The sequence below is a fragment of the Thamnophis sirtalis genome, unplaced genomic scaffold (genome assembly GCF_051295495.1).
Source record: "Thamnophis sirtalis isolate CommonGarterSnake01/CBP01778 unplaced genomic scaffold, rThaSir2_p1.2 scaffold_10, whole genome shotgun sequence".
Lineage (NCBI taxonomy): Eukaryota > Metazoa > Chordata > Lepidosauria > Squamata > Natricidae > Thamnophis > Thamnophis sirtalis.
The window spans coordinates 36,653,250-36,725,338 of NW_028261390.1; positions in this window are offsets into that span (position 1 = coordinate 36,653,250).

Below are 72,089 nucleotides of genomic sequence, written 5' to 3' on the forward strand. Positions count from 1 at the left end.
ATTGAGATTTTCTGCAAATTCTAAGATATACTTGGGTGTAACTCCCCAGGGAAACATCAGATCACAAAATGGGTTGGTTTTTTAGCATTCCTGACTCAGGACACTACTATTATATGTTTGTTTTTCGGATCTGAGCTTTGGTTCAAAACTAACACGTTCTGGTTCAATTGAGATTTTCTGCAAATTCTAAGATATACTTGGGTGTAACTCCCCAGGGAAACATCAGATCACAAAATGGAGGGTTTTTTTTAGCATTCCTGACTCAGGACACTACTAATATACATTTGTTTTTCGGATCTGAGCTTTGGTTCAAAACAAGATATACTTTGGTGTAACTCCCCAGGGAAACATCAGATCACAAAATGGGTTGGTTTTTTAGCATTCCCGACTCAGGACACTACTAATATACGTTTGTTTTTCGGATCTGAGCTTTGGTTCAAAACTAACACGTTCTGGTTCAATTGAGATTTTCTGCAAATTCTAAGATATACTTGGGTGTAACTCCCCAGGGAAACATCAGATCACAAAATGGAGTGGTTTTTTAGCATTCCCGACTCAGGACACTACTAATGTACGTTTGTTTTTCGAATCTGAGCTTTGGTTCAAAAGTTACACGTTCTGGTTCAATTGAGTTTTTCTGCAAATTCTAAGATGTACTTGGGTGAAATTCCCCAGGGAAAGATCAGATCACAAAATGGGTTGGTTTTTTAGCATTCCCGACTCAGGACACTACTAATATACGTTTGTTTTTCGAATCTGAGCTTTGGTTCAAAAGTTACACCTATGGTTCAATTGAGTTTTTCTGCAAATTCTAAGATATACTTCGGTGTAACTCCCCAGGGAAACATCAGATCACAAAATGGGTGGATTTTTTAGCATTCCCGAATCAGGACACTACTAATATACGTTTGTTTTTCGAATCTGAGCTTTGGTTCAAAAGTTACACGTTCTGGTTCAATTGAGTTTTTCTGCAAATTCTAAGATATACTTCGGTGTAACTCCCCAGGGAAACATCAGATCACAAAATGGGTGGATTTTTTAGCATTCCCGAATCAGGACACTACTAATATACGTTTGTTTTTCGAATCTGAGCTTTGGTTCAAAAGTTACACGTTCTGGTTCAATTGAGTTTTTCTGCAAATTCTAAGATATACTTGGGTGTAACTCCCCAGGGAAACATCGGATCACAAAATGGAGTGGTTTTTTAGCATTCCCGACTCAGGACACTACTAATATACGTTTGTTTTTCGAATCTGAGCTTTGGTTCAAAACTAACACGTTCTGGTTCAATTGAGTTTTTCTGCAAATTCTAAGATATACTTGGGTGTAACTCCCCAGGGAAACATCAGATCACAAAATGGGTTGGTTTTTTAGCATTCCCGACGCAGGACACTACTAATATACGTTTGTTTTTCGGATCTGAGCTATGGTTCAAAACTAACACGTACTGGTTCAATTGAGATTTTCTGCAAATTCTAAGATATACTTGGGTGTAACTCCCCAGGGAAACATCAGATCACAAAATGGGTTGGTTTTTTAGCATTCCTGACTCAGGACACTACTAATATATGTTTGTTTTTCGGATCTGAGCTTTGGTTCAAAACTAACACGTTCTGGTTCAATTGAGATTTTCTGCAAATTCTAAGATATACTTGGGTGTAACTCCCCAGGGAAACATCAGATCACAAAATGGAGGGTTTTTTTAGCATTCCTGACTCAGGACACTACTAATATACATTTGTTTTTCGGATCTGAGCTTTGGTTCAAAACAAGATATACTTTGGTGTAACTCCCCAGGGAAACATCAGATCACAAAATGGGTTGGTTTTTTAGCATTCCCGACTCAGGACACTACTAATATACGTTTGTTTTTCGGATCTGAGCTTTGGTTCAAAACTAACACGTTCTGGTTCAATTGAGATTTTCTGCAAATTCTAAGATATACTTGGGTGTAACTCCCCAGGGAAACATCAGATCACAAAATGGAGTGGTTTTTTAGCATTCCCGACTCAGGACACTACTAATATACGTTTGTTTTTCGAATCTGAGCTTTGGTTCAAAAGTAACACGTTCTGGTTGAATTGAGTTTTTCTGCAAATTCTAAAATATACTTTGGTGTAACTCCCCAGGGAAACATCGGATCACAAAATGGAGTGGTTTTTTAGCATTCCTGACTCAGGACACTACTAATATACGTTTGTTTTTCGAATCTGAGCTTTGGTTCAAAAGTTACATGTTCTGGTTCAATTGAGTTTTACTGCAAATTCTAAGATATACTTGGGTGTAACTCCCCAGGGAAACATCAGATCACAAAATGGGTTGGTTTTTTAGCATTCCCAACTCAGGACACTACTAATATACGTTTGTTTTTCGGATCTGAGCTTTGGTTCAAAAGTAACACGTTCTGGTTCAATTGAGATTTTCTGCAAATTCTAAGATATACTTGGGTGTAACTCCCCAGGGAAACATCAGATCACAAAATGGGTTGGTTTTTTAGCATTCCCAACTCAGGACACTACTAATATACGTTTGTTTTTCGGATCTGAGCTTTGGTTCAAAAGTAACACGTTCTGGTTCAATTGAGATTTTCTGCAAATTCTAAGATATACTTGGGTGTAACTCCCCAGGGAAACATCAGATCACAAAATGGGTTGGTTTTTTAGCATTCCCGACTCAGGACACTACTAATATACGTTTGTTTTTCGAATCTGAGCTTTGGTTCAAAAGTTACACGTTCTGGTTCAATTGAGATTTTCTGCAGATATACTTGGGTGTAACTCCCCAGGGAAACATCAGATCACAAAATGGGTTGGTATTTTAGCATTCCCGACTCAGGACACTACTAATATACGTTTGTTTTTCGAATCTGAGCTTTGGTTCAAAAGTTACACGTTCTGGTTCAATTGAGTTTTTCTGCAAATTCTAAGATATACTTCGGTGTAACTCCCCAGGGAAACATCAGATCACAAAATGGGTGGATTTTTTAGCATTCCCAAATCAGGACACTACTAATATACGTTTGTTTTTCGAATCTGAGCTTTGGTTCAAAAGTTACACGTTCTGGTTCAATTGAGTTTTTCTGCAAATTCTAAGATATACTTGGGTGTAACTCCCCAGGGAAACATCGGATCACAAAATGGAGTGGTTTTTTAGCATTCCCGACTCAGGACACTACTAATATACGTTTGTTTTTCGAATCTGAGCTTTGGTTCAAAACTAACACGTTCTGGTTCAATTGAGTTTTTCTGCAAATTCTAAGATATACTTGGGTGTAACTCCCCAGGGAAACATCAGATCACAAAATGGGTTGGTTTTTTAGCATTCCCGACGCAGGACACTACTAATATACGTTTGTTTTTCGGATCTGAGCTATGGTTCAAAACTAACACGTACTGGTTCAATTGAGATTTTCTGCAAATTCTAAGATATACTTGGGTGTAACTCCCCAGGGAAACATCAGATCACAAAATGGGTTGGTTTTTTAGCATTCCTGACTCAGGACACTACTAATATATGTTTGTTTTTCGGATCTGAGCTTTGGTTCAAAACTAACACGTTCTGGTTCAATTGAGATTTTCTGCAAATTCTAAGATATACTTGGGTGTAACTCCCCAGGGAAACATCAGATCACAAAATGGAGGGTTTTTTTAGCATTCCTGACTCAGGACACTACTAATATACATTTGTTTTTCGGATCTGAGCTTTGGTTCAAAACAAGATATACTTTGGTGTAACTCCCCAGGGAAACATCAGATCACAAAATGGGTTGGTTTTTTAGCATTCCCGACTCAGGACACTACTAATATACGTTTGTTTTTCGGATCTGAGCTTTGGTTCAAAACTAACACGTTCTGGTTCAATTGAGATTTTCTGCAAATTCTAAGATATACTTGGGTGTAACTCCCCAGGGAAACATCAGATCACAAAATGGAGTGGTTTTTTAGCATTCCCGACTCAGGACACTACTAATATACGTTTGTTTTTCGAATCTGAGCTTTGGTTCAAAAGTAACACGTTCTGGTTGAATTGAGTTTTTCTGCAAATTCTAAAATATACTTTGGTGTAACTCCCCAGGGAAACATCGGATCACAAAATGGAGTGGTTTTTTAGCATTCCTGACTCAGGACACTACTAATATACGTTTGTTTTTCGAATCTGAGCTTTGGTTCAAAAGTTACATGTTCTGGTTCAATTGAGTTTTACTGCAAATTCTAAGATATACTTGGGTGTAACTCCCCAGGGAAACATCAGATCACAAAATGGGTTGGTTTTTTAGCATTCCCAACTCAGGACACTACTAATATACGTTTGTTTTTCGGATCTGAGCTTTGGTTCAAAAGTAACACGTTCTGGTTCAATTGAGATTTTCTGCAAATTCTAAGATATACTTGGGTGTAACTCCCCAGGGAAACATCAGATCACAAAATGGGTTGGTTTTTTAGCATTCCCAACTCAGGACACTACTAATATACGTTTGTTTTTCGGATCTGAGCTTTGGTTCAAAAGTAACACGTTCTGGTTCAATTGAGATTTTCTGCAAATTCTAAGATATACTTGGGTGTAACTCCCCAGGGAAACATCAGATCACAAAATGGGTTGGTTTTTTAGCATTCCCGACTCAGGACACTACTAATATACGTTTGTTTTTCGAATCTGAGCTTTGGTTCAAAAGTTACACGTTCTGGTTCAATTGAGATTTTCTGCAGATATACTTGGGTGTAACTCCCCAGGGAAACATCAGATCACAAAATGGGTTGGTATTTTAGCATTCCCGACTCAGGACACTACTAATATACGTTTGTTTTTCGAATCTGAGCTTTGGTTCAAAAGTTACACGTTCTGGTTCAATTGAGTTTTTCAATTGAAAATTGAAAATTCTAAGATATACTTCGGTGTAACTCCCCAGGGAAACATCAGATCACAAAATGGGTGGATTTTTTAGCATTCCCGAATCAGGACACTACTAATATATGTTTGTTTTTCGAATCTGAGCTTTGGTTCAAAAGTTACACGTTCTGGTTCAATTGAGTTTTTCTGCAAATTCTAAGATATACTTGGGTGTAACTCCCCAGGGAAACATCGGATCACAAAATGGAGTGGTTTTTTAGCATTCCCGACTCAGGACACTACTAATATACGTTTGTTTTTCGAATCTGAGCTTTGGTTCAAAACTAACACGTTCTGGTTCAATTGAGTTTTTCTGCAAATTCTAAGATATACTTGGGTGTAACTCCCCAGGGAAACATCAGATCACAAAATGGGTTGGTTTTTTAGCATTCCCGACGCAGGACACTACTAATATACGTTTGTTTTTCGGATCTGAGCTATGGTTCAAAACTAACACGTACTGGTTCAATTGAGATTTTCTGCAAATTCTAAGATATACTTGGGTGTAACTCCCCAGGGAAACATCAGATCACAAAATGGGTTGGTTTTTTAGCATTCCTGACTCAGGACACTACTAATATATGTTTGTTTTTCGGATCTGAGCTTTGGTTCAAAACTAACACGTTCTGGTTCAATTGAGATTTTCTGCAAATTCTAAGATATACTTGGGTGTAACTCCCCAGGGAAACATCAGATCACAAAATGGAGGGTTTTTTTAGCATTCCTGACTCAGGACACTACTAATATACATTTGTTTTTCGGATCTGAGCTTTGGTTCAAAACAAGATATACTTTGGTGTAACTCCCCAGGGAAACATCAGATCACAAAATGGGTTGGTTTTTTAGCATTCCCGACTCAGGACACTACTAATATACGTTTGTTTTTCGGATCTGAGCTTTGGTTCAAAACTAACACGTTCTGGTTCAATTGAGATTTTCTGCAAATTCTAAGATATACTTGGGTGTAACTCCCCAGGGAAACATCAGATCACAAAATGGAGTGGTTTTTTAGCATTCCCGACTCAGGACACTACTAATATACGTTTGTTTTTCGGATCTGAGCTTTGGTTCAAAAGTAACACGTTCTGGTTGAATTGAGTTTTTCTGCAAATTCTAAAATATACTTGGGTGTAACTCCCCAGGGAAACATCAGATCACAAAATGGGTTGGTTTTTTAGCATTCCCAACTCAGGACACTACTAATATATGTTTGTTTTTCGGATCTGAGCTTTGGTTCAAAAGTAACACGTTCTGGTTCAATTGAGATTTTCTGCAAATTCTAAGATATACTTGGGTGTAACTCCCCAGGGAAACATCAGATCACAAAATGGGTTGGTTTTTTAGCATTCCCGACTCAGGACACTACTAATATACGTTTGTTTTTCGAATCTGAGCTTTGGTTCAAAAGTTACACGTTCTGGTTCAATTGAGATTTTCTGCAGATATACTTGGGTGTAACTCCCCAGGGAAACATCAGATCACAAAATGGGTTGGTATTTTAGCATTCCCGACTCAGGACACTACTAATATACGTTTGTTTTTCGAATCTGAGCTTTGGTTCAAAAGTTACACCTATGGTTCAATTGAGTTTTTCTGCAAATTCTAAGATATACTTCGGTGTAACTCCCCAGGGAAACATCAGATCACAAAATGGGTGGATTTTTTAGCATTCCCGAATCAGGACACTACTAATATACGTTTGTTTTTCGAATCTGAGCTTTGGTTCAAAAGTTACACGTTCTGGTTCAATTGAGTTTTTCTGCAAATTCTAAGATATACTTGGGTGTAACTCCCCAGGGAAACATCAGATCACAAAATGGGTTGGTTTTTTAGCATTCCCCGACTCAGGACACTACTAATGTACGTTTGTTTTTCGAATCTGAGCTTTGGTTCAAAAGTTACACGTTCTGGTTCAATTGAGTTTTTCTGCAAATTCTAAGATGTACTTGGGTGAAATTCCCCAGGGAAAGATCAGATCACAAAATGGGTTGGTTTTTTAGCATTCCCGACTCAGGACACTACTAATATACGTTTGGTTTTTCGAATCTGAGCTTTGGTTCAAAAGTTACACGTTCTGGTTCAATTGAGATTTTCTGCAGATATACTTGGGTGTAACTCCCCAGGGAAACATCAGATCACAAAATGGGTTGGTTTTTCAGCATTCCCGACTCAGGACACTACTAATGTACGTTTGTTTTTCGAATCTGAGGTTTGGTTCAAAAGTTACACGTTCTGGTTCAATTGAGTTTTTCTGCAAATTCTAAGATGTACTTGGGTGAAATTCCCCAGGGAAACATCAGATCACAAAATGGGTTGGTTTTTTAGCATTCCCGACTCAGGACACTACTAATATACTTTTGTTTTTCGGATCTGAGCTTTGGTTCAAAACTAACACGTTCTGGTTCAATTGAGATTTTCTGCAAATTCTAAGATATACTTGGGTGTAACTCCCCAGGGAAACATCAGATCACAAAATGGGTTGGTTTTTTAGCATTCCCGACTCAGGACACTACTAATATACGTTTGTTTTTCGTATCTGAGCTTTGGTTCAAAAGTAACACATTCTGGTTCAATTGAGTTTTTCTGCAAATTCTAAGATATACTTGGGTGTAACTCCCCAGGGAAACATCAGATCACAAAATGGGTTGGTTTTTTAGCATTCCCGACTCAGGACACTACTAATATACGTTTGTTTTTCGGATCTGAGCTTTGGTTCAAAACAAGATATACTTGGGTGTAACTCCCCAGGGAAACATCAGATCACAAAATGGGTTGGTTTTTTAGCATTACCGACTCAGGACACTACTAATATACGTTTGTTTTTCGAATCTGAGCTTTGGTTCAAAAGTAACACGTTCTGGTTCAATTGAGTTTTTCTGCAAATTCTAAGATATACTTGGGTGTAACTCCCCAGGGAAACATCAGATCACAAAATGGGTTGGTTTTTTAGCATTCCCGACTCAGGACACTACTAATATACGTTTGTTTTTCGGATCTGAGCTTTGGTTCAAAACAAGATATACTTGGGTGTAACTCCCCGGGGAAACATCAGATCACAAAATGGGTTGGTTTTTTAGCATTCCCGACTCAGGACACTACTAATATACGTTTGTTTTTCGAATCTGAGCTTTGGTTCAAAAGTAACACGTTCTGGTTCAATTGAGTTTTTCTGCAAATTCTAAGATATACTTGGGTGTAACTCCCCAGGGAAACATCAGATCACAAAATGGGTTGGTTTTTTAGCATTCCCGACTCAGGACACTACTAATATACGTTTGTTTTTCGGATCTGAGCTTTGGTTCAAAACTAACACGTTCTGGTTCAATTGAGATTTTCTGCAAATTCTAAGATATACTTGGGTGTAACTCCCCAGGGAAACATCAGATCACAAAATGGGTTGGTTTTTTAGCATTCCCGACTCAGGACACTACTAATATACGTTTGTTTTTCGGATCTGAGCTTTGGTTCAAAACCAGATATACTTTGGTGTAACTCCCCAGGGAAACATCAGATCACAAAATGGGTTGGTTTTTTAGCATTCCAGACTCAGGACACTACTAATATACGTTTGTTTTTCGGATCTGAGCTTTGGTTCAAAACAAGATATACTTGGGTGTAACTCCCCAGGGAAACATCAGATCACAAAATGGGTTGGTTTTTTAGCATTACCGACTCAGGACACTACTAATATACGTTTGTTTTTCGTATCTGAGCTTTGGTTCAAAAGTAACACGTTCTGGTTCAATTGAGTTTTTCTGCAAATTCTAAAATATACTTTGGTGTAACTTCCCAGGGAAACATCAGATCACAAAATGGGTTGGTTTTTTTGCATTCCCGACTCAGAACACTACTAATATACGTTTGTTTTTCGGATCTGAGCTTTGGTTCAAAAGTAACATGTTGTGGTTCAATTGAGTTTTTCTGCAAATTCTAAGATATACTTGGGTGTAACTCCCCAGGGAAACATCAGATCACAAAATGGGTTGGTTTTTTAGCATTCCCGACTCAGGACACTACTAATATACGTTTGTTTTTCGAATCTGAGCTTTGGTTCAAAAGTAACACATTCTGGTTCAATTGAGTTTTTCTGCAAATTCTAAGATATTCTTGGGTGTAACTCCCCAGGGAAACATCAGATCACAAAATGGGTTGGTTTTTTAGCATTCCCGACTCAGGACACTACTAATATACGTTTGTTTTTCGGATCTGAGCTTTGGTTCAAAACAAGATATACTTGGGTGTAACTCCCCAGGGAAACATCAGATCACAAAATGGGTTGGTTTTTTAGCATTACCGACTCAGGACACTACTAATATACGTTTGTTTTTCGAATCTGAGCTTTGGTTCAAAAGTAACACGTTCTGGTTCAATTGAGTTTTTCTGCAAATTCTAAGATATACTTGGGTGTAACTCCCCAGGGAAACATCAGATCACAAAATGGGTTGGTTTTTTAGCATTCCCGACTCAGGACACTACTAATATACGTTTGTTTTTCGGATCTGAGCTTTGGTTCAAAACAAGATATACTTTGGTGAAACTCCCCAGGGAAACATCAGATCACAAAATGGGTTGGTTTTTTAGCATTCCAGACTCAGGACACTACTAATATACGTTTGTTTTTTGGATCTGAGCTTTGGTTCAAAACAAGATATACTTGGGTGTAACTCCCTAGGGAAACATCAGATCACAAAATGGGTTGGTTTTTTAGCATTCCCGACTCAGGACACTACTAATATACGTTTGTTTTTCGAATCTGAGCTTTGGTTCAAAAGTAACACGTTCTGGTTCAATTGAGTTTTTCTGTAAATTCTAAAATATACTTTGGTGTAACTCCCCAGGGAAACTTCAGATCACAAAATGGGTTGGTTTTTTAGCATTCCAGACTCAGGACACTACTAATATACGTTTGTTTTTCGGATCTGAGCTTTGGTTCAAAACAAGATATACTTGGGTGTAACTCCCCAGGGAAACATCAGATCACAAAATGGGTTGGTTTTTTAGCATTCCCGACTCAGGACACTACTAATATACGTTTGTTTTTCGGATCTGAGCTTTGGTTCAAAACTAACACGTTCTGGTTCAATTGAGATTTTCTGCAAATTCTAAGATATACTTGGGTGTAACTCCCCAGGGAAACATCAGATCACAAAATGGGTTGGTTTTTTAGCATTCTCGACTCAGGACACTACTAATATACGTTTGTTTTTCGGATCTGAGCTTTGGTTCAAAACAAGATATACTTTGGTGTAACTCCCCAGGGAAACATCAGATCACAAAATGGGTTGGTTTTTTAGCATTCCAGACTCAGGACACTACTAATATACGTTTGTTTTTCGGATATGAGCTTTGGTTCAAAACAAGATATACTTGGGTGTAACTCCCCAGGGAAACATCAGATCACAAAATGGGTTGGTTTTTTAGCATTACCGACTCAGGACACTACTAATATACGTTTGTTTTTCGTATCTGAGCTTTGGTTCAAAAGTAACACATTCTGGTTCAATTGAGTTTTTCTGCAAATTCTAAGATATTCTTGGGTGTAACTCCCCAGGGAAACATCAGATCACAAAATGGGTTGGTTTTTTAGCATTCCCGACTCAGGACACTACTAATATACGTTTGTTTTTCGGATCTGAGCTTTGGTTCAAAACAAGATATACTTGGGTGTAACTCCCCAGGGAAACATCAGATCACAAAATGGGTTGGTTTTTTAGCATTACCGACTCAGGACACTACTAATATACGTTTGTTTTTCGAATCTGAGCTTTGGTTCAAAAGTAACACGTTCTGGTTCAATTGAGTTTTTCTGCAAATTCTAAGATATACTTGGGTGTAACTCCCCAGGGAAACATCAGATGACAAAATGGGTTGGTTTTTTAGCATTCCCGACTCAGGACACTACTAATATACGTTTGTTTTTCGGATCTGAGCTTTGGTTCAAAACAAGATATACTTTGGTGAAACTCCCCAGGGAAACATCAGATCACAAAATGGGTTGGTTTTTTAGCATTCCAGACTCAGGACACTACTAATATACGTTTGTTTTTTGGATCTGAGCTTTGGTTCAAAACAAGATATACTTGGGTGTAACTCCCTAGGGAAACATCAGATCACAAAATGGGTTGGTTTTTTAGCATTACCGACTCAGGACACTACTAATATACGTTTGTTTTTCGAATCTGAGCTTTGGTTCAAAAGTAACACGTTCTGGTTCAATTGAGTTTTTCTGCAAATTCTAAGATATACTTGGGTGTAACTCCCCAGGGAAACATCAGATCACAAAATGGGTTGGTTTTTTAGCATTCCCGACTCAGGACACTACTAATATACGTTTGTTTTTCGGATCTGAGCTTTGGTTCAAAACAAGATATACTTTGGTGAAACTCCCCAGGGAAACATCAGATCACAAAATGGGTTGGTTTTTTAGCATTCCAGACTCAGGACACTACTAATATACGTTTGTTTTTCGGATCTGAGCTTTGGTTCAAAACAAGATATACTTGGGTGTAACTCCCCAGGGAAACATCAGATCACAAAATGGGTTGGTTTTTTAGCATTACCGACTCAGGACACTACTAATATACGTTTGTTTTTCGTATCTGAGCTTTGGTTCAAAAGTAACACGTTCTGGTTCAATTGAGTTTTTCTGCAAATTCTAAAATATACTTTGGTGTAACTCCCCAGGGAAACTTCAGATCACAAAATGGGTTGGTTTTTTAGCATTCCAGACTCAGGACACTACTAATATACGTTTGTTTTTCGGATCTGAGCTTTGGTTCAAAACAAGATATACTTGGGTGTAACTCCCCAGGGAAACATCAGATCACAAAATGGGTTGGTTTTTTAGCATTCCCGACTCAGGACACTACTAATATACGTTTGTTTTTCGGATCTGAGCTTTGGTTCAAAACTAACACGTTCTGGTTCAATTGAGATTTTCTGCAAATTCTAAGATATACTTGGGTGTAACTCCCCAGGGAAACATCAGATCACAAAATGGGTTGGTTTTTTAGCATTCCCGACTCAGGACACTACTAATATACGTTTGTTTTTCGGATCTGAGCTTTGGTTCAAAACAAGATATACTTTGGTGTAACTCCCCAGGGAAACATCAGATCACAAAATGGGTTGGTTTTTTAGCATTCCAGACTCAGGACACTACTAATATACGTTTGTTTTTCGGATCTGAGCTTTGGTTCAAAACAAGATATACTTGGGTGTAACTCCCCAGGGAAACATCAGATCACAAAATGGGTTGGTTTTTTAGCATTACCGACTCAGGACACTACTAATATACGTTTGTTTTTCGTATCTGAGCTTTGGTTCAAAAGTAACACGTTCTGGTTCAATTGAGTTTTTCTGCAAATTCTAAAATATACTTTGGTGTAACTCCCCAGGGAAACTTCAGATCACAAAATGGGTTGGTTTTTTAGCATTCCAGACTCAGGACACTACTAATATACGTTTGTTTTTCGGATCTGAGCTTTGGTTCAAAACAAGATATACTTGGGTGTAACTCCCCAGGGAAACATCAGATCACAAAATGGGTTGGTTTTTTAGCATTCCCGCCTCAGGACACTACTAATATATGTTTGTTTTTCGGATCTGAGCTTTGGTTCAAAACTAACACGTTCTGGTTCAATTGAGATTTTCTGCAAATTCTAAGATATACTTGGGTGTAACAACCCAGGGAAACATCAGATCACAAAATGGGTTGGTTTTTTAGCATTACCGACTCAGGACACTACTAATATACGTTTGTTTTTCGTATCTGAGCTTTGGTTCAAAAGTAACACGTTCTGGTTCAATTGAGTTTTTCTGCAAATTCTAAAATATACTTTGGTGTAACTCCCCAGGGAAACTTCAGATCACAAAACGGATTGGTTTTTTAGCATTCCCGACTCAGGACACTACTAATATACGTTTGTTTTTCGAATCTGAGCTTTGGTTCAAAAGTAACACGTTCTGGTTCAATTGAGTTTTTCTGCAAATTCTAAGATATACTTGGGTGTAACTCCCCAGGGAAACATCAGATCACAAAATGGGTTGGTTTTTTTGCATTCCCGACTCAGAACACTACTAATATACGTTTGTTTTTCGGATCTGAGCTTTGGTTCAAAAGTAACATGTTCTGGTTCAATTGAGTTTTTCTGCAAATTCTAAGATATACTTGTGTGTAACTCCCCAGGGAAACATCAGATCACAAAATGGGTTGGTTTTTTAGCATTCCCGACTCAGGACACTACTAATATACGTTTGTTTTTCGAATCTGAGCCTTGGTTCAAAAGTAACACATTCTGGTTCAATTGAGTTTTTCTGCAAATTCTAAGATATTCTTGGGTGTAACTCCCCAGGGAAACATCAGATCACAAAATGGGTTGGTTTTTTAGCATTCCCGACTCAGGACACTACTAATATACGTTTGTTTTTCGGATCTGAGCTTTGGTTCAAAAGTAACACATTCTGGTTCAATTGAGTTTTTCTGCAAATTCTAAGATATACTTGGGTGTAACTCCCCAGGGAAACATCAGATCACAAAATGGGTTGGTTTTTTAGCATTCCCGACTCAGGACACTACTAATATACGTTTGTTTTTCGGATATGAGCTTTGGTTCAAAACAAGATATACTTGGGTGTAACTCCCCAGGGAAACATCAGATCACAAAATGGGTTGGTTTTTTAGCATTCCCGACTCAGGACACTACTAATATACGTTTGTTTTTCGAATCTGAGCTTTGGTTCAAAAGTTACACGTTCTGGTTCAATTGAGTTTTACTGCAAATTCTAAGATATACTTGGGTGTAACTCCCCAGGGAAACATCAGATCACAAAATGGAGTGGTTTTTTAGCATTCCCGACTCAGGACACTACTAATATACGTTTGTTTTTCGGATCTGAGCTTTGGTTCAAAACTAACACGTTCTGGTTCAATTGAGATTTTCTGCAAATTCTAAGATATACTTGGGTGTAACTCCCCAGGGAAACATCAGATCACAAAATGGGTTGGTTTTTTTAGCATTCCCGACTCAGGACACTACTAATATACGTTTGTTTTTCGGATCTGAGCTTTGGTTCAAAACTAACACGTTCTGGTTCAATTGAGATTTTCTGCAAATTCTAAGATATACTTGGGTGTAACTCCCCAGGGAAACATCAGATCACAAAATGGGTTGGTTTTTTAGCATTCCCGACTCAGGACACTACTAATATACGTTTTTTTTTCGGATCTGAGCTTTGGTTCAAAACAAGATATACTTTGGTGTAACTCCCCAGGGAAACATCAGATCACAAAATGGGTTGGTTTTTTAGCATTCCAGACTCAGGACACTACTAATATACGTTTGTTTTTCGGATCTGAGCTTTGGTTCAAAACAAGATATACTTGGGTGTAACTCCCCAGGGAAACATCAGATCACAAAATGGGTTGGTTTTTTAGCATTCCCCACTCAGGACACTACTAATATACGTTTGTTTTTCGTATCTGAGCTTTGGTTCAAAAGTAACACGTTCTGGTTCAATTGAGTTTTTCTGCAAATTCTAAAATATACTTTGGTGTAACTCCCCAGGGAAACTTCAGATCACAAAACGGATTGGTTTTTTAGCATTCCCGACTCAGGACACTACTAATATACGTTTGTTTTTCGAATCTGAGCTTTGGTTCAAAAGTAACACGTTCTGGTTCAATTGAGTTTTTCTGCAAATTCTAAGATATACTTGGGTGTAACTCCCCAGGGAAACATCAGATCACAAAATGGGTTGGTTTTTTTGCATTCCCGACTCAGAACACTACTAATATACGTTTGTTTTTCGGATCTGAGCTTTGGTTCAAAAGTAACATGTTCTGGTTCAATTGAGTTTTTCTGCAAATTCTAAGATATACTTGTGTGTAACTCCCCAGGGAAACATCAGATCACAAAATGGGTTGGTTTTTTAGCATTCCCGACTCAGGACACTACTAATATACGTTTGTTTTTCGAATCTGAGCTTTGGTTCAAAAGTAACACATTCTGGTTCAATTGAGTTTTTCTGCAAATTCTAAGATATTCTTGGGTGTAACTCCCCAGGGAAACATCAGATCACAAAATGGGTTGGTTTTTTAGCATTCCCGACTCAGGACACTACTAATATACGTTTGTTTTTCGGATCTGAGCTTTGGTTCAAAAGTAACACATTCTGGTTCAATTGAGTTTTTCTGCAAATTCTAAGATATACTTGGGTGTAACTCCCCAGGGAAACATCAGATCACAAAATGGGTTGGTTTTTTAGCATTCCCGACTCAGGACACTACTAATATACGTTTGTTTTTCGGATCTGAGCTTTGGTTCAAAACAAGATATACTTGGGTGTAACTCCCCAGGGAAACATCAGATCACAAAATGGGTTGGTTTTTTAGCATTCCCGACTCAGGACACTACTAATATACATTTGTTTTTCGAATCTGAGCTTTGGTTCAAAAGTAACACGTTCTGGTTCAATTGAGTTTTTCTGCAAATTCTAAAATATACTTGGGTGTAACTCCCCAGAGAAACATCAGATCACAAAATGGGTTGGTTTTTTTGCATTCCCGACTCAGGACACTACTAATATACGTTTGTTTTTCGGATCTGAGCTTTGGTTCAAAAGTAACACGTTCTGGTTCAATTGAGTTTTTCTGCAAATTCTAAGATATACTTGGGTATACTACTATATACGTACTTGGGACACTACTAATATACGTTTGTTTTTCGGATATGAGCTTTGGTTCAAAACAAGATATACTTGGGTGTAACTCCCCAGGGAAACATCAGATCACAAAATGGGTTGGTTTTTTAGCATTCCCGACTCAGGACACTACTAATATACGTTTGTTTTTCGAATCTGAGCTTTGGTTCAAAAGTTACACGTTCTGGTTCAATTGAGTTTTACTGCAAATTCTAAGATATACTTGGGTTTAACTCCCCAGGGAAACATCAGATCACAAAATGGAGTGGTTTTTTAGCATTCCCGACTCAGGACACTACTAATATACGTTTGTTTTTCGGATCTGAGCTTTGGTTCAAAACTAACACGTTCTGGTTCAATTGAGATTTTCTGCAAATTCTAAGATATACTTGGGTGTAACTCCCCAGGGAAACATCAGATCACAAAATGGGTTGGTTTTTTTAGCATTCCCGACTCAGGACACTACTAATATACGTTTGTTTTTCGGATCTGAGCTTTGGTTCAAAACTAACACGTTCTGGTTCAATTGAGATTTTCTGCAAATTCTAAGATATACTTGGGTGTAACTCCCCAGGGAAACATCAGATCACAAAATGGGTTGGTTTTTTAGCATTCCCGACTCAGGACACTACTAATATACGTTTTTTTTTCGGATCTGAGCTTTGGTTCAAAACAAGATATACTTTGGTGTAACTCCCCAGGGAAACATCAGATCACAAAATGGGTTGGTTTTTTAGCATTCCAGACTCAGGACACTACTAATATACGTTTGTTTTTCGGATCTGAGCTTTGGTTCAAAACAAGATATACTTGGGTGTAACTCCCCAGGGAAACATCAGATCACAAAATGGGTTGGTTTTTTAGCATTACCGACTCAGGACACTACTAATATACGTTTGTTTTTCGTATCTGAGCTTTGGTTCAAAAGTAACACGTTCTGGTTCAATTGAGTTTTTCTGCAAATTCTAAAATATACTTTGGTGTAACTCCCCAGGGAAACTTCAGATCACAAAATGGGTTGGTTTTTTAGCATTCCAGACTCAGGACACTACTAATATACGTTTGTTTTTCGGATCTGAGCTTTGGTTCAAAACAAGATATACTTGGGTGTAACTCCCCAGGGAAACATCAGATCACAAAATGGGTTGGTTTTTTAGCATTCCCGCCTCAGGACACTACTAATATACGTTTGTTTTTCGGATCTGAGCTTTGGTTCAAAACTAACACGTTCTGGTTCAATTGAGTTTTTCTGCAAATTCTAAGATATACTTGGGTGTAACTCCCCAGGGAAACATCAGATCACAAAATGGGTTGGTTTTTTTAGCATTCCGGACTCAGGACACTACTAATATACGTTTGTTTTTCGGATCTGAGCTTTGGTTCAAAACAAGATATACTTGGGTGTAACTCCCCAGGGAAACATCAGATCACAAAATGGGTTGGTTTTTTAGCATTACCGACTCAGGACACTACTAATATACGTTTGTTTTTCGTATCTGAGCTTTGGTTCAAAAGTAACACGTTCTGGTTCAATTGAGTTTTTCTGCAAATTCTAAAATATACTTTGGTGTAACTCCCCAGGGAAACTTCAGATCACAAAATGGGTTGGTTTTTTAGCATTCCAGACTCAGGACACTACTAATATACGTTTGTTTTTCGGATCTGAGCTTTGGTTCAAAACAAGATATACTTGGGTGTAACTCCCCAGGGAAACATCAGATCACAAAATGGGTTGGTTTTTTAGCATTCCCGACTCAGGACACTACTAATATACGTTTGTTTTTCGGATCTGAGCTTTGGTTCAAAACTAACACGTTCTGGTTCAATTGAGATTTTCTGCAAATTCTAAGATATACTTGGGTATACTACTATATACGTACTTGGGACACTACTAATATACGTTTGTTTTTCGGATCTGAGCTTTGGTTCAAAAGTAACACGTTTTGGTTGAATTGAGTTTTTCTGCAAATTCTAAAATATACTTTGGTGTAACTCCCCAGGGAAACTTCAGATCACAAAATGGATTGGTTTTTTAGCATTCCCGACTCAGGACACTACTAATATACGTTTGTTTTTCGGATCTGAGCTTTGGTTCAAAAGTAACATTTTCTGGTTCAATTGAGTTTTTCTGCAAATTCTAAGATATACTTGGGTATACTACTATATACGTACTTGGGACACTACTAATATACGTTTGTTTTTCGGATCTGAGCTTTGGTTCAAAAGTTACACGTTCTGGTTCAATTGAGTTTTACTGGAAATTCTAAGATATACTTGGGTGTAACTCCCCAGGGAAACATCAGATCACAAAATGGGTTGGTTTTTTAGCATTCCCGACTCAGGACACTACTAATATACGTTTGTTTTTCGAATCTGAGCTTTGGTTCAAAAGTAACACGTTTTGGTTGAATTGAGTTTTTCTGCAAATTCTAAAATATACTTTGGTGTAACTCTCCAGGGAAACTTCAGATCACAAAATGGATTGGTTTTTTAGCATTCCCGACTCAGGACACTACTAATATACGTTTGTTTTTCGAATCTGAGCTTTGGTTCAAAAGTAACACGTTCTGGTTCAATTGAGTTTTTCTGCAAATTCTAAGATATTCTTGGGTGTAACTCCCCAGGGAAACATCAGATCACAAAATGGGTTGGTTTTTTAGCATTCCCGACTCAGGACACTACTAATATACGTTTGTTTTTCGGATCTGAGCTTTGGTTCAAAAGTAACACATTCTGGTTCAATTGAGTTTTTCTGCAAATTCTAAGATATACTTGGGTGTAACTCCCCAGGGAAACATCAGATCACAAAATGGGTTGGTTTTTTAGCATTCCCGACTCAGGACACTACTAATATACGTTTGTTTTTCGGATCTGAGCTTTGGTTCAAAACAAGATATACTTGGGTGTAACTCCCCAGGGAAACATCAGATCACAAAATGGGTTGGTTTTTTAGCATTCCCGACTCAGGACACTACTAATATACATTTGTTTTTCGAATCTGAGCTTTGGTTCAAAAGTAACACGTTCTGGTTCAATTGAGTTTTTCTGCAAATTCTAAGATATACTTGGGTGTAACTCCCCAGGGAAACATCAGATCACAAAATGGGTTGGTTTTTTTGCATTCCCGACTCAGGACACTACTAATATACGTTTGTTTTTCGGATCTGAGCTTTGGTTCAAAAGTAACACGTTCTGGTTCAATTGAGTTTTTCTGCAAATTCTAAGATATACTTGGGTATACTACTATATACGTACTTGGGACACTACTAATATACGTTTGTTTTTCGGATATGAGCTTTGGTTCAAAACAAGATATACTTGGGTGTAACTCCCCAGGGAAACATCAGATCACAAAATGGGTTGGTTTTTTAGCATTCCCGACTCAGGACACTACTAATATACGTTTGTTTTTCGAATCTGAGCTTTGGTTCAAAAGTTACACGTTCTGGTTCAATTGAGTTTTACTGCAAATTCTAAGATATACTTGGGTGTAACTCCCCAGGGAAACATCAGATCACAAAATGGAGTGGTTTTTTAGCATTCCCGACTCAGGACACTACTAATATACGTTTGTTTTTCGGATCTGAGCTTTGGTTCAAAACTAACACGTTCTGGTTCAATTGAGATTTTCTGCAAATTCTAAGATATACTTGGGTGTAACTCCCCAGGGAAACATCAGATCACAAAATGGGTTGGTTTTTTAGCATTCCCGACTCAGGACACTACTAATATACGTTTTTTTTTCGGATCTGAGCTTTGGTTCAAAACAAGATATACTTTGGTGTAACTCCCCAGGGAAACATCAGATCACAAAATGGGTTGGTTTTTTAGCATTCCAGACTCAGGACACTACTAATATACGTTTGTTTTTCGGATCTGAGCTTTGGTTCAAAACAAGATATACTTGGGTGTAACTCCCCAGGGAAACATCAGATCACAAAATGGGTTGGTTTTTTAGCATTCCCCACTCAGGACACTACTAATATACGTTTGTTTTTCGTATCTGAGCTTTGGTTCAAAAGTAACACGTTCTGGTTCAATTGAGTTTTTCTGCAAATTCTAAAATATACTTTGGTGTAACTCCCCAGGGAAACTTCAGATCACAAAACGGATTGGTTTTTTAGCATTCCCGACTCAGGACACTACTAATATACGTTTGTTTTTCGAATCTGAGCTTTGGTTCAAAAGTAACACGTTCTGGTTCAATTGAGTTTTTCTGCAAATTCTAAGATATACTTGGGTGTAACTCCCCAGGGAAACATCAGATCACAAAATGGGTTGGTTTTTTTGCATTCCCGACTCAGAACACTACTAATATACGTTTGTTTTTCGGATCTGAGCTTTGGTTCAAAAGTAACATGTTCTGGTTCAATTGAGTTTTTCTGCAAATTCTAAGATATACTTGGGTGTAACTCCCCAGGGAAACATCAGATCACAAAATGGGTTGGTTTTTTAGCATTCCCGACTCAGGACACTACTAATATACGTTTGTTTTTCGAATCTGAGCTTTGGTTCAAAAGTAACACATTCTGGTTCAATTGAGTTTTTCTGCAAATTCTAAGATATTCTTGGGTGTAACTCCCCAGGGAAACATCAGATCACAAAATGGGTTGGTTTTTTAGCATTCCCGACTCAGGACACTACTAATATACGTTTGTTTTTCGGATCTGAGCTTTGGTTCAAAAGTAACACATTCTGGTTCAATTGAGTTTTTCTGCAAATTCTAAGATATACTTGGGTGTAACTCCCCAGGGAAACATCAGATCACAAAATGGGTTGGTTTTTTAGCATTCCCGACTCAGGACACTACTAATATACGTTTGTTTTTCGGATCTGAGCTTTGGTTCAAAACAAGATATACTTGGGTGTAACTCCCCAGGGAAACATCAGATCACAAAATGGGTTGGTTTTTTAGCATTCCCGACTCAGGACACTACTAATATACATTTGTTTTTCGAATCTGAGCTTTGGTTCAAAAGTAACACGTTCTGGTTCAATTGAGTTTTTCTGCAAATTCTAAGATATACTTGGGTGTAACTCCCCAGGGAAACATCAGATCACAAAATGGGTTGGTTTTTTTGCATTCCCGACTCAGGACACTACTAATATACGTTTGTTTTTCGGATCTGAGCTTTGGTTCAAAAGTAACACGTTCTGGTTCAATTGAGTTTTTCTGCAAATTCTAAGATATACTTGGGTATACTACTATATACGTACTTGGGACACTACTAATATACGTTTGTTTTTCGGATATGAGCTTTGGTTCAAAACAAGATATACTTGGGTGTAACTCCCCAGGGAAACATCAGATCACAAAATGGGTTGGTTTTTTAGCATTCCCGACTCAGGACACTACTAATATACGTTTGTTTTTCGAATCTGAGCTTTGGTTCAAAAGTTACACGTTCTGGTTCAATTGAGTTTTACTGCAAATTCTAAGATATACTTGGGTGTAACTCCCCAGGGAAACATCAGATCACAAAATGGAGTGGTTTTTTAGCATTCCCGACTCAGGACACTACTAATATACGTTTGTTTTTCGGATCTGAGCTTTGGTTCAAAACTAACACGTTCTGGTTCAATTGAGATTTTCTGCAAATTCTAAGATATACTTGGGTGTAACTCCCCAGGGAAACATCAGATCACAAAATGGGTTGGTTTTTTAGCATTCCCGACTCAGGACACTACTAATATACGTTTTTTTTCCGGATCTGAGCTTTGGTTCAAAACAAGATATACTTTGGTGTAACTCCCCAGGGAAACATCAGATCACAAAATGGGTTGGTTTTTTAGCATTCCAGACTCAGGACACTACTAATATACGTTTGTTTTTCGGATCTGAGCTTTGGTTCAAAACAAGATATACTTGGGTGTAACTCCCCAGGGAAACATCAGATCACAAAATGGGTTGGTTTTTTAGCATTACCGACTCAGGACACTACTAATATACGTTTGTTTTTCGTATCTGAGCTTTGGTTCAAAAGTAACACGTTCTGGTTCAATTGAGTTTTTCTGCAAATTCTAAAATATACTTTGGTGTAACTCCCCAGGGAAACTTCAGATCACAAAATGGGTTGGTTTTTTAGCATTCCAGACTCAGGACACTACTAATATACGTTTGTTTTTCGGATCTGAGCTTTGGATCAAAACAAGATATACTTGGGTGTAACTCCCCAGGGAAACATCAGATCACAAAATGGGTTGGTTTTTTAGCATTCCCGCCTCAGGACACTACTAATATACGTTTGTTTTTCGGATCTGAGCTTTGGTTCAAAACTAACACGTTCTGGTTCAATTGAGTTTTTCTGCAAATTCTAAGATATACTTGGGTGTAACTCCCCAGGGAAACATCAGATCACAAAATGGGTTGGTTTTTTTAGCATTCCCGACTCAGGACACTACTAATATACGTTTGTTTTTCGGATCTGAGCTTTGGTTCAAAACAAGATATACTTGGGTGTAACTCCCCAGGGAAACATCAGATCACAAAATGGGTTGGTTTTTTAGCATTACCGACTCAGGACACTACTAATATACGTTTGTTTTTCGTATCTGAGCTTTGGTTCAAAAGTAACACGTTCTGGTTCAATTGAGTTTTTCTGCAAATTCTAAAATATACTTTGGTGTAACTCCCCAGGGAAACTTCAGATCACAAAATGGGTTGGTTTTTTAGCATTCCAGACTCAGGACACTACTAATATACGTTTGTTTTTCGGATCTGAGCTTTGGTTCAAAACAAGATATACTTGGGTGTAACTCCCCAGGGAAACATCAGATCACAAAATGGGTTGGTTTTTTAGCATTCCCGACTCAGGACACTACTAATATACGTTTGTTTTTCGGATCTGAGCTTTGGTTCAAAACTAACACGTTCTGGTTCAATTGAGATTTTCTGCAAATTCTAAGATATACTTGGGTGTAACTCCCCAGGGAAACATCAGATCACAAAATGGGTTGGTTTTTTAGCATTCCCGACTCAGGACACTACTAATATACGTTTGTTTTTCGGATCTGAGCTTTGGTTCAAAACAAGATATACTTTGGTGTAACTCCCCAGGGAAACATCAGATCACAAAATGGGTTGGTTTTTTAGCATTCCAGACTCAGGACACTACTAATATACGTTTGTTTTTCGGATCTGAGCTTTGGTTCAAAAGTAACACGTTTTGGTTGAATTGAGTTTTTCTGCAAATTCTAAAATATACTTTGGTGTAACTCCCCAGGGAAACTTCAGATCACAAAATGGATTGGTTTTTTAGCATTCCCGACTCAGGACACTACTAATATACGTTTGTTTTTCGGATCTGAGCTTTGGTTCAAAAGTAACATTTTCTGGTTCAATTGAGTTTTTCTGCAAATTCTAAGATATACTTGGGTATACTACTATATACGTACTTGGGACACTACTAATATACGTTTGTTTTTCGGATCTGAGCTTTGGTTCAAAAGTTACACGTTCTGGTTCAATTGAGTTTTACTGCAAATTCTAAGATATACTTGGGTGTAACTCCCCAGGGAAACATCAGATCACAAAATGGGTTGGTTTTTTAGCATTCCCGACTCAGGACACTACTAATATACGTTTGTTTTTCGAATCTGAGCTTTGGTTCAAAAGTAACACGTTTTGGTTGAATTGAGTTTTTCTGCAAATTCTAAAATATACTTTGGTGTAACTCTCCAGGGAAACTTCAGATCACAAAATGGATTGGTTTTTTAGCATTCCCGACTCAGGACACTACTAATATACGTTTGTTTTTCGAATCTGAGCTTTGGTTCAAAAGTTACACGTTCTGGTTCAATTGATTTTTACTGCAAATTCTAAGATATACTTGGGTGTAACTCCCCAGGGAAACATCAGATCACAAAATCGGTTGGTTTTTTAGCATTCCCGACTCAGGACACTACTAATATACATTTGTTTTTCGGATCTGAGCTTTGGTTCAAAACTAACACGTTCTGGTTCAATTGAGATTTTCTGCAAATTCTAAGATATACTTGGGTGTAACTCCCCAGGGAAACATCAGATCACAAAATGGGTTGGTTTTTTTAGCATTCCCGACTCAGGACACTACTAATATACGTTTGTTTTTCGGATCTGAGCTTTGGTTCAAAACAAGATATACTTGGGTGTAACTCCCCGGGGAAACATCAGATCACAAAATGGGTTGGTTTTTTAGCATTCCCGACTCAGGACACTACTAATATACGTTTGTTTTTCGAATCTGAGCTTTGGTTCAAAAGTAACACGTTCTGGTTCAATTGAGTTTTTCTGCAAATTCTAAGATATACTTGGGTGTAACTCCCCAGGGAAACATCAGATCACAAAATGGGTTGGTTTTTTAGCATTCCCGACTCAGGACACTACTAATATACGTTTGTTTTTCTTATCTGAGCTTTGGTTCAAAACTAACACGTTCTGGTTCAATTGAGATTTTCTGCAAATTCTAAGATATACTTGGGTGTAACTCCCCAGGGAAACATCAGATCACAAAATGGGTTGGTTTTTTAGCATACTCGACTCAGGACACTACTAATATACGTTTGTTTTTCGGATCTGAGCTTTGGTTCAAAACAAGATATACTTTGGTGTAACTCCCCAGGGAAACATCAGATCACAAAATGGGTTGGTTTTTTAGCATTCCAGACTCAGGACACTACTAATATACGTTTGTTTTTCGGATCTGAGCTTTGGTTCAAAACAAGATATACTTGGGTGTAACTCCCCAGGGAAACATCAGATCACAAAATGGGTTGGTTTTTTAGCATTACCGACTCAGGACACTACTAATATACGTTTGTTTTTCGTATCTGAGCTTTGGTTCAAAAGTAACACGTTCTGGTTCAATTGAGTTTTTCTGCAAATTCTAAAATATACTTTGGTGTAACTTCCCAGGGAAACATCAGATCACAAAATGGGTTGGTTTTTTTGCATTCCCGACTCAGGACACTACTAAGATACGTTTGTTTTTCGGATCTGAGCTTTGGTTCAAAAGTAACATGTTCTGGTTCAATTGAGTTTTTCTGCAAATTCTAAGATATACTTGGGTGTAACTCCCCAGGGAAACATCAGATCACAAAATGGGTTGGTTTTTTAGCATTCCCGACTCAGGACACTACTAATATACGTTTGTTTTTCGAATCTGAGCTTTGGTTCAAAAGTAACACATTCTGGTTCAATTGAGTTTTTCTGCAAATTCTAAGATATTCTTGGGTGTAACTCCCCAGGGAAACATCAGATCACAAAATGGGTTGGTTTTTTAGCATTCCCGACTCAGGACACTACTAATATACGTTTGTTTTTCGGATCTGAGCTTTGGTTCAAAACAAGATATACTTGGGTGTAACTCCCCAGGGAAACATCAGATCACAAAATGGGTTGGTTTTTTAGCATTACCGACTCAGGACACTACTAATATACGTTTGTTTTTCGAATCTGAGCTTTGGTTCAAAAGTAACACGTTCTGGTTCAATTGAGTTTTTCTGCAAATTCTAAGATATACTTGGGTGTAACTCCCCAGGGAAACATCAGATCACAAAATGGGTTGGTTTTTTAGCATTCCCGACTAAGGACACTACTAATATACGTTTGTTTTTCGGATCTGAGCTTTGGTTCAAAACAAGATATACTTTGGTGAAACTCCCCAGGGAAACATCAGATCACAAAATGGGTTGGTTTTTTAGCATTCCAGACTCAGGACACTACTAATATACGTTTGTTTTTTGGATCTGAGCTTTGGTTCAAAACAAGATATACTTGGGTGTAACTCCCTAGGGAAACATCAGATCACAAAATGGGTTGGTTTTTTAGCATTCCCGACTCAGGACACTACTAATATACGTTTGTTTTTCGAATCTGAGCTTTGGTTCAAAAGTAACACGTTCTGGTTCAATTGAGTTTTTCTGTAAATTCTAAAATATACTTTGGTGTAACTCCCCAGGGAAACTTCAGATCACAAAATGGGTTGGTTTTTTAGCATTCCAGACTCAGGACACTACTAATATACGTTTGTTTTTCGGATCTGAGCTTTGGTTCAAAACAAGATATACTTGGGTGTAACTCCCCAGGGAAACATCAGATCACAAAATGGGTTGGTTTTTTAGCATTCCCGACTCAGGACACTACTAATATACGTTTGTTTTTCGGATCTGAGCTTTGGTTCAAAACTAACACGTTCTGGTTCAATTGAGATTTTCTGCAAATTCTAAGATATACTTGGGTGTAACTCCCCAGGGAAACATCAGATCACAAAATGGGTTGGTTTTTTAGCATTCTCGACTCAGGACACTACTAATATACGTTTGTTTTTCGGATCTGAGCTTTGGTTCAAAACAAGATATACTTTGGTGTAACTCCCCAGGGAAACATCAGATCACAAAATGGGTTGGTTTTTTAGCATTCCAGACTCAGGACACTACTAATATACGTTTGTTTTTCGGATCTGAGCTTTGGTTCAAAACAAGATATACTTGGGTGTAACTCCCCAGGGAAACATCAGATCACAAAATGGGTTGGTTTTTTAGCATTACCGACTCAGGACACTACTAATATACGTTTGTTTTTCGTATCTGAGCTTTGGTTCAAAAGTAACACATTCTGGTTCAATTGAGTTTTTCTGCAAATTCTAAGATATTCTTGGGTGTAACTCCCCAGGGAAACATCAGATCACAAAATGGGTTGGTTTTTTAGCATTCCCGACTCAGGACACTACTAATATACGTTTGTTTTTCGGATCTGAGCTTTGGTTCAAAACAAGATATACTTGGGTGTAACTCCCCAGGGAAACATCAGATCACAAAATGGGTTGGTTTTTTAGCATTACCGACTCAGGACACTACTAATATACGTTTGTTTTTCGAATCTGAGCTTTGGTTCAAAAGTAACACGTTCTGGTTCAATTGAGTTTTTCTGCAAATTCTAAGATATACTTGGGTGTAACTCCCCAGGGAAACATCAGATCACAAAATGGGTTGGTTTTTTAGCATTCCCGACTCAGGACACTACTAATATACGTTTGTTTTTCGGATCTGAGCTTTGGTTCAAAACAATATATACTTTGGTGAAACTCCCCAGGGAAACATCAGATCACAAAATGGGTTGGTTTTTTAGCATTCCAGACTCAGGACACTACTAATATACGTTTGTTTTTTGGATCTGAGCTTTGGTTCAAAACAAGATATACTTGGGTGTAACTCCCTAGGGAAACATCAGATCACAAAATGGGTTGGTTTTTTAGCATTACCGACTCAGGACACTACTAATATACGTTTGTTTTTCGAATCTGAGCTTTGGTTCAAAAGTAACACGTTCTGGTTCAATTGAGTTTTTCTGCAAATTCTAAGATATACTTGGGTGTAACTCCCCAGGGAAACATCAGATCACAAAATGGGTTGGTTTTTTAGCATTCCCTACTCAGGACACTACTAATATACGTTTGTTTTTCGGATCTGAGCTTTGGTTCAAAACAAGATATACTTTGGTGAAACTCCCCAGGGAAACATCAGATCACAAAATGGGTTGGTTTTTTAGCATTCCAGACTCAGGACACTACTAATATACGTTTGTTTTTCGGATCTGAGCTTTGGTTCAAAACAAGATATACTTGGGTGTAACTCCCCAGGGAAACATCAGATCACAAAATGGGTTGGTTTTTTAGCATTACCGACTCAGGACACTACTAATATACGTTTGTTTTTCGTATCTGAGCTTTGGTTCAAAAGTAACACGTTCTGGTTCAATTGAGTTTTTCTGCAAATTCTAAAATATACTTTGGTGTAACTCCCCAGGGAAACTTCAGATCACAAAATGGGTTGGTTTTTTAGCATTCCAGACTCAGGACACTACTAATATACGTTTGTTTTTCGGATCTGAGCTTTGGTTCAAAACAAGATATACTTGGGTGTAACTCTCCAGGGAAACATCAGATCACAAAATGGGTTGGTTTTTTAGCATTCCCGACTCAGGACACTACTAATATACGTTTGTTTTTCGGATCTGAGCTTTGGTTCAAAACTAACACGTTCTGGTTCAATTGAGATTTTCTGCAAATTCTAAGATATACTTGGGTGTAACTCCCCAGGGAAACATCAGATCACAAAATGGGTTGGTTTTTTAGCATTCCCGACTCAGGACACTACTAATATACGTTTGTTTTTCGGATCTGAGCTTTGGTTCAAAACAAGATATACTTTGGTGTAACTCCCCAGGGAAACATCAGATCACAAAATGGGTTGGTTTTTTAGCATTCCAGACTCAGGACACTACTAATATACGTTTGTTTTTCGGATCTGAGCTTTGGTTCAAAACAAGATATACTTGGGTGTAACTCCCCAGGGAAACATCAGATCACAAAATGGGTTGGTTTTTTAGCATTACCGACTCAGGACACTACTAATATACGTTTGTTTTTCGTATCTGAGCTTTGGTTCAAAAGTAACACGTTCTGGTTCAATTGAGTTTTTCTGCAAATTCTAAAATATACTTTGGTGTAACTCCCCAGGGAAACTTCAGATCACAAAATGGGTTGGTTTTTTAGCATTCCAGACTCAGGACACTACTAATATACGTTTGTTTTTCGGATCTGAGCTTTGGTTCAAAACAAGATATACTTGGGTGTAACTCCCCAGGGAAACATCAGATCACAAAATGGGTTGGTTTTTTAGCATTCCCGCCTCAGGACACTACTAATATACGTTTGTTTTTCGGATCTGAGCTTTGGTTCAAAACTAACACGTTCTGGTTCAATTGAGATTTTCTGCAAATTCTAAGATATACTTGGGTGTAACTCCCCAGGGAAACATCAGATCACAAAATGGGTTGGTTTTTTAGCATTACCGACTCAGGACACTACTAATATACGTTTGTTTTTCGTATCTGAGCTTTGGTTCAAAAGTAACACGTTCTGGTTCAATTGAGTTTTTCTGCAAATTCTAAAATATACTTTGGTGTAACTCCCCAGGGAAACTTCAGATCACAAAATGGGTTGGTTTTTTAGCATTACCGACTCAGGACACTACTAATATACGTTTGTTTTTCGTATCTGAGCTTTGGTTCAAAACTAACACGTTCTGGTTCAATTGAGATTTTCTGCAAATTCTAAGATATACTTGGGTGTAACTCCCCAGGGAAACATCAGATCACAAAATGGGTTGGTTTTTTAGCATTACCGACTCAGGACACTACTAATATACGTTTGTTTTTCGTATCTGAGCTTTGGTTCAAAAGTAACACGTTCTGGTTCAATTGAGTTTTTCTGCAAATTCTAAAATATACTTTGGTGTAACTCCCCAGGGAAACTTCAGATCACAAAACGGATTGGTTTTTTAGCATTCCCGACTCAGGACACTACTAATATACGTTTGTTTTTCGAATCTGAGCTTTGGTTCAAAAGTAACACGTTCTGGTTCAATTGAGTTTTTCTGCAAATTCTAAGATATACTTGGGTGTAACTCCCCAGGGAAACATCAGATCACAAAATGGGTTGGTTTTTTAGCATTCCCGACTCAGGACACTACTAATATACGTTTGTTTTTCGGATCTGAGCTTTGGTTCAAAACAAGATATACTTTGGTGAAACTCCCCAGGGAAACATCAGATCACAAAATGGGTTGGTTTTTTAGCATTCCAGACTCAGGACACTACTAATATACGTTTGTTTTTCGGATCTGAGCTTTGGTTCAAAACAAGATATACTTGGGTGTAACTCCCCAGGGAAACATCAGATCACAAAATGGGTTGGTTTTTTAGCATTACCGACTCAGGACACTACTAATATACGTTTGTTTTTCGTATCTGAGCTTTGGTTCAAAAGTAACACGTTCTGGTTCAATTGAGTTTTTCTGCAAATTCTAAAATATACTTTGGTGTAACTCCCCAGGGAAACTTCAGATCACAAAATGGGTTGGTTTTTTAGCATTCCAGACTCAGGACACTACTAATATACGTTTGTTTTTCGGATCTGAGCTTTGGTTCAAAACAAGATATACTTGGGTGTAACTCTCCAGGGAAACATCAGATCACAAAATGGGTTGGTTTTTTAGCATTCCCGACTCAGGACACTACTAATATACGTTTGTTTTTCGGATCTGAGCTTTGGTTCAAAACTAACACGTTCTGGTTCAATTGAGATTTTCTGCAAATTCTAAGATATACTTGGGTGTAACTCCCCAGGGAAACATCAGATCACAAAATGGGTTGGTTTTTTAGCATTCCCGACTCAGGACACTACTAATATACGTTTGTTTTTCGGATCTGAGCTTTGGTTCAAAACAAGATATACTTTGGTGTAACTCCCCAGGGAAACATCAGATCACAAAATGGGTTGGTTTTTTAGCATTCCAGACTCAGGACACTACTAATATACGTTTGTTTTTCGGATCTGAGCTTTGGTTCAAAACAAGATATACTTGGGTGTAACTCCCCAGGGAAACATCAGATCACAAAATGGGTTGGTTTTTTAGCATTACCGACTCAGGACACTACTAATATACGTTTGTTTTTCGTATCTGAGCTTTGGTTCAAAAGTAACACGTTCTGGTTCAATTGAGTTTTTCTGCAAATTCTAAAATATACTTTGGTGTAACTCCCCAGGGAAACTTCAGATCACAAAATGGGTTGGTTTTTTAGCATTCCAGACTCAGGACACTACTAATATACGTTTGTTTTTCGGATCTGAGCTTTGGTTCAAAACAAGATATACTTGGGTGTAACTCCCCAGGGAAACATCAGATCACAAAATGGGTTGGTTTTTTAGCATTCCCGCCTCAGGACACTACTAATATACGTTTGTTTTTCGGATCTGAGCTTTGGTTCAAAACTAACACGTTCTGGTTCAATTGAGATTTTCTGCAAATTCTAAGATATACTTGGGTGTAACTCCCCAGGGAAACATCAGATCACAAAATGGGTTGGTTTTTTAGCATTACCGACTCAGGACACTACTAATATACGTTTGTTTTTCGTATCTGAGCTTTGGTTCAAAAGTAACACGTTCTGGTTCAATTGAGTTTTTCTGCAAATTCTAAAATATACTTTGGTGTAACTCCCCAGGGAAACTTCAGATCACAAAATGGGTTGGTTTTTTAGCATTACCGACTCAGGACACTACTAATATACGTTTGTTTTTCGTATCTGAGCTTTGGTTCAAAACTAACACGTTCTGGTTCAATTGAGATTTTCTGCAAATTCTAAGATATACTTGGGTGTAACTCCCCAGGGAAACATCAGATCACAAAATGGGTTGGTTTTTTAGCATTACCGACTCAGGACACTACTAATATACGTTTGTTTTTCGTATCTGAGCTTTGGTTCAAAAGTAACACGTTCTGGTTCAATTGAGTTTTTCTGCAAATTCTAAAATATACTTTGGTGTAACTCCCCAGGGAAACTTCAGATCACAAAACGGATTGGTTTTTTAGCATTCCCGACTCAGGACACTACTAATATACGTTTGTTTTTCGAATCTGAGCTTTGGTTCAAAAGTAACACGTTCTGGTTCAATTGAGTTTTTCTGCAAATTCTAAGATATACTTGGGTGTAACTCCCCAGGGAAACATCAGATCACAAAATGGGTTGGTTTTTTTGCATTCCCGACTCAGAACACTACTAATATACGTTTGTTTTTCGGATCTGAGCTTTGGTTCAAAAGTAACATGTTCTGGTTCAATTGAGTTTTTCTGCAAATTCTAAGATATACTTGTGTGTAACTCCCCAGGGAAACATCAGATCACAAAATGGGTTGGTTTTTTAGCATTCCCGACTCAGGACACTACTAATATACGTTTGTTTTTCGAATCTGAGCTTTGGTTCAAAAGTAACACATTCTGGTTCAATTGAGTTTTTCTGCAAATTCTAAGATATTCTTGGGTGTAACTCCCCAGGGAAACATCAGATCACAAAATGGGTTGGTTTTTTAGCATTCCCGACTCAGGACACTACTAATATACGTTTGTTTTTCGGATCTGAGCTTTGGTTCAAAAGTAACACATTCTGGTTCAATTGAGTTTTTCTGCAAATTCTAAGATATACTTGGGTGTAACTCCCCAGGGAAACATCAGATCACAAAATGGGTTGGTTTTTTAGCATTCCCGACTCAGGACACTACTAATATACGTTTGTTTTTCGGATCTGAGCTTTGGTTCAAAACAAGATATACTTGGGTGTAACTCCCCAGGGAAACATCAGATCACAAAATGGGTTGGTTTTTTAGCATTCCCGACTCAGGACACTACTAATATACATTTGTTTTTCGAATCTGAGCTTTGGTTCAAAAGTAACACGTTCTGGTTCAATTGAGTTTTTCTGCAAATTCTAAGATATACTTGGGTGTAACTCCCCAGGGAAACATCAGATCACAAAATGGGTTGGTTTTTTTGCATTCCCGACTCAGGACACTACTAATATACGTTTGTTTTTCGGATCTGAGCTTTGGTTCAAAAGTAACACGTTCTGGTTCAATTGAGTTTTTCTGCAAATTCTAAGATATACTTGGGTATACTACTATATACGTACTTGGGACACTACTAATATACGTTTGTTTTTCGGATATGAGCTTTGGTTCAAAACAAGATATACTTGGGTGTAACTCCCCAGGGAAACATCAGATCACAAAATGGGTTGGTTTTTTAGCATTCCCGACTCAGGACACTACTAATATACGTTTGTTTTTCGAATCTGAGCTTTGGTTCAAAAGTTACACGTTCTGGTTCAATTGAGTTTTACTGCAAATTCTAAGATATACTTGGGTGTAACTCCCCAGGGAAACATCAGATCACAAAATGGAGTGGTTTTTTAGCATTCCCGACTCAGGACACTACTAATATACGTTTGTTTTTCGGATCTGAGCTTTGGTTCAAAACTAACACGTTCTGGTTCAATTGAGATTTTCTGCAAATTCTAAGATATACTTGGGTGTAACTCCCCAGGGAAACATCAGATCACAAAATGGGTTGGTTTTTTTAGCATTCCCGACTCAGGACACTACTAATATACGTTTGTTTTTCGTATCTGAGCTTTGGTTCAAAAGTAACACGTTCTGGTTCAATTGAGTTTTTCTGCAAATTCTAAAATATACTTTGGTGTAACTCCCCAGGGAAACTTCAGATCACAAAATGGGTTGGTTTTTTAGCATTCCAGACTCAGGACACTACTAATATACGTTTGTTTTTCGGATCTGAGCTTTGGTTCAAAACAAGATATACTTGGGTGTAACTCTCCAGGGAAACATCAGATCACAAAATGGGTTGGTTTTTTAGCATTCCCGACTCAGGACACTACTAATATACGTTTGTTTTTCGGATCTGAGCTTTGGTTCAAAACTAACACGTTCTGGTTCAATTGAGATTTTCTGCAAATTCTAAGATATACTTGGGTGTAACTCCCCAGGGAAACATCAGATCACAAAATGGGTTGGTTTTTTAGCATTCCCGACTCAGGACACTACTAATATACGTTTGTTTTTCGGATCTGAGCTTTGGTTCAAAACAAGATATACTTTGGTGTAACTCCCCAGGGAAACATCAGATCACAAAATGGGTTGGTTTTTTAGCATTCCAGACTCAGGACACTACTAATATACGTTTGTTTTTCGGATCTGAGCTTTGGTTCAAAACAAGATATACTTGGGTGTAACTCCCCAGGGAAACATCAGATCACAAAATGGGTTGGTTTTTTAGCATTACCGACTCAGGACACTACTAATATACGTTTGTTTTTCGTATCTGAGCTTTGGTTCAAAAGTAACACGTTCTGGTTCAATTGAGTTTTTCTGCAAATTCTAAAATATACTTTGGTGTAACTCCCCAGGGAAACTTCAGATCACAAAATGGGATGGTTTTTTAGCATTCCAGACTCAGGACACTACTAATATACGTTTGTTTTTCGGATCTGAGCTTTGGTTCAAAACAAGATATACTTGGGTATAACTCCCCAGGGAAACATCAGATCACAAAATGGGTTGGTTTTTTAGCATTCCCGCCTCAGGACACTACTAATATACGTTTGTTTTTCGGATCTGAGCTTTGGTTCAAAACTAACACGTTCTGGTTCAATTGAGATTTTCTGCAAATTCTAAGATATACTTGGGTGTAACTCCCCAGGGAAACATCAGATCACAAAATGGGTTGGTTTTTTAGCATTACCGACTCAGGACACTACTAATATACGTTTGTTTTTCGTATCTGAGCTTTGGTTCAAAAGTAACACGTTCTGGTTCAATTGAGTTTTTCTGCAAATTCTAAAATATACTTTGGTGTAACTCCCCAGGGAAACTTCAGATCACAAAACGGATTGGTTTTTTAGCATTCCCGACTCAGGACACTACTAATATACGTTTGTTTTTCGAATCTGAGCTTTGGTTCAAAAGTAACACGTTCTGGTTCAATTGAGTTTTTCTGCAAATTCTAAGATATACTTGGGTGTAACTCCCCAGGGAAACATCAGATCTCAAAATGGGTTGGTTTTTTTGCATTCCCGACTCAGAACACTACTAATATACGTTTGTTTTTCGGATCTGAGCTTTGGTTCAAAAGTAACATGTTCTGGTTCAATTGAGTTTTTCTGCAAATTCTAAGATATACTTGTGTGTAACTCCCCAGGGAAACATCAGATCACAAAATGGGTTGGTTTTTTAGCATTCCCGACTCAGGACACTACTAATATACGTTTGTTTTTCGAATCTGAGCTTTGGTTCAAAAGTAACACATTCTGGTTCAATTGAGTTTTTCTGCAAATTCTAAGATATTCTTGGGTGTAACTCCCCAGGGAAACATCAGATCACAAAATGGGTTGGTTTTTTAGCATTACCGACTCAGGACACTACTAATATACGTTTGTTTTTCGTATCTGAGCTTTGGTTCAAAAGTAACACGTTCTGGTTCAATTGAGTTTTTCTGCAAATTCTAAAATATACTTTGGTGTAACTCCCCAGGGAAACTTCAGATCACAAAACGGATTGGTTTTTTAGCATTCCCGACTCAGGACACTACTAATATACGTTTGTTTTTCGAATCTGAGCTTTGGTTCAAAAGTAACACGTTCTGGTTCAATTGAGTTTTTCTGCAAATTCTAAGATATACTTGGGTGTAACTCCCCAGGGAAACATCAGATCACAAAATGGGTTGGTTTTTTTGCATTCCCGACTCAGAACACTACTAATATACGTTTGTTTTTCGGATCTGAGCTTTGGTTCAAAAGTAACATGTTCTGGTTCAATTGAGTTTTTCTGCAAATTCTAAGATATACTTGTGTGTAACTCCCCAGGGAAACATCAGATCACAAAATGGGTTGGTTTTTTAGCATTCCCGACTCAGGACACTACTAATATACGTTTGTTTTTCGAATCTGAGCTTTGGTTCAAAAGTAACACATTCTGGTTCAATTGAGTTTTTCTGCAAATTCTAAGATATTCTTGGGTGTAACTCCCCAGGGAAACATCAGATCACAAAATGGGTTGGTTTTTTAGCATTCCCGACTCAGGACACTACTAATATACGTTTGTTTTTCGGATCTGAGCTTTGGTTCAAAAGTAACACATTCTGGTTCAATTGAGTTTTTCTGCAAATTCTAAGATATACTTGGGTGTAACTCCCCAGGGAAACATCAGATCACAAAATGGGTTGGTTTTTTTGCATTCCCGACTCAGAACACTACTAATATACGTTTGTTTTTCGGATCTGAGCTTTGGTTCAAAAGTAACATGTTCTGGTTCAATTGAGTTTTTCTGCAAATTCTAAGATATACTTGTGTGTAACTCCCCAGGGAAACATCAGATCACAAAATGGGTTGGTTTTTTAGCATTCCCGACTCAGGACACTACTAATATACGTTTGTTTTTCGAATCTGAGCTTTGGTTCAAAAGTAACACATTCTGGTTCAATTGAGTTTTTCTGCAAATTCTAAGATATTCTTGGGTGTAACTCCCCAGGGAAACATCAGATCACAAAATGGGTTGGTTTTTTAGCATTCCCGCCTCAGGACACTACTAATATACGTTTGTTTTTCGGATCTGAGCTTTGGTTCAAAACTAACACGTTCTGGTTCAATTGAGATTTTCTGCAAATTCTAAGATATACTTGGGTGTAACTCCCCAGGGAAACATCAGATCACAAAATGGGTTGGTTTTTTAGCATTACCGACTCAGGACACTACTAATATACGTTTGTTTTTCGAATCTGAGCTTTGGTTCAAAAGTAACACGTTCTGGTTCAATTGAGTTTTTCTGCAAATTCTAAGATATACTTGGGTGTAACTCCCCAGGGAAACATCAGATCACAAAATGGGTTGGTTTTTTTGCATTCCCGACTCAGAACACTACTAATATACGTTTGTTTTTCGGATCTGAGCTTTGGTTCAAAAGTAACATGTTCTGGTTCAATTGAGTTTTTCTGCAAATTCTAAGATATACTTGTGTGTAACTCCCCAGGGAAACATCAGATCACAAAATGGGTTGGTTTTTTAGCATTCCCGACTCAGGACACTACTAATATACGTTTGTTTTTCGAATCTGAGCTTTGGTTCAAAAGTAACACATTCTGGTTCAATTGAGTTTTTCTGCAAATTCTAAGATATTCTTGGGTGTAACTCCCCAGGGAAACATCAGATCACAAAATGGGTTGGTTTTTTAGCATTCCCGACTCAGGACACTACTAATATACGTTTGTTTTTCGGATCTGAGCTTTGGTTCAAAAGTAACACATTCTGGTTCAATTGAGTTTTTCTGCAAATTCTAAGATATACTTGGGTGTAACTCCCCAGGGAAACATCAGATCACAAAATGGGTTGGTTTTTTAGCATTCCCGACTCAGGACACTACTAATATACGTTTGTTTTTCGGATCTGAGCTTTGGTTCAAAACAAGATATACTTGGGTGTAACTCCCCAGGGAAACATCAGATCACAAAATGGGTTGGTTTTTTAGCATTCCCGACTCAGGACACTACTAATATACATTTGTTTTTCGAATCTGAGCTTTGGTTCAAAAGTAACACGTTCTGGTTCAATTGAGTTTTTCTGCAAATTCTAAGATATACTTGGGTGTAACTCCCCAGGGAAACATCAGATCACAAAATGGGTTGGTTTTTTTGCATTCCCGACTCAGGACACTACTAATATACGTTTGTTTTTCGGATCTGAGCTTTGGTTCAAAAGTAACACGTTCTGGTTCAATTGAGTTTTTCTGCAAATTCTAAGATATACTTGGGTATACTACTATATACGTACTTGGGACACTACTAATATACGTTTGTTTTTCGGATATGAGCTTTGGTTCAAAACAAGATATACTTGGGTGTAACTCCCCAGGGAAACATCAGATCACAAAATGGGTTGGTTTTTTAGCATTCCCGACTCAGGACACTACTAATATACGTTTGTTTTTCAAATCTGAGCTTTGGTTCAAAAGTTACACGTTCTGGTTCAATTGAGTTTTACTGCAAATTCTAAGATATACTTGGGTGTAACTCCCCAGGGAAACATCAGATCACAAAATGGAGTGGTTTTTTAGCATTCCCGACTCAGGACACTACTAATATACGTTTGTTTTTCGGATCTGAGCTTTGGTTCAAAACTAACACGTTCTGGTTCAATTGAGATTTTCTGCAAATTCTAAGATATACTTGGGTGTAACTCCCCAGGGAAACATCAGATCACAAAATGGGTTGGTTTTTTTAGCATTCCCGACTCAGGACACTACTAATATACGTTTGTTTTCGTATCTGAGCTTTGGTTCAAAAGTAAACACGTTCTGGTTCAATTGAGTTTTTCTGCAAATTCTAAAATATACTTTGGTGTAACTCCCAGGGAAACTTCAGATCACAAAATGGGTTGGTTTTTTAGCATTCCAGACTCAGGACACTACTAATATACGTTTGTTTTTCGGATCTGAGCTTTGGTTCAAAACAAGATATACTTGGGTGTAACTCTCCAGGGAAACATCAGATCACAAAATGGGTTGGTTTTTTAGCATTCCCGACTCAGGACACTACTAATATACGTTTGTTTTTCGGATCTGAGCTTTGGTTCAAAACTAACACGTTCTGGTTCAATTGAGATTTTCTGCAAATTCTAAGATATACTTGGGTGTAACTCCCCAGGGAAACATCAGATCACAAAATGGGTTGGTTTTTTAGCATTCCCGACTCAGGACACTACTAATATACGTTTGTTTTTCGGATCTGAGCTTTGGTTCAAAACAAGATATACTTTGGTGTAACTCCCCAGGGAAACATCAGATCACAAAATGGGTTGGTTTTTTAGCATTCCAGACTCAGGACACTACTAATATACGTTTGTTTTTCGGATCTGAGCTTTGGTTCAAAACAAGATATACTTGGGTGTAACTCCCCAGGGAAACATCAGATCACAAAATGGGTTGGTTTTTTAGCATTACCGACTCAGGACACTACTAATATACGTTTGTTTTTCGTATCTGAGCTTTGGTTCAAAAGTAACACGTTCTGGTTCAATTGAGTTTTTCTGCAAATTCTAAAATATACTTTGGTGTAACTCCCCAGGGAAACTTCAGATCACAAAATGGGATGGTTTTTTAGCATTCCAGACTCAGGACACTACTAATATACGTTTGTTTTTCGGATCTGAGCTTTGGTTCAAAACAAGATATACTTGGGTATAACTCCCCAGGGAAACATCAGATCACAAAATGGGTTGGTTTTTTAGCATTCCCGCCTCAGGACACTACTAATATACGTTTGTTTTTCGGATCTGAGCTTTGGTTCAAAACTAACACGTTCTGGTTCAATTGAGATTTTCTGCAAATTCTAAGATATACTTGGGTGTAACTCCCCAGGGAAACATCAGATCACAAAATGGGTTGGTTTTTTAGCATTACCGACTCAGGACACTACTAATATACGTTTGTTTTTCGTATCTGAGCTTTGGTTCAAAAGTAACACGTTCTGGTTCAATTGAGTTTTTCTGCAAATTCTAAAATATACTTTGGTGTAACTCCCCAGGAAACTTCAGATCACAAAACGGATTGGTTTTTTAGCATTCCCGACTCAGGACACTACTAATATACGTTTGTTTTTCGAATCTGAGCTTTGGTTCAAAAGTAACACGTTCTGGTTCAATTGAGTTTTTCTGCAAATTCTAAGATATACTTGGGTGTAACTCCCAGGGAAACATCAGATCTCAAAATGGGTTGGTTTTTTTGCATTCCCGACTCAGAACACTACTAATATACGTTTGTTTTTCGGATCTGAGCTTTGGTTCAAAAGTAACATGTTCTGTTCAATTGAGTTTTTCTGCAAATTCTAAGATATACTTGTGTGTAACTCCCCAGGGAAACATCAGATCACAAAATGGGTTGGTTTTTTAGCATTCCCGACTCAGGACACTACTAATATACGTTTGTTTTTCGAATCTGAGCTTTGGTTCAAAAGTAACACATTCTGGTTCAATTGAGTTTTTCTGCAAATTCTAAGATATTCTTGGGTGTAACTCCCCAGGGAAACATCAGATCACAAAATGGGTTGGTTTTTTAGCATTACCGACTCAGACACTACTAATATACGTTTGTTTTTCGTATCTGAGCTTTGGTTCAAAAGTAACACGTTCTGGTTCAATTGAGTTTTTCTGCAAATTCTAAATATACTTTGGTGTAACTCCCCAGGGAAACTTCAGATCACAAAACGGATTGGTTTTTTAGCATTCCCGACTCAGGACACTACTAATATACGTTTGTTTTTCGAATCTGAGCTTTGGTTCAAAAGTAACACGTTCTGGTTCAATTGAGTTTTTCTGCAAATTCTAAGATATACTTGGGTGTAACTCCCCAGGGAAACATCAGATCACAAAATGGGTTGGTTTTTTTGCATTCCCGACTCAGAACACTACTAATATACGTTTGTTTTTCGGATCTGAGCTTTGGTTCAAAAGTAACATGTTCTGGTTCAATTGAGTTTTTCTGCAAATTCTAAGATATACTTGTGTGTAACTCCCCAGGGAAACATAAGATCACAAAATGGGTTGGTTTTTAGCATTCCCGACTCAGGACACTACTAATATACGTTTGTTTTTCGAATCTGAGCTTTGGTTCAAAAGTAACACATTCTGGTTCAATTGAGTTTTTCTGCAAATTCTAAGATATTCTTGGGTGTAACTCCCCAGGGAAACATCAGATCACAAAATGGGTTGGTTTTTTAGCATTCCCGACTCAGGACACTACTAATATACGTTTGTTTTTCGGATCTGAGCTTTGGTTCAAAAGTAACACATTCTGGTTCAATTGAGTTTTTCTGCAAATTCTAAGATATACTTGGGTGTAACTCCCCAGGGAAACATCAGATCACAAAATGGGTTGGTTTTTTTGCATTCCCGACTCAGAACACTACTAATATACGTTTGTTTTTCGGATCTGAGCTTTGGTTCAAAAGTAACATGTTCTGGTTCAATTGAGTTTTTCTGCAAATTCTAAGATATACTTGTGTGTAACTCCCCAGGGAAACATCAGATCACAAAATGGGTTGGTTTTTTAGCATTCCCGACTCAGGACACTACTAATATACGTTTGTTTTTCGAATCTGAGCTTTGGTTCAAAAGTAACACATTCTGGTTCAATTGAGTTTTTCTGCAAATTCTAAGATATTCTTGGGTGTAACTCCCCAGGGAAACATCAGATCACAAAATGGGTTGGTTTTTTAGCATTCCCGCCTCAGGACACTACTAATATACGTTTGTTTTTCGGATCTGAGCTTTGGTTCAAAACTAACACGTTCTGGTTCAATTGAGATTTTCTGCAAATTCTAAGATATACTTGGGTGTAACTCCCCAGGGAAACATCAGATCACAAAATGGGTTGGTTTTTTAGCATTACCGACTCAGGACACTACTAATATACGTTTGTTTTTCGTATCTGAGCTTTGGTTCAAAACTAACACGTTCTGGTTCAATTGAGATTTTCTGCAAATTCTAAGATATACTTGGGTGTAACTCCCCAGGGAAACATCAGATCACAAAATGGGTTGGTTTTTTAGCATTACCGACTCAGGACACTACTAATATACGTTTGTTTTTCGTATCTGAGCTTTGGTTCAAAAGTAACACGTTCTGGTTCAATTGAGTTTTTCTGCAAATTCTAAAATATACTTTGGTGTAACTCCCCAGGGAAACTTCAGATCACAAAACGGATTGGTTTTTTAGCATTCCCGACTCAGGACACTACTAATATACGTTTGTTTTTCGAATCTGAGCTTTGGTTCAAAAGTAACACGTTCTGGTTCAATTGAGTTTTTCTGCAAATTCTAAGATATACTTGGGTGTAACTCCCCAGGGAAACATCAGATCACAAAATGGGTTGGTTTTTTTGCATTCCCGACTCAGAACACTACTAATATACGTTTGTTTTTCGGATCTGAGCTTTGGTTCAAAAGTAACATGTTCTGGTTCAATTGAGTTTTTCTGCAAATTCTAAGATATACTTGTGTGTAACTCCCCAGGGAAACATCAGATCACAAAATGGGTTGGTTTTTTAGCATTCCCGACTCAGGACACTACTAATATACGTTTGTTTTTCGAATCTGAGCTTTGGTTCAAAAGTAACACATTCTGGTTCAATTGAGTTTTTCTGCAAATTCTAAGATATTCTTGGGTGTAACTCCCCAGGGAAACATCAGATCACAAAATGGGTTGGTTTTTTAGCATTCCCGACTCAGGACACTACTAATATACGTTTGTTTTTCGGATCTGAGCTTTGGTTCAAAAGTAACACATTCTGGTTCAATTGAGTTTTTCTGCAAATTCTAAGATATACTTGGGTGTAACTCCCCAGGGAAACATCAGATCACAAAATGGGTTGGTTTTTTTGCATTCCCGACTCAGAACACTACTAATATACGTTTGTTTTTCGGATCTGAGCTTTGGTTCAAAAGTAACATGTTCTGGTTCAATTGAGTTTTTCTGCAAATTCTAAGATATACTTGTGTGTAACTCCCCAGGGAAACATCAGATCACAAAATGGGTTGGTTTTTTAGCATTCCCGACTCAGGACACTACTAATATACGTTTGTTTTTCGAATCTGAGCTTTGGTTCAAAAGTAACACATTCTGGTTCAATTGAGTTTTTCTGCAAATTCTAAGATATTCTTGGGTGTAACTCCCCAGGGAAACATCAGATCACAAAATGGGTTGGTTTTTTAGCATTCCCGCCTCAGGACACTACTAATATACGTTTGTTTTTCGGATCTGAGCTTTGGTTCAAAACTAACACGTTCTGGTTCAATTGAGATTTTCTGCAAATTCTAAGATATACTTGGGTGTAACTCCCCAGGGAAACATCAGATCACAAAATGGGTTGGTTTTTTAGCATTACCGACTCAGGACACTACTAATATACGTTTGTTTTTCGTATCTGAGCTTTGGTTCAAAACTAACACGTTCTGGTTCAATTGAGATTTTCTGCAAATTCTAAGATATACTTGGGTGTAACTCCCCAGGGAAACATCAGATCACAAAATGGGTTGGTTTTTTAGCATTACCGACTCAGGACACTACTAATATACGTTTGTTTTTCGTATCTGAGCTTTGGTTCAAAAGTAACACGTTCTGGTTCAATTGAGTTTTTCTGCAAATTCTAAAATATACTTTGGTGTAACTCCCCAGGGAAACTTCAGATCACAAAACGGATTGGTTTTTTAGCATTCCCGACTCAGGACACTACTAATATACGTTTGTTTTTCGAATCTGAGCTTTGGTTCAAAAGTAACACGTTCTGGTTCAATTGAGTTTTTCTGCAAATTCTAAGATATACTTGGGTGTAACTCCCCAGGGAAACATCAGATCACAAAATGGGTTGGTTTTTTTGCATTCCCGACTCAGAACACTACTAATATACGTTTGTTTTTCGGATCTGAGCTTTGGTTCAAAAGTAACATGTTCTGGTTCAATTGAGTTTTTCTGCAAATTCTAAGATATACTTGTGTGTAACTCCCCAGGGAAACATCAGATCACAAAATGGGTTGGTTTTTTAGCATTCCCGACTCAGGACACTACTAATATACGTTTGTTTTTCGAATCTGAGCTTTGGTTCAAAAGTAACACATTCTGGTTCAATTGAGTTTTTCTGCAAATTCTAAGATATTCTTGGGTGTAACTCCCCAGGGAAACATCAGATCACAAAATGGGTTGGTTTTTTAGCATTCCCGACTCAGGACACTACTAATATACGTTTGTTTTTCGGATCTGAGCTTTGGTTCAAAAGTAACACATTATGGTTCAATTGAGTTTTTCTGCAAATTCTAAGATATACTTGGGTGTAACTCCCCAGGGAAACATCAGATCACAAAATGGGTTGGTTTTTTAGCATTCCCGACTCAGGACACTACTAATATACGTTTGTTTTTCGGATCTGAGCTTTGGTTCAAAACAAGATATACTTGGGTGTAACTCCCCAGGGAAACATCAGATCACAAAATGGGTTGGTTTTTTAGCATTCCCGACTCAGGACACTACTAATATACATTTGTTTTTCGAATCTGAGCTTTGGTTCAAAAGTAACACGTTCTGGTTCAATTGAGTTTTTCTGCAAATTCTAAGATATACTTGGGTGTAACTCCCCAGGGAAACATCAGATCACAAAATGGGTTGGTTTTTTTGCATTCCCGACTCAGGACACTACTAATATACGTTTGTTTTTCGGATCTGAGCTTTGGTTCAAAAGTAACACGTTCTGGTTCAATTGAGTTTTTCTGCAAATTCTAAGATATACTTGGGTATACTACTATATACGTACTTGGGACACTACTAATATACGTTTGTTTTTCGGATATGAGCTTTGGTTCAAAACAAGATATACTTGGGTGTAACTCCCCAGGGAAACATCAGATCACAAAATGGGTTGGTTTTTTAGCATTCCCGACTCAGGACACTACTAATATACGTTTGTTTTTCGAATCTGAGCTTTGGTTCAAAAGTTACACGTTCTGGTTCAATTGAGTTTTACTGCAAATTCTAAGATATACTTGGGTGTAACTCCCCAGGGAAACATCAGATCACAAAATGGAGTGGTTTTTTAGCATTCCCGACTCAGGACACTACTAATATACGTTTGTTTTTCGGATCTGAGCTTTGGTTCAAAACTAACACGTTCTGGTTCAATTGAGATTTTCTGCAAATTCTAAGATATACTTGGGTGTAACTCCCCAGGGAAACATCAGATCACAAAATGGGTTGGTTTTTTTAGCATTCCCGACTCAGGACACTACTAATATACGTTTGTTTTTCGGATCTGAGCTTTGGTTCAAAACTAACACGTTCTGGTTCAATTGAGATTTTCTGCAAATTCTAAGATATACTTGGGTGTAACTCCCCAGGGAAACATCAGATCACAAAATGGGTTGGTTTTTTAGCATTCCCGACTCAGGACACTACTAATATACGTTTGTTTTTCGGATCTGAGCTTTGGTTCAAAACAAGATATACTTTGGTGTAACTCCCCAGTTAAACATCAGATCACAAAATGGGTTGGTTTTTTAGCATTCCAGACTCAGGACACTACTAATATACGTTTGTTTTTCGGATCTGAGCTTTGGTTCAAAACAAGATATACTTGGGTGTAACTCCCCAGGGAAACATCAGATCACAAAATGGGTTGGTTTTTTAGCATTACCGACTCAGGACACTACTAATATACGTTTGTTTTTCGTATCTGAGCTTTGGTTCAAAAGTAACACGTTCTGGTTCAATTGAGTTTTTCTGCAAATTCTAAAATATACTTTGGTGTAACTCCCCAGGGAAACTTCAGATCACAAAATGGATTGGTTTTTTAGCATTCCCGACTCAGGACACTACTAATATACGTTTGTTTTTTGAATCTGAGCTTTGGTTCAAAAGTAACACGTTCTGGTTCAATTGAGTTTTTCTGCAAATTCTAAGATATACTTGGGTGTAACTCCCCAGGGAAACATCAGATCACAAAATGGGTTGGTTTTTTTGCATTCCCGACTCAGAACACTACTAATATACGTTTGTTTTTCGGATCTGAGCTTTGGTTCAAAAGTAACATGTTCTGGTTCAATTGAGTTTTTCTGCAAATTCTAAGATATACTTGGGTGTAACTCCCCAGGGAAACATCAGATCACAAAATGGGTTGGTTTTTTAGCATTCCCGACTCAGGACACTACTAATATACGTTTGTTTTTCGAATCTGAGCTTTGGTTCAAAAGTAACACATTCTGGTTCAATTGAGTTTTTCTGCAAATTCTAAGATATTCTTGGGTGTAACTCCCCAGGGAAACATCAGATCACAAAATGGGTTGGTTTTTTAGCATTCCCGACTCAGGACACTACTAATATACGTTTGTTTTTCGGATCTGAGCTTTGGTTCAAAAGTAACACATTCTGGTTCAATTGAGTTTTTCTGCAAATTCTAAGATATACTTGGGTGTAACTCCCCAGGGAAACATCAGATCACAAAATGGGTTGGTTTTTTAGCATTCCCGACTCAGGACACTACTAATATACGTTTGTTTTTCGGATCTGAGCTTTGGTTCAAAACAAGATATACTTGGGTGTAACTCCCCAGGGAAACATCAGATCACAAAATGGGTTGGTTTTTTAGCATTCCCGACTCAGGACACTACTAATATACATTTGTTTTTCGAATCTGAGCTTTGGTTCAAAAGTAACACGTTCTGGTTCAATTGAGTTTTTCTGCAAATTCTAAGATATACTTGGGTGTAACTCCCCAGGGAAACATCAGATCACAAAATGGGTTGGTTTTTTTGCATTCCCGACTCAGGACACTACTAATATACGTTTGTTTTTCGGATCTGAGCTTTGGTTCAAAAGTAACACGTTCTGGTTCAATTGAGTTTTTCTGCAAATTCTAAGATATACTTGGGTATACTACTATATACGTACTTGGGACACTACTAATATACGTTTGTTTTTCGGATCTGAGCTTTGGTTCAAAACAAGATATACTTGGGTGTAACTCCCCAGGGAAACATCAGATCACAAAATGGGTTGGTTTTTTTGCATTCCCGACTCAGGACACTACTAATATACGTTTGTTTTTCGAATCTGAGCTTTGGTTCAAAAGTTACACGTTCTGGTTCAATTGAGTTTTACTGCAAATTCTAAGATATACTTGGGTGTAACTCCCCAGGGAAACATCAGATCACAAAATGGAGTGGTTTTTTAGCATTCCCGACTCAGGACACTACTAATATACGTTTGTTTTTCGGATCTGAGCTTTGGTTCAAAACTAACACGTTCTGGTTCAATTGAGATTTTCTGCAAATTCTAAGATATACTTGGGTGTAACTCCCCAGGGAAACATCAGATCACAAAATGGGTTGGTTTTTTTAGCATTCCCGACTCAGGACACTACTAATATACGTTTGTTTTTCGGATCTGAGCTTTGGTTCAAAACAAGATATACTTGGGTGTAACTCCCCAGGGAAACATCAGATCACAAAATGGGTTGGTTTTTTAGCATTCCCGACTCAGGACACTACTAATATACGTTTGTTTTTCGAATCTGGGCTTTGTTTCAAAAGTAACACGTTCTGGTTCAATTGAGTTTTTCTGCAAATTCTAAGATATACTTGGGTGTAACTCCCCAGGGAAACATCAGATCACAAAATGGGTTGGTTTTTTAGCATTCCCGACTCAGGACACTACTAATATACGTTTGTTTTTCGGATCTGAGCTTTGGTTCAAAACAAGATATACTTTGGTGTAACTCCCCAGGGAAACATCAGATCACAAAATGGGTTGGTTTTTTAGCATTCCAGACTCAGGACACTACTAATATACGTTTGTTTTTCGGATCTGAGCTTTGGTTCAAAACTAACACGTTCTGGTTCAATTGAGATTTTCTGCAAATTCTAAGATATACTTGGGTGTAACTCCCCAGGGAAACATCAAATCACAAAATGGGTTGGTTTTTTAGCATTCCCGACTCAGGACACTACTAATATACGTTTGTTTTTCGGATCTGAGCTTTGGTTCAAAACAAGATATACTTGGGTGTAACTCCCCAGGGAAACATCAGATCACAAAATGGGTTGGTTTTTTAGCATTACCGACTCAGGACACTACTAATATACGTTTGTTTTTCGTATCTGAGCTTTGGTTCAAAAGTAACACGTTCTGGTTCAATTGAGTTTTTCTGCAAATTCTAAAATATACTTTGGTGTAACTCCCCAGGGAAACTTCAGATCACAAAATGGATTGGTTTTTTAGCATTCCCGACTCAGGACACTACTAATATACATTTGTTTTTCGAATCTGAGCTTTGGTTCAAAAGTTACACGTTCTGGTTCAATTGAGTTTTACTGCAAATTCTAAGATATACTTGGGTGTAACTCCCCAGGGAAACATCAGATCACAAAATGGAGTGGTTTTTTAGCATTCCCGACTCAGGACACTACTAATATACGTTTGTTTTTCGGATCTGAGCTTTGGTTCAAAAGTTACACGTTCTGGTTCAATTGAGTTTTACTGCAAATTCTAAGATATACTTGGGTGTAACTCCCCAGGGAAACATCAGATCACAAAATAGGTTGGTTTTTTAGCATTCCCGACTCAGGACACTACTAATATACGTTTGTTTTTCGGATCTGAGCTTTGGTTCAAAACTAACACGTTCTGGTTCAATTGAGATTTTCTGCAAATTATAAGATATACTTGGGTGTAACTCCCCAGGGAAACATCAGATCACAAAATGGGTTGGTTTTTTTAGCATTCCCGACTCAGGACACTACTAATATACGTTTGTTTTTCGGATCTGAGCTTTGGTTCAAAACAAGATATACTTGGGTGTAACTCCCCAGGGAAACATCAGATCACAAAATGGGTTGGTTTTTTAGCATTCCCGACTCAGGACACTACTAATATACATTTGTTTTTCGAATCTGAGCTTTGGTTCAAAAGTAACACGTTCTGGTTCAATTGAGTTTTTCTGCAAATTCTAAGATATACTTGGGTGTAACTCCCCAGGGAAACATCAGATCACAAAATGGGTTGGTTTTTTAGCATTCCCACCTCAGGACACTACTAATATACGTTTGTTTTTCGAATCTGAGCTTTGGTTCAAAAGTAACACGTTTTGGTTGAATTGAGTTTTTCTGCAAATTCTAAAATATACTTTGGTGTAACTCCCCAGGGAAACTTCAGATCACAAAATGGATTGGTTTTTTAGCATTCCCGACTCAGGACACTACTAATATACGTTTGTTTTTCGAATCTGAGCTTTGGTTCAAAAGTTACACGTTCTGGTTCAATTGAGTTTTACTGCAAATTCTAAGATATACTTGGGTGTAACTCCCCAGGGAAACATCAGATCACAAAATGGAGTGGTTTTTTAGCATTCCCGACTCAGGACACTACTAATATACGTTTGTTTTTCGGATCTGAGCTTTGGTTCAAAAGTTACACGTTCTGGTTCAATTGAGTTTTACTGCAAATTCTAAGATATACTTGGGTGTAACTCCCCAGGGAAACATCAGATCACAAAATCGGTTGGTTTTTTAGCATTCCCGACTCAGGACACTACTAATATACATTTGTTTTTCGGATCTGAGCTTTGGTTCAAAACAAGATATACTTGGGTGTAACTCCCCAGGGAAACATCAGATCACAAAATGGGTTGGTTTTTTAGCATTCCAGACTCAGGACACTACTAACATACGTTTGTTTTTCGGATCTGAGCTTTGGTTCAAAACTAACACGTTCTGGTTCAATTGAGATTTTCTGCAAATTCTAAGATATACTTGGGTGTAACTCCCCAGGGAAACATCAGATCACAAAATGGGTTGGTTTTTTAGCATTCCCGACTCAGGACACTACTAAAATACGTTTGTTTTTCGAATCTGAGCTTTGGTTCAAAAGTAACACATTCTGGTTCAATTGAGTTTTTCTGCAAATTCTAAGATATTCTTGGGTGTAACTCCCCAGGGAAACATCAGATCACAAAATGGGTTGGTTTTTTAGCATTCCCGACTCAGGACACTACTAATATACGTTTGTTTTTCGGATCTGAGCTTTGGTTCAAAACAAGATATACTTGGGTGTAACTCCCCAGGGAAACATCAGATCACAAAATGGGTTGGTTTTTTAGCATTACCGACTCAGGACACTACTAACATACGTTTGTTTTTCGGATCTGAGCTTTGGTTCAAAACTAACACGTTCTGGTTCAATTGAGATTTTCTGCAAATTCTAAGATATACTTGGGTGTAACTCCCCAGGGAAACATCAGATCACAAAATGGGTTAGTTTTTTAGCATTCCCGACTCAGGACACTACTAATATACATTTGTTTTTCGGATCTGAGCTTTGGTTCAAAACTAACACGTTCTGGTTCAATTGAGATTTTCTGCAAATTCTAAGATATACTTGCGTGTAACTCCCCAGGGAAACATCAGATCACAAAATGGGTTGGGTTTTTTTGCATTCCCGACTCAGGACACTACTAATATACGTTTGTTTTTCGGATCTGAGCTTTGGTTCAAAACAAGATATACTTGGGTGTAACTCCCCAGGGAAACATCAGATCACAAAATGGGTTGGTTTTTTAGCATTCCAGACTCAGGACACTACTAACATACGTTTGTTTTTCGGATCTGAGCTTTGGTTCAAAACTAACACGTTCTGGTTCAATTGAGATTTTCTGCAAATTCTAAGATATACTTGGGTGTAACTCCCCAGGGAAACATCAGATCACAAAATGGCTTGGTTTTTTAGCATTCCCGACTCAGGACACTACTAAAATACGTTTGTTTTTCGAATCTGAGCTTTGGTTCAAAAGTAACACATTCTGGTTCAATTGAGTTTTTCTGCAAATTCTAAGATATTCTTGGGTGTAACTCCCCAGGGAAACATCAGATCACAAAATGGGTTGGTTTTTTAGCATTCCCGACTCAGGACACTACTAATATACGTTTGTTTTTCGGATCTGAGCTTTGGTTCAAAACAAGATATACTTGGGTGTAACTCCCCAGGGAAACATCAGATCACAAAATGGGTTGGTTTTTTAGCATTACCGACTCAGGACACTACTAATATACGTTTGTTTTTCGTATCTGAGCTTTGGTTCAAAAGTAACACGTTCTGGTTCAATTGAGTTTTTCTGCAAATTCTAAAATATACTTTGGTGTAACTCCCCAGGGAAACTTCAGATCACAAAATGGATTGGTTTTTTTGCATTCCCGACTCAGAACACTACTAATATACGTTTGTTTTTCGGATCTGAGCTTTGGTTCAAATTAACATGTTCTGGTTCAATTGAGTTTTTCTGCAAATTCTAAGATATACTTGGGTGTAACTCCCCAGGGAAACATCAGATCACAAAATGGAGTGGTTTTTTAGCATTCCCGACTCAGGACACTACTAATATACGTTTGTTTTTCGGATCTGAGCTTTGGTTCAAAAGTTACACGTTCTGGTTCAATTGAGTTTTACTGCAAATTCTAAGATATACTTGGGTGTAACTCCCCAGGGAAACATCAGATCACAAAATCGGTTGGTTTTTTAGCATTCCCGACTCAGGACACTACTAATATACGTTTGTTTTTCGAATCTGAGCTTTGGTTCAAAAGTAACACGTTTTGGTTGAATTGATTTTTTCTGCAAATTCTAAAATATACTTTGGTGTAACTCTCCAGGGAAACTTCAGATCACAAAATGGATTGGTTTTTTAGCATTCCCGACTCAGGACACTACTAATATACGTTTGTTTTTCGAATCTGAGCTTTGGTTCAAAAGTTACACGTTCTGGTTCAATTGATTTTTTGTGGGTTTTTTTAGCATTCCCGACTCAGGACACTACTAATATACGTTTGTTTTTCGAATCTGAGCTTTGGTTCAAAAGTAACACGTTTTGGTTGAATTGAGTTTTTCTGCAAATTCTAAAATATACTTTGGTGTAACTCTCCAGGGAAACATCAGATCACAAAATGGGTTGGTTTTTTTAGCATTCCCGACTCAGGACACTACTAATATACGTTTGTTTTTCGGATCTGAGCTTTGGTTCAAAACAAGATATACTTGGGTGTAACTCCCCAGGGAAACATCAGATCACAAAATGGGTTGGTTTTTTAGCATTCCCGACTCAGGACACTACTAATATACGTTTGTTTTTCGAATCTGAGCTTTGGTTCAAAAGTAACACGTTCTGGTTCAATTGAGTTTTTCTGCAAATTCTAAGATATACTTGGGTGTAACTCCCCAGGGAAACATCAGATCACAAAATGGGTTGGTTTTTTTGCATTCCCGACTCAGGACACTACTAATATACGTTTGTTTTTCGGATCTGAGCTTTGGTTCAAAAGTAACACGTTCTGGTTCAATTGAGTTTTTCTGCAAATTCTAAGATATACTTGGGTGTAACTCCCCAGGGAAACATCAGATCACAAAATGGGTTGGTTTTTTAGCATTCCCGACTCAGGACACTACTAATATACGTTTGTTTTTCGGATCTGAGCTTTGGTTCAAAAGTAACATGTTCTGGTTCAATTGAGTTTTTCTGCAAATTCTAAGATATACTTGGGTATACTACTATATACGTACTTGGGACACTACTAATATACGTTTGTTTTTCGGATCTGAGCTTTGGTTCAAAACAAGATATACTTGGGTGTAACTCCCCAGGGAAACATCAGATCACAAAATGGGTTGGTTTTTTAGCATTCCCGACTCAGGACACTACTAATATACGTTTGTTTTTCGAATCTGAGCTTTGGTTCAAAGGTTACACGTTCTGGTTCAATTGAGATTTTCTGCAAATTCTAAGATATACTTGGGTGTAACTCCCCAGGGAAACATCAGATCACAAAATGGGTTGGTTTTTTAGCATTCCCGACTCAGGACACTACTAATATACATTTGTTTTTTGAATCTGAGCTTTGGTCCAAAAGTTACACGTTCTGGTTCAATTGAGTTTTTCTGCAAATTCTAAGATATACTTGGGTGTAACTCCCCAGGGAAACATCAGATCACAAAATGGGTTGGTTTTTTAGCATTCCCGACTCAGGACACTACTAATATACGTTTGTTTTTCGAATCTGAGGTTTGGTTCAAAAGTTACACGTTCTGGTTCAATTGAGATTTTCTGCAAATTCTAAGATATACTTGGGTATAACTCCCCAGGGAAACATCAGATCACAAAATGGGTTGGTTTTTTAGCATTACCGACTCAGGACACTACTAATATACGTTTGTTTTTCGAATCTGAGCTTTGGTTCAAAAGTTACACGTTCTGGTTCAATTGAGATTTTCTGCAAATTCTAAGATATACTTGGGTGTAACTCCCCAGGGAAACATCAGATCACAAAATGGGTTGGTTTTTTAGCATTCCCGACTCAGGACACTACTAACATACGTTTGTTTTTCGAATCTGAGCTTTGGATCAAAAGTTACACGTTCTGGTTCAATTGAGTTTTTCTGCAAATTCTAAGATATACTTGTGTGTAACTACCCGGGGAAACATCAGATCACAAAATGGGTTGGTTTTTTAGCATTCCCGAATCAGGACACTACTAATATACGTTTGTTTTTCGAATCTGAGCTTTGGTTCAAAAGTTACACGTTCTGGTTCAATTGAGATTTTCTGCAAATTCTAAGATATACTTGGGTGTAACTCCCCAGGGAAACATCAGATCACAAAATGGGTTGGTTTTTTAGCATTCCCGACTCAGGACACTACTAATATACGTTTGTTTTTCGAATCTGAGCTTTGGTCCAAAAGTTACACGTTCTGGTTCAATTGAGTTTTTCTGCAAATTCTAATATATACTTGGGTGTAACTCCCCAGGGAAACATCAGATCACAAAATGGGTTGGTTTTTTAGCATTCCCGACTCAGGACACTACTAATATACGTTTGTTTTTCGAATCTGAGCTTTGGATCAAAATTTACACGTTCTGGTTCAATTGAGTTTTTCTGCAAATTCTAAGATATACTTGGGTGTAACTCCCCAGGGAAACATCAGATCACAAAATGGGTTGGTTTTTTAGCATTCCCGACTCAGGACACTACTAATATACGTTTGTTTTTCGAATCTGAGCTTTGGTTCAAAAGTTACACGTTCTGGTTCAATTGAGATTTTCTGCAAATTCTAAGATATACTTGTGTGTAACTCCCCAGGGAAACATCAGATCACAAAATGGGTTGGTTTTTTAGCATTCCCGACTCAGGACACTACTAATATACGTTTGTTTTTCGAATCTGAGCTTTGGATCAAAAGTTACACGTTCTGGTTCAATTGAGTTTTTCTGCAAATTCTAAGATATACTTGGGTGTAACTCCCCAGGGAAACATCAGATCACAAAATGGGTTGGTTTTTTAGCATTCCCGACTCAGGACACTACTAATATACGTTTGTTTTTCGAATCTGAGCTTTGGTTCAAAAGTTACACGTTCTGGTTCAATTGAGTTTTTCTGCAAATTCTAAGATATACTTGGGTGTAACTCCCCAGGGAAACATCAGATCACAAAATGGGTTGGTTTTTTAGCATTCCCGACTCAGGACACTACTAATATACGTTTGTTTTTCGAATCTGAGCTTTGGTCCAAAAGTTACACGTTCTGGTTCAATTGAGATTTTCTGCAAATTCTAAGATATACTTGGGTGTAACTCCCAAGGGAAACATCAGATCACAAAATGGGTTGTTTTTTAGCATTCCCGACTCAGGACACTACTAATATACGTTTGTTTTTCGAATCTGAGCTTTGGTTCAAAAGTTACACGTTCTGGTTCAATTGAGTTTTTCTGCAAATTCTAAGATATACTTGGGTGTAACTCCCCAGGGAAACATCAGATCACAAAATGGGTTGGTTTTTTAGCATTCCCGACTCAGGACACTACTAATATACGTTTGTTTTTCGAATCTGAGCTTTGGTTCAAAGGTTACACGTTCTGGTTCAATTGAGATTTTCTGCAAATTCTAAGATATACTTGGGTGTAACTCCCCAGGGAAACATCAGATCACAAAATGGGTTGGTTTTTTAGCATTCCCGACTCAGGACACTACTAATATACATTTGTTTTTCGAATCTGAGCTTTGGTCCAAAAGTTACACGTTCTGGTTCAATTGAGTTTTTCTGCAAATTCTAATATATACTTGGCTGTAACTCCCCAGGGAAACATCAGATCACAAAATGGGTTGGTTTTTTAGCATTCCCGACTCAGGACACTACTAATATACGTTTGTTTTTCGAATCTGAGCTTTGAATCAAAAGTTACACGTTCTGGTTCAATTGAGTTTTTCTGCAAATTCTAAGGTATACTTGGGTGTAACTCCCCAGGGAAACATCAGATCACAAAATGGGTTGGTTTTTTAGCATTCCCGACTCAGGACACTACTAATATACGTTTGTTTTTCGAATCTGAGCTTTGGTTCAAAAGTTACACGTTCTGGTTCAATTGAGATTTTCTGCAAATTCTAAGATATACTTGTGTGTAACTCCCCAGGGAAACATCAGATCACAAAATGGGTTGGTTTTTTAGCATTCCCGACTCAGGACACTACTAATATACGTTTGTTTTTCGAATCTGAGCTTTGGATCAAAAGTTACACGTTCTGGTTCAATTGAGTTTTTCTGCAAATTCTAAGATATACTTGGGTGTAACTCCCCAGGGAAACATCAGATCACAAAATGGGTTGGTTTTTTAGCATTCCCGACTCAGGACACTACTAATATACGTTTGTTTTTCGAATCTGAGCTTTGGTTCAAAAGTTACACGTTTTGGTTCAATTGAGATTTTCTGCAAATTCTAAGATATTCTTGTGTGTAACTCCCCAGGGAAACATCAGATCACAAAATGGGTTGGTTTTTTAGCATTCCCGACTCAGGACACTACTAATATACGTTTGTTTTTCGAATCTGAGCTTTGGTCCAAAAGTTACACGTTCTGGTTCAATTGAGATTTTCTGCAAATTCTAAGATATACTTGGGTGTAATTCCCCAGGGAAACATCAGATCACAAAATGGGTTGGTTTTTTAGCATTCCCGACTCAGGACACTACTAACATACGTTTGTTTTTCGAATCTGAGCTTTGGTTCAAAAGTTACACATTCTGGTTCAATTGAGATTTTCTGCAAATTCTAAGATATACTTGGGTATAACTCCCCAGGGAAACATCAGATCACAAAATGGGTTGGTTTTTTAGCATTCCCGACTCAGGACACTACTAATATACGTTTGTCTTTCGAATCTGAGCTTTGGTTCAAAAGTTACACGTTCTGGTTCAATTGAGTTTTTCTGCAAATTCTAATATATACTTTGGTGTAACTCCCCAGGGAAACATCAGATCACAAAATGGGTTGTTTTTTTAGCATTCCCGACTCAGGACACTACTAATATACGTTTGTTTTTCGAATCTGAGCTTTGGTTCAAAAGTTACACGTTTTGGTTCAATTGAGATTTTCTGAAAATTCTAAGATATACTTGTGTGTAACTCCCCAGGGAAACATCAGATCACAAAATGGGTTGGTTTTTTAGCATTCCCGACTCAGGACACTACTAATATACGTTTGTTTTTCGAATCTGAGGTTTGGTTCAAAAGTTACACGTTCTGGTTCAATTGAGATTTTCTGCAAATTCTAAGATATACTTGGGTGTAACTCCCCAGGGAAACATCAGATCACAAAATGGGTTGGTTTTTTAGCATTCCCGAATCAGGACACTACTAATATACGTTTGTTTTTCGAATCTGAGCTTTGGTTCAAAAGTTACACGTTCTGGTTCAATTGAGTTTTTCTGGAAATTCTAAGATATACTTGGGTGTAACTCCCCAGGGAAACATCAGATCACAAAATGGGTTGGTTTTTTAGCATTCCCGACTCAGGACACTACTAATATACGTTTGTTTTTCGAATCTGAGCTTTGGTTCAAAGGTTACACGTTCTGGTTCAATTGAGATTTTCTGCAAATTCTAAGATATACTTGGGTGTAACTCCCCAGGGAAACATCAGATCACAAAATGGGTTGGTTTTTTAGCATTCCCGACTCAGGACACTACTAATATACATTTGTTTTTCGAATCTGAGCTTTGGTCCAAAAGTTACACGTTCTGGTTCAATTGAGTTTTTCTGCAAATTCTAATATATACTTGGGTGTAACTCCCCAGGGAAACATCAGATCACAAAATGGGTTGGTTTTTTAGCATTCCCGACTCAGGACACTACTAATATACGTTTGTTTTTCGAATCTGAGCTTTGGATCAAAAGTTACACGTTCTGGTTCAATTGAGTTTTTCTGCAAATTCTAAGGTATACTTGGGTGTAACTCCCCAGGGAAACATCAGATCACAAAATGGGTTGGTTTTTTAGCATTCCCGACTCAGGACACTACTAATATACGTTTGTTTTTCGAATCTGAGCTTTGGTTCAAAAGTTACACGTTCTGGTTCAATTGAGATTTTCTGCAAATTCTAAGATATACTTGTGTGTAACTCCCCAGGAAAACATCAGATCACAAAATGGGTTGGTTTTTTAGCATTCCCGAATCAGGACACTACTAATATACGTTTGTTTTTCGAATCTGAGCTTTGGTTCAAAAGTTACACGTTCTGGTTCAATTGAGTTTTTCTGCAAATTCTAAGATATACTTGGGTGTAACTCCCCAGGGAAACATCAGATCACAAAATGGGTTGGTTTTTTAGCATTCCCGACTCAGGACACTACTAATATACGTTTGTTTTTCGAATCTGAGCTTTGGTTCAAAAGTTACACGTTCTGGTTCAATTGAGTTTTTCTGCAAATTCTAAGATATACTTGGGTGTAACTCCCCAGGGAAACATCAGATCACAAAATGGGTTGGTTTTTTAGCATTCCCGACTCAGGACACTACTAATATACGTTTCTTTTTCGAATCTGAGCTTTGGTTCAAAAGTTACACGTTCTGGTTCAATTGAGATTTTCTGCAAATTCTAAGATATACTTGTGTGTAACTCCCCAGGGAAACATCAGATCACAAAATGGGTTGGTTTTTTAGCATTCCCGACTCAGGACACTACTAATATACGTTTGTTTTTCGAATCTGAGCTTTGGATCAAAAGTTACACGTTCTGGTTCAATTGAGTTTTTCTGCAAATTCTAAGATATACTTGGGTGTAACTCCCCAGGGAAACATCAGATCACAAAATGGGTTGGTTTTTTAGCATTCCCGACTCAGGACACTACTAATATACGTTTGTTTTTCGAATCTGAGCTTTGGTTCAAAAGTTACACGTTCTGGTTCAATTGAGTTTTTCTGCAAATTCTAAGATATACTTGGGTGTAACTCCCCAGGGAAACATCAGATCACAAAATGGGTTGGTTTTTTAGCATTCCCGACTCAGGACACTACTAATATACGTTTGTTTTTCGAATCTGAGCTTTGGTCCAAAAGTTACACGTTCTGGTTCAATTGAGATTTTCTGCAAATTCTAAGATATACTTGGGTGTAACTCCCCAGGGAAACATCAGATCACAAAATGGGTTGGTTTTTTAGCATTCCCGACTCAGGACACTACTAATATACATTTGTTTTTCGAATCTGAGCTTTGGTCCAAAAGTTACACGTTCTGGTTCAATTGAGTTTTTCTGCAAATTCTAATATATACTTGGGTGTAACTCCCCAGGGAAACATCAGATCACAAAATGGGTTGGTTTTTTAGCATTCCCGACTCAGGACACTACTAATATACGTTTGTTTTTCGAATCTGAGCTTTGGATCAAAAGTTACACGTTCTGGTTCAATTGAGTTTTTCTGCAAATTCTAAGGTATACTTGGGTGTAACTCCCCAGGGAAACATCAGATCACAAAATGGGTTGGTTTTTTAGCATTCCCGACTCAGGACACTACTAATATACGTTTGTTTTTCGAATCTGAGCTTTGGTTCAAAAGTTACACGTTCTGGTTCAATTGAGATTTTCTGCAAATTCTAAGATATACTTGTGTGTAACTCCCCAGGAAAACATCAGATCACAAAATGGGTTGGTTTTTTAGCATTCCCGAATCAGGACACTACTAATATACGTTTGTTTTTCGAATCTGAGCTTTGGTTCAAAAGTTACACGTTCTGGTTCAATTGAGTTTTTCTGCAAATTCTAAGATATACTTGGGTGTAACTCCCCAGGGAAACATCAGATCACAAAATGGGTTGGTTTTTTAGCATTCCCGACTCAGGACACTACTAATATACGTTTGTTTTTCGAATCTGAGCTTTGGTTCAAAAGTTACACGTTCTGGTTCAATTGAGTTTTTCTGCAAATTCTAAGATATACTTGGGTGTAACTCCCCAGGGAAACATCAGATCACAAAATGGGTTGGTTTTTTAGCATTCCCGACTCAGGACACTACTAATATACGTTTGTTTTTCGAATCTGAGCTTTGGTTCAAAAGTTACACGTTTTGGTTCAATTGAGATTTTCTGCAAATTCTAAGATATTCTTGTGTGTAACTCCCCAGGGAAACATCAGATCACAAAATGGGTTGGTTTTTTAGCATTCCCGACTCAGGACACTACTAATATACGTTTGTTTTTCGAATCTGAGCTTTGGTCCAAAAGTTACACGTTCTGGTTCAATTGAGATTTTCTGCAAATTCTAAGATATACTTGGGTGTAACTCCCCAGGGAAACATCAGATCACAAAATGGGTTGGTTTTTTAGCATTCCCGACTCAGGACACTACTAATATACGTTTGTTTTTCGAATCTGAGGTTTGGTTCAAAAGTTACACATTCTGGTTCAATTGAGTTTTTCTGCAAATTCTAAGATATACTTGGGTATAACTCCCCAGGGAAACATCAGATCACAAAATGGGTTGGTTTTTTAGCATTCCCGACTCAGGACACTACTAATATACGTTTGTTTTTCGAATCTGAGCTTTGGTTCAAAAGTTACACGTTCTGGTTCAATTGAGTTTTTCTGCAAATTCTAAGATATACTTGGGTGTAACTCCCCAGGGAAACATCAGATCACAAAATGGGTTGGTTTTTTAGCATTCCCGACTCAGGACACTACTAATATACGTTTGTTTTTCGAATCTGAGCTTTGGTTCAAAAGTTACACGTTTTGGTTCAATTGAGATTTTCTGCAAATTCTAAGATATTCTTGTGTGTAACTCCCCAGGGAAACATCAGATCACAAAATGGGTTGGTTTTTTAGCATTCCCGACTCAGGACACTACTAATATACGTTTGTTTTTCGAATCTGAGCTTTGGTCCAAAAGTTACACGTTCTGGTTCAATTGAGATTTTCTGCAAATTCTAAGATATACTTGGGTGTAACTCCCCAGGGAAACATCAGATCACAAAATGGGTTGGTTTTTTAGCATTCCCGACTCAGGACACTACTAATATACGTTTGTTTTTCGAATCTGAGGTTTGGTTCAAAAGTTACACATTCTGGTTCAATTGAGATTTTCTGCAAATTCTAAGATATACTTGGGTATAACTCCCCAGGGAAACATCAGATCACAAAATGGGTTGGTTTTTTAGCATTCCCGACTCAGGACACTACTAATATACGTTTGTCTTTCGAATCTGAGCTTTGGTTCAAAAGTTACACGTTCTGGTTCAATTGAGTTTTTCTGCAAATTCTAAGATATACTTGGGTGTAACTCCCCAGGGAAACATCAGATCACAAAATGGGTTGTTTTTTTAGCATTCCCGACTCAGGACACTACTAATATACGTTTGTTTTTCGAATCTGAGCTTTGGTTCAAAAGTTACACGTTTTGGTTCAATTGAGATTTTCTGCAAATTCTAAGATATACTTGTGTGTAACTCCCCAGGGAAACATCAGATCACAAAATGGGTTGGTTTTTTAGCATTCCCGACTCAGGACACTACTAATATACGTTTGTTTTTCGAATCTGAGGTTTGGTTCAAAAGTTACACGTTCTGGTTCAATTGAGATTTTCTGCAAATTCTAAGATATACTTGGGTATAACTCCCCAGGGAAACATCAGATCACAAAATGGGTTGGTTTTTTAGCATTCCCGACTCAGGACACTACTAATATACGTTTGTTTTTCGAATCTGAGCTTTGGTTCAAAAGTTACACGTTCTGGTTCAATTGAGTTTTTCTGCAAATTCTAAGATATACTTGGGTGTAACTCCCCAGGGAAACATCAGATCACAAAATGGGTTGGTTTTTTAGCATTCCCGACTCAGGACACTACTAATATACGTTTGTTTTTCGAATCTGAGCTTTGGTCCAAAAGTTACACGTTCTGGTTCAATTGAGATTTTCTGCAAATTCTAAGATATACTTGGGTGTAACTCCCAAGGGAAACATCAGATCACAAAATGGGTTGTTTTTTAGCATTCCCGACTCAGGACACTACTAATATACGTTTGTTTTTCGAATCTGAGCTTTGGTTCAAAAGTTACACGTTCTGGTTCAATTGAGTTTTTCTGCAAATTCTAAGATATACTTGGGTGTAACTCCCCAGGGAAACATCAGATCACAAAATGGGTTGGTTTTTTAGCATTCCCGACTCAGGACACTACTAATATACGTTTGTTTTTCGAATCTGAGCTTTGGTTCAAAGGTTACACGTTCTGGTTCAATTGAGATTTTCTGCAAATTCTAAGATATACTTGGGTGTAACTCCCCAGGGAAACATCAGATCACAAAATGGGTTGGTTTTTTAGCATTCCCGACTCAGGACACTACTAATATACATTTGTTTTTCGAATCTGAGCTTTGGTCCAAAAGTTACACGTTCTGGTTCAATTGAGTTTTTCTGCAAATTCTAATATATACTTGGGTGTAACTCCCCAGGGAAACATCAGATCACAAAATGGGTTGGTTTTTTAGCATTCCCGACTCAGGACACTACTAATATACGTTTGTTTTTCGAATCTGAGCTTTGGATCAAAAGTTACACGTTCTGGTTCAATTGAGTTTTTCTGCAAATTCTAAGGTATACTTGGGTGTAACTCCCCAGGGAAACATCAGATCACAAAATGGGTTGGTTTTTTAGCATTCCCGACTCAGGACACTACTAATATACGTTTGTTTTTCGAATCTGAGCTTTGGTTCAAAAGTTACACGTTCTGGTTCAATTGAGATTTTCTGCAAATTCTAAGATATACTTGTGTGTAACTCCCCAGGAAAACATCAGATCACAAAATGGGTTGGTTTTTTAGCATTCCCGAATCAGGACACTACTAATATACGTTTGTTTTTCGAATCTGAGCTTTGGTTCAAAAGTTACACGTTCTGGTTCAATTGAGTTTTTCTGCAAATTCTAAGATATACTTGGGTGTAACTCCCCAGGGAAACATCAGATCACAAAATGGGTTGGTTTTTTAGCATTCCCGACTCAGGACACTACTAATATACGTTTGTTTTTCGAATCTGAGCTTTGGTTCAAAAGTTACACGTTCTGGTTCAATTGAGATTTTCTGCAAATTCTAAGATATACTTGTGTGTAACTCCCCAGGGAAACATCAGATCACAAAATGGGTTGGTTTTTTAGCATTCCCGACTCAGGACACTACTAATATACGTTTGTTTTTCGAATCTGAGCTTTGGATCAAAAGTTACACATTCTGGTTCAATTGAGTTTTTCTGCAAATTCTAAGATATACTTGGGTGTAACTCCCCAGGGAAACATCAGATCACAAAATGGGTTGGTTTTTTAGCATTCCCGACTCAGGACACTACTAATATACGTTTGTTTTTCGAATCTGAGCTTTGGTTCAAAGGTTACACGTTCTGGTTCAATTGAGATTTTCTGCAAATTCTAAGATATACTTGGGTGTAACTCCCCAGGGAAACATCAGATCACAAAATGGGTTGGTTTTTTAGCATTCCCGACTCAGGACACTACTAATATACATTTGTTTTTCGAATCTGAGCTTTGGATCAAAAGTTACACGTTCTGGTTCAATTGAGTTTTTCTGCAAATTCTAAGATATACTTGGGTGTAACTCCCCAGGGAAACATCAGATCACAAAATGGGTTGGTTTTTTAGCATTCCCGACTCAGGACACTACTAATATACGTTTGTTTTTCGAATCTGAGCTTTGGTTCAAAGGTTACACGTTCTGGTTCAATTGAGATTTTCTGCAAATTCTAAGATATACTTGGGTGTAACTCCCCAGGGAAACATCAGATCACAAAATGGGTTGGTTTTTTAGCATTCCCGACTCAGGACACTACTAATATACATTTGTTTTTCGAATCTGAGCTTTGGTCCAAAAGTTACACGTTCTGGTTCAATTGAGTTTTTCTGCAAATTCTAATATATACTTGGGTGTAACTCCCCAGGGAAACATCAGATCACAAAATGGGTTGGTTTTTTAGCATTCCCGACTCAGGACACTACTAATATACGTATGTTTTTCGAATCTGAGCTTTGGATCAAAAGTTACACGTTCTGGTTCAATTGAGTTTTTCTGCAAATTCTAAGGTATACTTGGGTGTAACTCCCCAGGGAAACATCAGATCACAAAATGGGTTGGTTTTTTAGCATTCCCGACTCAGGACACTACTAATATACGTTTGTTTTTCGAATCTGAGCTTTGGTTCAAAAGTTACACGTTCTGGTTCAATTGAGATTTTCTGCAAATTCTAAGATATACTTGTGTGTAACTCCCCAGGAAAACATCAGATCACAAAATGGGTTGGTTTTTTAGCATTCCCGAATCAGGACACTACTAATATACGTTTGTTTTTCGAATCTGAGCTTTGGTTCAAAAGTTACACGTTCTGGTTCAATTGAGTTTTTCTGCAAATTCTAAGATATACTTGGGTGTAACTCCCCAGGGAAACATCAGATCACAAAATGGGTTGGTTTTTTAGCATTCCCGACTCAGGACACTACTAATATACGTTTGTTTTTCGAATCTGAGCTTTGGTTCAAAAGTTACACGTTCTGGTTCAATTGAGATTTTCTGCAAATTCTAAGATATACTTGTGTGTAACTCCCCAGGGAAACATCAGATCACAAAATGGGTTGGTTTTTTAGCATTCCCGACTCAGGACACTACTAATATACGTTTGTTTTTCGAATCTGAGCTTTGGATCAAAAGTTACACGTTCTGGTTCAATTGAGTTTTTCTGCAAATTCTAAGATATACTTGGGTGTAACTCCCCAGGGAAACATCAGATCACAAAATGGGTTGGTTTTTTAGCATTCCCGACTCAGGACACTACTAATATACGTTTGTTTTTCGAATCTGAGCTTTGGTTCAAAAGTTACACGTTCTGGTTCAATTGAGATTTTCTGCAAATTCTAAGATATACTTGTGTGTAACTCCCCAGGAAAACATCAGATCACAAAATGGGTTGGTTTTTTAGCATTCCCGAATCAGGACACTACTAATATACGTTTGTTTTTCGAATCTGAGCTTTGGTTCAAAAGTTACACGTTCTGGTTCAATTGAGTTTTTCTGCAAATTCTAAGATATACTTGGGTGTAACTCCCCAGGGAAACATCAGATCACAAAATGGGTTGGTTTTTTAGCATTCCCGACTCAGGACACTACTAATATACGTTTGTTTTTCGAATCTGAGCTTTGGTTCAAAAGTTACACGTTCTGGTTCAATTGAGATTTTCTGCAAATTCTAAGATATACTTGTGTGTAACTCCCCAGGGAAACATCAGATCACAAAATGGGTTGGTTTTTTAGCATTCCCGACTCAGGACACTACTAATATACGTTTGTTTTTCGAATCTGAGCTTTGGATCAAAAGTTACACGTTCTGGTTCAATTGAGTTTTTCTGCAAATTCTAAGATATACTTGGGTGTAACTCCCCAGGGAAACATCAGATCACAAAATGGGTTGGTTTTTTAGCATTCCCGACTGAGGACACTACTAATATACGTTTGTTTTTCGAATCTGAGCTTTGGTTCAAAAGTTACACGTTTTGGTTCAATTGAGATTTTCTGCAAATTCTAAGATATTCTTGTGTGTAACTCCCCAGGGAAACATCAGATCACAAAATGGGTTGGTTTTTTAGCATTCCCGACTCAGGACACTACTAATATACGTTTGTTTTTCGAATCTGAGCTTTGGTTCAAAAGTTACACGTTCTGGTTCAATTGAGATTTTCTGCAAATTCTAAGATATACTTGTGTGTAACTCCCCAGGGAAACATCAGATCACAAAATGGGTTGGTTTTTTAGCATTCCCGACTCAGGACACTACTAATATACGTTTGTTTTTCGAATCTGAGGTTTGGTTCAAAAGTTACACATTCTGGTTCAATTGAGATTTTCTGCAAATTCTAAGATATACTTGGGTATAACTCCCCAGGGAAACATCAGATCACAAAATGGGTTGGTTTTTTAGCATTCCCGACTCAGGACACTACTAATATACGTTTGTCTTTCGAATCTGAGCTTTGGTTCAAAAGTTACACGTTCTGGTTCAATTGAGTTTTTCTGCAAATTCTAATATATACTTTGGTGTAACTCCCCAGGGAAACATCAGATCACAAAATGGGTTGTTTTTTTAGCATTCCCGACTCAGGACACTACTAATATACGTTTGTTTTTCGAATCTGAGCTTTGGTTCAAAAGTTACACGTTTTGGTTCAATTGAGATTTTCTGCAAATTCTAAGATATACTTGTGTGTAACTCCCCAGGGAAACATCAGATCACAAAATGGGTTGGTTTTTTAGCATTCCCGACTCAGGACACTACTAATATACGTTTGTTTTTCGAATCTGAGGTTTGGTTCAAAAGTTACACGTTCTGGTTCAATTGAGATTTTCTGCAAATTCTAAGATATACTTGTGTGTAACTCCCCAGGGAAACATCAGATCACAAAATGGGTTGGTTTTTTAGCATTCCCGAATCAGGACACTACTAATATACGTTTGTTTTTCGAATCTGAGCTTTGGTTCAAAAGTTACACGTTCTGGTTCAATTGAGTTTTTCTGCAAATTCTAAGATATACTTGGGTGTAACTCCCCAGGGAAACATCAGATCACAAAATGGGTTGGTTTTTTAGCATTCCCGACTCAGGACACTACTAATATACGTTTGTTTTTCGAATCTGAGCTTTGGTCCAAAAGTTACACGTTCTGGTTCAATTGAGATTTTCTGCAAATTCTAAGATATACTTGGGTGTAACTCCCCAGGGAAACATCAGATCACAAAATGGGTTGGTTTTTTAGCATTCCCGACTCAGGACACTACTAATATACGTTTGTTTTTCGAATCTGAGCTTTGGTTCAAAAGTTACACGTTCTGGTTCAATTGAGATTTTCTGCAAATTCTAAGATATACTTGTGTGTAACTCCCCAGGGAAACATCAGATCACAAAATGGGTTGGTTTTTTAGCATTCCCGACTCAGGACACTACTAATATACGTTTGTTTTTCGAATCTGAGCTTTGGATCAAAAGTTACACGTTCTGGTTCAATTGAGTTTTTCTGCAAATTCTAAGATATACTTGGGTGTAACTCCCCAGGGAAACATCAGATCACAAAATGGGTTGGTTTTTTAGCATTCCCGACTCAGGACACTACTAATATACGTTTGTTTTTCGAATCTGAGCTTTGGTTCAAAGGTTACACGTTCTGGTTCAATTGAGATTTTCTGCAAATTCTAAGATATACTTGGGTGTAACTCCCCAGGGAAACATCAGATCACAAAATGGGTTGGTTTTTTAGCATTCCCGACTCAGGACACTACTAATATACGTTTGTTTTTCGAATCTGAGGTTTGGTTCAAAAGTTACACGTTCTGGTTCAATTGAGATTTTCTGCAAATTCTAAGATATACTTGGGTATAACTCCCCAGGGAAACATCAGATCACAAAATGGGTTGGTTTTTTAGCATTCCCGACTCAGGACACTACTAATATACGTTTCTTTTTCGAATCTGAGCTTTGGTTCAAAAGTTACACGTTCTGGTTCAATTGAGATTTTCTGCAAATTCTAAGATATACTTGGGTGTAACTCCCCAGGGAAACATCAGATCACAAAATGGGTTGGTTTTTTAGCATTCCCGACTCAGGACACTACTAACATACGTTTGTTTTTCGAATCTGAGCTTTGGATCAAAAGTTACACGTTCTGGTTCAATTGAGTTTTTCTGCAAATTCTAAGATATACTTGTGTGTAACTCCCCAGGGAAACATCAGATCACAAAATGGGTTGGTTTTTTAGCATTCCCGAATCAGGACACTACTAATATACATTTGTTTTTCGAATCTGAGCTTTGGTTCAAAAGTTACACGTTCTGGTTCAATTGAGTTTTTCTGCAAATTCTAAGATATACTTGGGTGTAACTCCCCAGGGAAACATCAGATCACAAAATGGGTTGGTTTTTTAGCATTCCCGACTCCGGACACTACTAATATACGTTTGTTTTTCGAATCTGAGCTTTGGTCCAAAAGTTACACGTTCTGGTTCAATTGAGATTTTCTGCAAATTCTAAGATATACTTGGGTGTAACTCCCAAGGGAAACATCAGATCACAAAATGGGTTGTTTTTTAGCATTCCCGACTCAGGACACTACTAATATACGTTTGTTTTTCGAATCTGAGCTTTGGTTCAAAAGTTACACGTTCTGGTTCAATTGAGTTTTTCTGCAAATTCTAAGATATACTTGGGTGTAACTCCCCAGGGAAACATCAGATCACAAAATGGGTTGGTTTTTTAGCATTCCCGACTCAGGACACTACTAATATACGTTTGTTTTTCGAATCTGAGCTTTGGTTCAAAAGTTACACGTTCTGGTTCAATTGAGTTTTTCTGCAAATTCTAAGATATACTTGGGTGTAACTCCCCAGGGAAACATCAGATCACAAAATGGGTTGGTTTTTTAGCATTCCCGACTCAGGACACTACTAATATATGTTTGTTTTTCGAATCTGAGCTTTGGTTCAAAGGTTACACGTTCTGGTTCAATTGAGATTTTCTGCAAATTCTAAGATATACTTGGGTGTAACTCCCCAGGGAAACATCAGATCACAAAATGGGTTGGTTTTTTAGCATTCCCGACTCAGGACACTACTAATATACATTTGTTTTTCGAATCTGAGCTTTGGTCCAAAAGTTACACGTTCTGGTTCAATTGAGTTTTTCTGCAAATTCTAAGATATACTTGGGTGTAACTCCCAAGGGAAACATCAGATCACAAAATGGGTTGTTTTTTAGCATTCCCGACTCAGGACACTACTAATATACGTTTGTTTTTCGAATCTGAGCTTTGGTTCAAAAGTTACACGTTCTGGTTCAATTGAGTTTTTCTGCAAATTCTAAGATATACTTGGGTGTAACTCCCCAGGGAAACATCAGATCACAAAATGGGTTGGTTTTTTAGCATTCCCGACTCAGGACACTACTAATATATGTTTGTTTTTCGAATCTGAGCTTTGGTTCAAAGGTTACACGTTCTGGTTCAATTGAGATTTTCTGCAAATTCTAAGATATACTTGGGTGTAACTCCCCAGGGAAACATCAGATCACAAAATGGGTTGGTTTTTTAGCATTCCCGACTCAGGACACTACTAATATACATTTGTTTTTCGAATCTGAGCTTTGGTCCAAAAGTTACACGTTCTGGTTCAATTGAGTTTTTCTGCAAATTCTAATATATACTTGGGTGTAACTCCTCAGGGAAACATCAGATCACAAAATGGGTTGGTTTTTTAGCATTCCCGACTCAGGACACTACTAATATACGTTTGTTTTTCGAATCTGAGCTTTGGATCAAAAGTTACACGTTCTGGTTCAATTGAGTTTTTCTGCAAATTCTAAGGTATACTTGGGTGTAACTCCCCAGGGAAACATCAGATCACAAAATGGGTTGGTTTTTTAGCATTCCCGACTCAGGACACTACTAATATACGTTTGTTTTTCGAATCTGAGCTTTGGTTCAAAAGTTACACGTTCTGGTTCAATTGAGATTTTCTGCAAATTCTAAGATATACTTGTGTGTAACTCCCCAGGAAAACATCAGATCACAAAATGGGTTGGTTTTTTAGCATTCCCGAATCAGGACACTACTAATATACGTTTGTTTTTCGAATCTGAGCTTTGGTTCAAAAGTTACACGTTCTGGTTCAATTGAGTTTTTCTGCAAATTCTAAGATATACTTGGGTGTAACTCCCCAGGGAAACATCAGATCACAAAATGGGTTGGTTTTTTAGCATTCCCGACTCAGGACACTACTAATATACGTTTGTTTTTCGAATCTGAGCTTTGGTTCAAAAGTTACACGTTCTGGTTCAATTGAGATTTTCTGCAAATTCTAAGATATACTTGTGTGTAACTCCCCAGGAAAACATCAGATCACAAAATGGGTTGGTTTTTTAGCATTCCCGACTCAGGACACTACTAATATACGTTTGTTTTTCGAATCTGAGCTTTGGATCAAAAGTTACACGTTCTGGTTCAATTGAGTTTTTCTGCAAATTCTAAGATATACTTGGGTGTAACTCCGCAGGGAAACATCAGATCACAAAATGGGTTGGTTTTTTAGCATTCCCGACTCAGGACACTACTAATATACGTTTGTTTTTCGAATCTGAGCTTTGGTTCAAAAGTTACACGTTTTGGTTCAATTGAGATTTTCTGCAAATTCTAAGATATTCTTGTGTGTAACTCCCCAGGGAAACATCAGATCACAAAATGGGTTGGTTTTTTAGCATTCCCGACTCAGGACACTACTAATATACGTTTGTTTTTCGAATCTGAGCTTTGGTCCAAAAGTTACACGTTCTGGTTCAATTGAGATTTTCTGCAAATTCTAAGATATACTTGGGTGTAACTCCCCAGGGAAACATCAGATCACAAAATGGGTTGGTTTTTTAGCATTCCCGACTCAGGACACTACTAATATACGTTTGTTTTTCGAATCTGAGCTTTGGTTCAAAAGTTACACGTTCTGGTTCAATTGAGATTTTCTGCAAATTCTAAGATATACTTGGGTGTAACTCCCCAGGGAAACATCAGATCACAAAATGGGTTGGTTTTTTAGCATTCCCGACTCAGGACACTACTAATATACGTTTGTTTTTCGAATCTGAGCTTTGGTTCAAAAGTTACACGTTCTGGTTCAATTGAGATTTTCTGCAAATTCTAAGATATACTTGTGTGTAACTCCCCAGGGAAACATCAGATCACAAAATGGGTTGGTTTTTTAGCATTCCCGACTCAGGACACTACTAATATACGTTTGTTTTTCGAATCTGAGCTTTGGTTCAAAAGTTACACGTTCTGGTTCAATTGAGATTTTCTGCAAATTCTAAGATATACTTGGGTATAACTCCCCAGGGAAACATCAGATCAAAAAATGGGTTGGTTTTTTAGCATTCCCGACTCAGGACACTACTAATATACGTTTGTTTTTCGAATCTGAGCTTTGGTTCAAAAGTTACACGTTCTGGTTCAATTGAGTTTTTCTGCAAATTCTAAGATATACTTGGGTGTAACTCCCAAGGGAAACATCAGATCACAAAATGGGTTGTTTTTTAGCATTCCCGACTCAGGACACTACTAATATACGTTTGTTTTTCGAATCTGAGCTTTGGTTCAAAAGTTACACGTTCTGGTTCAATTGAGTTTTTCTGCAAATTCTAAGATATACTTGGGTGTAACTCCCCAGGGAAACATCAGATCACAAAATGGGTTGGTTTTTTAGCATTCCCGACTCAGGACACTACTAATATACGTTTGTTTTTCGAATCTGAGCTTTGGTTCAAAGGTTACACGTTCTGGTTCAATTGAGATTTTCTGCAAATTCTAAGATATACTTGGGTGTAACTCCCCAGGGAAACATCAGATCACAAAATGGGTTGGTTTTTTAGCATTCCCGACTCAGGACACTACTAATATACGTTTGTTTTTCGAATCTGAGCTTTGGTCCAAAAGTTACACGTTCTGGTTCAATTGAGTTTTTCTGCAAATTCTAATATATACTTGGGTGTAACTCCCCAGGGAAACATCAGATCACAAAATGGGTTGGTTTTTTAGCATTCCCGACTCAGGACACTACTAATATACGTTTGTTTTTCGAATCTGAGCTTTGGTTCAAAAGTTACACGTTCTGGTTCAATTGAGATTTTCTGCAAATTCTAAGATATACTTGTGTGTAACTCCCCAGGAAAACATCAGATCACAAAATGGGTTGGTTTTTTAGCATTCCCGAATCAGGACACTACTAATATACGTTTGTTTTTCGAATCTGAGCTTTGGTTCAAAAGTTACACGTTCTGGTTCAATTGAGTTTTTCTGCAAATTCTAAGATATACTTGGGTGTAACTCCCCAGGGAAACATCAGATCACAAAATGGGTTGTTTTTTAGCATTCCCGAATCAGGACACTACTAATATACGTTTGTCTTTCGAATCTGAGCTTTGGTTCAAAAGTTACACGTTCTGGTTCAATTGAGTTTTTCTGCAAATTCTAATATATACTTTGGTGTAACTCCCCAGGGAAACATCAGATCACAAAATGGGTTGGTTTTTTAGCATTCCCGACTCAGGACACTACTAATATACATTTGTTTTTCGAATCTGAGCTTTGGTCCAAAAGTTACACGTTCTGGTTCAATTGAGATTTTCTGCAAATTCTAAGATATACTTGGGTGTAACTCCCCAGGGAAACATCAGATCACAAAATGGGTTGGTTTTTTAGCATTCCCGACTCAGGACACTACTAATATACGTTTGTTTTTCGAATCTGAGCTTTGGATCAAAAGTTACACGTTCTGGTTCAATTGAGTTTTTCTGCAAATTCTAAGGTATACTTGGGTGTAACTCCCCAGGGAAACATCAGATCACAAAATGGGTTGGTTTTTTAGCATTCCCGACTCAGGACACTACTAATATACGTTTGTTTTTCGAATCTGAGCTTTGGTTCAAAAGTTACACGTTCTGGTTCAATTGAGATTTTCTGCAAATTCTAAGATATACTTGTGTGTAACTCCCCAGGAAAACATCAGATCACAAAATGGGTTGGTTTTTTAGCATTCCCGAATCAGGACACTACTAATATACGTTTGTTTTTCGAATCTGAGCTTTGGTTCAAAAGTTACACGTTCTGGTTCAATTGAGTTTTTCTGCAAATTCTAAGATATACTTGGGTGTAACTCCCCAGGGAAACATCAGATCACAAAATGGGTTGGTTTTTTAGCATTCCCGACTCAGGACACTACTAATATACATTTGTTTTTCGAATCTGAGCTTTGGTCCAAAAGTTACACGTTCTGGTTCAATTGAGTTTTTCTGCAAATTCTAATATATACTTGGGTGTAACTCCCCAGGGAAACATCAGATCACAAAATGGGTTGGTTTTTTAGCATTCCCGACTCAGGACACTACTAATATACGTTTGTTTTTCGAATCTGAGCTTTGGATCAAAAGTTACACGTTCTGGTTCAATTGAGTTTTTCTGCAAATTCTAAGGTATACTTGGGTGTAACTCCCCAGGGAAACATCAGATCACAAAATGGGTTGGTTTTTTAGCATTCCCGACTCAGGACACTACTAATATACGTTTGTTTTTCGAATCTGAGCTTTGGTTCAAAAGTTACACGTTCTGGTTCAATTGAGATTTTCTGCAAATTCTAAGATATACTTGTGTGTAACTCCCCAGGAAAACATCAGATCACAAAATGGGTTGGTTTTTTAGCATTCCCGAATCAGGACACTACTAATATACGTTTGTTTTTCGAATCTGAGCTTTGGTTCAAAAGTTACACGTTCTGGTTCAATTGAGTTTTTCTGCAAATTCTAAGATATACTTGGGTGTAACTCCCCAGGGAAACATCAGATCACAAAATGGGTTGGTTTTTTAGCATTCCCGACTCAGGACACTACTAATATACGTTTGTTTTTCGAATCTGAGCTTTGGTTCAAAAGTTACACGTTCTGGTTCAATTGAGTTTTTCTGCAAATTCTAAGATATACTTGGGTGTAACTCCCCAGGGAAACATCAGATCACAAAATGGGTTGGTTTTTTAGCATTCCCGACTCAGGACACTACTAATATACGTTTGTTTTTCGAATCTGAGCTTTGGTTCAAAAGTTACACGTTTTGGTTCAATTGAGATTTTCTGCAAATTCTAAGATATTCTTGTGTGTAACTCCCCAGGGAAACATCAGATCACAAAATGGGTTGGTTTTTTAGCATTCCCGACTCAGGACACTACTAATATACGTTTGTTTTTCGAATCTGAGCTTTGGTCCAAAAGTTACACGTTCTGGTTCAATTGAGATTTTCTGCAAATTCTAAGATATACTTGGGTGTAACTCCCCAGGGAAACATCAGATCACAAAATGGGTTGGTTTTTTAGCATTCCCGACTCAGGACACTACTAATATACGTTTGTTTTTCGAATCTGAGGTTTGGTTCAAAAGTTACACATTCTGGTTCAATTGAGATTTTCTGCAAATTCTAAGATATACTTGGGTATAACTCCCCAGGGAAACATCAGATCACAAAATGGGTTGGTTTTTTAGCATTCCCGACTCAGGACACTACTAATATACGTTTGTCTTTCGAATCTGAGCTTTGGTTCAAAAGTTACACGTTCTGGTTCAATTGAGTTTTTCTGCAAATTCTAAGATATACTTGG